At 39.4% G+C, this 57,347-nt stretch overlaps 3 protein-coding genes and 1 pseudogene across 3 annotated transcripts; all 4 read right to left on the reverse strand.

Annotated features, from left to right (window-relative positions):
* Window positions 1–6,327: 6,327 nt before the first annotated feature.
* Window positions 6,328–19,264, reverse strand: LOC104588093 (pectin acetylesterase 8-like; annotated as a pseudogene).
* Window positions 19,265–24,961: 5,697 nt separating this feature from the next.
* LOC148802926 (uncharacterized) lies at window positions 24,962–25,456 on the reverse strand. The gene has a single exon (XM_088902496.1). The coding sequence runs from the start codon at window positions 25,454–25,456 to the stop codon at window positions 24,962–24,964; it is 495 nt and encodes a 164-aa protein (XP_088758622.1).
* Window positions 25,457–28,615: 3,159 nt separating this feature from the next.
* On the reverse strand, window positions 28,616–34,977 carry LOC104588060 (pectin acetylesterase 8-like). Its single transcript, XM_010245867.3, has 13 exons — window positions 34,046–34,977; window positions 32,781–32,939; window positions 32,568–32,650; window positions 31,828–31,957; window positions 31,633–31,712; window positions 31,442–31,528; window positions 31,228–31,352; window positions 31,046–31,106; window positions 30,588–30,641; window positions 30,397–30,474; window positions 30,168–30,273; window positions 29,103–29,248; window positions 28,616–29,002 (listed from the first exon to the last, which is right to left on the reverse strand). Exons 2-13 carry the CDS (start codon window positions 32,908–32,910, stop codon window positions 28,877–28,879), a joined length of 1,206 nt encoding a protein of 401 aa, XP_010244169.1. The 5' UTR covers window positions 32,911–32,939; window positions 34,046–34,977; the 3' UTR covers window positions 28,616–28,876.
* Window positions 34,978–48,152: 13,175 nt separating this feature from the next.
* Window positions 48,153–55,488, reverse strand: LOC104588061 (pectin acetylesterase 8-like). Its single transcript, XM_010245868.3, has 13 exons — window positions 55,057–55,488; window positions 53,989–54,110; window positions 53,759–53,841; window positions 52,986–53,115; window positions 52,784–52,863; window positions 52,588–52,674; window positions 52,387–52,511; window positions 52,223–52,283; window positions 49,912–49,965; window positions 49,723–49,800; window positions 49,484–49,589; window positions 48,705–48,850; window positions 48,153–48,621 (listed from the first exon to the last, which is right to left on the reverse strand). The coding sequence occupies exons 2-13, from the start codon at window positions 54,107–54,109 to the stop codon at window positions 48,493–48,495; spliced, it is 1,200 nt and encodes a 399-aa protein (XP_010244170.1). The 5' UTR covers window position 54,110; window positions 55,057–55,488; the 3' UTR covers window positions 48,153–48,492.
* Between the last annotated feature and the right edge of the window lie 1,859 nt (window positions 55,489–57,347).

A 57,347-nucleotide genomic window follows, 5' to 3' on the forward strand; every position in this document is an offset into this window, starting at 1 on the left:
CAGTTTTCAAATGATTTAATACAAGATTTGCATTCTGTTTTTGAGATTTTGCGTAAATTTAATATGCAACTAAATCCAAACAAGTTCGTCTTCGGTGTCACCTCGGGTAAATTCCTAGGGTACATCGTCAACCGGCGTGGCATTGAGGCCAACCCGGAAAAAATTAAGGCCATCCTAGATATGAGACCGCCCCGGAAATTGAAGGAGGTTTAGAGGCTGAATGTCCGCATAGTCGCTCTGAGCCACTTCATGTCCAAATCAGCAGACTGCTGCCTGCCTTTCTTTAAGGCAATTAAAAGCAAAGGCTTTGAATGGATCGAAGAGTGACAGCTCGCGTTTGACACGCTCAAAGAGTACCTCGCCAGTATCCTGGTCTTAACCCAACCCGTGGAGGGTGATGTTTTGGAGTTGTACCTCTCTACAAGTGACGAGGTGGTCAGCTCGGCACTAATAAGAGAGGTAGATAGAGTCCAATGACCTATCTACTATGTTAGGAAGGTATTGCAGGGAGCAGAGACGAGATATCCAGAGATCAAAAAGTTGGCGTATGCTCTAGTTATTGCAGCTCGGAAACTTCGCCCGTATTTTCAAGCTCATACTGTTGTCGTCCTCACCAACAAGCCCCTGAGGCAAGTCCTAGTCAAGCCCGAGGTCTCTGGTAGGTTGACGAAGTGGGCCATCGAACTCAGCGAGTACGACCTCTAGTACAAGCCGCGAACTGCTATCAAGGCCCAAGCCTTAGTCGACTTTGTCGCGGAATGTACTTTCAGCACCAAAGTCCCTAGGCCGGTCGAGCCTGAGTTTCCCAGGCTGGTTGAGCTCGAGCACTGTGAGGTAGCAACCAGTGCGACTTCTCTCCAAGTTAGATCGAATCCGATCTGGGATGAGGAGCCCTGGATCCTTCACGTAGATGGCTCATCCAACCAATAGGGCAGCGGAGCTAGAATCGTTCTATATGGACCGAGCGGGGTGAAACTGGAGTATGCGCTACGCTTTGAGTTTGTGGCGTCCAACAATGAAGTAGAGTACGAGGCGTTACTAGCCGGGCTGGCTCTAGCAAGCGAAGTGAAAGCCAAACACATCGTCGTCTACAGTGATTCTTAGCTCGTGGTCAACCAAGTCACAGGTGAATATGAAGCCCGCGAGCCAACCATGATCGCCTACTTAGCCAAAGTAAGAGAGGCTCTACTCAACTTCCAGTAACACTTCATCAAGAAAATCTCGAGATCAGAGAATGCTGAGCCCCACGCCCTATCCCGGTTAGCCAGCACCAACGATAATACCATGAGGACCGTATATATAGAGAACTTGTCTTGGCCTAGTATTCTCGGGGGGGCAGAGCAGGCCGCTCCTGTCGTTCAAGCAGAGCCGAGCTGGATCGATCCGCTCGTGAGCTTCCTGCTACACGGGACCCTCCCTGCAAAACGCAATGCCGCCAGAAGGGTAGAGCGTCAGGTGGCCAAATACGTCATAATAGACGGATGGCTGTACCGAAGATCTTAAACCCTCCCCTATCTGCACTGCTTGCGACCTTCCGAAGCCGAGCTTGTGCTCCATGACACTCATGAGGGCCTGTGTGGTGGACACTTGGGGGGCAGGGCTCTCGCCCAAAAAGCGCTACGACAGGGACACTACCGGCCAATAATGAAGGCAGATGCGATTGAGCTCATTAGAAGATGTGACAAGTGCCAGAAGCACGCCAACATCCACCACCAATCTACCGCCGACCTGAAGTATCTCACCAGCCCGTGGCCTTTCGCACAGTGGGGGATCGATATACTCAGACTGTTTCCACCAGCGACAGGACAGAGGAGGTTCTTAGTGGTGGCAGTTGATTATTTCACCAAGTGGGTAGAAGCCGAACCTCTCACGACGATCACGGAGCAGAATGTGCAAAACTTCTTTTGGAAGAGTATAGTATGTCGTTTCGGACTACCCGAGTTCTAATCTCGGACAATGGTAAGCAAATCGAGGATATCAAATTCCAGAACTGGTGTAAAGATATGGGGATTCAACAAAGTTTCACCTCGGTAGCACACCATCAAGCAAACGGTCAGGCAGAGGTCACGAATAGAGCCATTCTCCGTGGACTGAAGGCACGCCTCGACCGAGCTAAGGGACTCTGGGTAGACGAGCTACCCAGTGTACTATGGGCTTATCGGACCATAGTAAAGACCGCAACAGGCGAGACTCCCTTCAACCTCACTTATGGCACTGAAGTAGTTATCCCAGCCGAGATCGAAGTCCCCACGCTACGTCTGGAAGTGTATGATGACAAGGCAAATGAAGACGAGCTATGCACCAACCTCGACCTACTCGACGAAGTACGGGACCTCGCATACATTAGGACCGCGGCCTACCAGCAGAGAGTAGCTCGGTACTATAACGCCAGGGTCAAGAAGCGGAACCTCCGCGTCGGTGATCTGGTCCTTCGTAAGGTTATGGTGCCTGAGACCGGTGTTGGTAAGCTCGGGCCAAATTGGGAAGGACCCTACCGAGTAAAACGGGTGCTCGAGGAAGGAACGTATGAGCTCAAAACCCTAGAAGGGAAACAAGTACCTCGGGCATGGAATATTGTCAACTTAAGGCAGTATTACCTGTAATCGCCGAGAAGAGGGGTGGACTGTAGTCGCTCCCAGAGCCTAAGGGCCAAAACACTGAGTTAACGTAGACCTCGGCACTACATGACCTAGTCGCCTCTATGGCATGGGCAAACTCTAGGAGAGTGAACCATAAGTCACTCCCCCAGCCTAAGGGCTAAAATGTTGAGCTAACGAAGACCTCGGCACCGTATAAGACCTAACCGCTTCGTCGACATAGGCTAAGTGTTAATACCAAAGGCGCAGGCAACTCGGGTGTGGATCCTATGATGCGTAGCCCGCCTTGATATACAAGTTGGACCCGCTAGGGACAACTGACTTCAACTTAAGTAACCCAGGTGCATACAGGTCGGGCATATGCTCACTATGTTGATCACCTCGGTGTACATTATAAAATCATCCCTACTAAGTACAGGGAAATAGCTTGCGATGATGATAGTCGGGAAACCCCACTTCAGGCGCTTATCCCTAGCAGTTCGGGTGAAATAGTCACTTCGACAAAAGAAAGATTCGCACAAATACTTAGCAGGAAAAAGAAACATTTCATTACTAGTTTTTAAAAAAAAAAGAAGAAGAAGAAGAAATCGGGCCTAACATCCCGGGAGAGTACATCAGCAAAGTAGAAAGAAAAGAAAGAGAACCGGGTTCAGCCGCCTGGGAGCAACCACTTCAAGAGAATCATTTTTCAGAAGAAAAAAAAAAGAAGAGCAACCAGCCTCAAGGCCCCACCTCCTTTACCTCCTCGTCACTCTCCTCTAGGGAGTCGGGCTCCTCCTCCTCCGCCGCGTCCGCCGTCTCTAGGGCCAGGTCTCTCATTGTTACGCCCTCAAGGTTGAGGCCAGAGAACTTCTTCCGGATCAGCCACCGGCAAAGCTTGAACCCTGAGCGGTAGGACTTAGAGCCATATTCGACCTGGAGGTCGTGGAACTGCTGGGACTCCTTGAAGTCCTCCACCGCCTTAGCACACTCTGCCTCCACTGCGGCGTCGAAGTTGTGGGTCCTCTCATGGAGCATGGACTCCCTCTCCGCCGCCACCCTCGAAGACTCTTCCCTGGAACGGGTGCTCTCCTTAGACAGACGGGAGATCCGTGCATCCTGGTCCCTAACGAGCAGCTCCTGGGCCTCGCTCCCCTTCTGAGCCTGGAGGAATTCCTCTCAGGCCTGGTCGAGCTCGCGTTGTAGGCTCTGCACGTTCGACCTCTGATTGGCGGCGTCTTGGGAGTGGATAGCAGTCTGACAGGCCATGGCGTGGATGGCAGAGTTCAGCTGCCAATAGAAAGCCGAAGTAAGGGGGGAGAAAGAAAAGAGAAGAGAAGGAGAAAAAGGGAAGAAGCAGGCACTTACCACCATGCAGTGAGTCGAGGCCAACTTGGCGAGCTCCCTATGGTGCATCCCGGCCCAGCTCGCAACCTCATCATGAGTGATCGCCCTCCGACTCCTCCGTGAGGCCACGAGGTAGTTAGTGATGCTTTCGTCCCTTCCCTCGGTAGGAAACCGCAGGAACACGGTGGGGCCGGACCGCACAGCTAAAGGGTATTGCTCCTAAGGTGGGATCTCTTCTTCTTCTTCTTCGCCGCCCCTCGCGGCTACTCCCTCAAAGGACACAGGCAGGACCTCCGGCGGCGGAACAAAAGCAGGATCCATAGCCTCAAATTCGGCAGCCCTAGAAGTGGACGCTTGGTCGGGGCGCGACCTCTTCGCCTTGCGCTTCTGGTTGCTTGATAGAAGGCGACGTGCATCCACACCAGACATGTCGGCTGCAAGAATCACAAGGCATTAGTCCAGTTCAAATAAAAAAATGAGCTAAGGGTGACCTACCTGGGCTCAAGCCAGCCTGCACGAGCTTGTCCTCAGCCAAGTAGTCCCAACAGAGGAAGCCTACCCCTGCCCAAGACTGCAGCATTTCATGAACTTTCGGGTTCAGCTCAACGCCCGGATCCTGAATGGCAGCCCTCCAGTGGGTAGGAAAGGGCCACCCTTCGGGGTTGCGAACTACAAAGTAACCCCACTTCCAGGCTGGGATCCTGTTCGGCATATCATGGAGGAGCTTGAAGCTAGGACGAGAGGAAAAGTAGTACGAGCGTCTCTCTGGAGGGGCTCCAAGGGAGGCATTCTTAATGGACAAGATGGTGGCAAAGATATCAAGGGAAAGAGGAAGACAATACTCAAAAAACAAAGAAATTGTCCCAACCACATTCCGGATTGAGTTCGGATGGAGTTGGTCTATAGTGACATTAAAATGGGTGAGGACCTCTACTATCAAAGGATGTAGAGGGAGTCGGAGACCAGCCACGAGCTGCTCCTCAAAGTCCACGATTTCGTCGTGGCCGTGTTCCCAGGGAAAGTTACCGGATGGGAGGTTGTAGATGAGATCCCTAGGGAGGTTATAGTAAGAGACTAGGGCTCGAAGCCTCTCCATTGACATGGAGGAAGGGCCGAAACTATCAGGCTCCCGACCCCGGGAAGTGGAAGCCGTGTTACCGGATGCCTCACGGGCTTCCGGAGCCTGCCCTTCAGGGAACCCCCAAGCTCCCCCCGAGCTCGAGGGGACCTCACCTTGGTTACCGTCTCGGGAAAAGCCTCCGTGGTACGAATATCTAGACATTGCTTGGACAGAATAGAGGACTCACCAGAAAAGTGGATTGAGAAAGCAACGGAAACGGGGAGAGCTCGAGCAAACAAGGTGAAGACGCGACCTCAAAACTGAATGCAAGGCAAGTTGGCGTAAAGAAAATGAGGCCTGGGGCCCTCCTATTTATAGCCGCTGTGCCAGAAAAACCAACGGTCTCGATCAAAGCAGATCTGACGGCCTACAATAACGCCAGCCGCACGTCCTCCGAAACTGAAGTAAAGACGGTTGCACGTCTTCCCAAATTGAATGCAGTTTGGCGCATTTTTTGGCAGTCAAAAATCCATAAGTCACTTGACATCCGCGCGTATACATCATGCAATGAGTCAACCTAGTTTTGAATATGGGTCAAATCCACCCATCACTTCATGAACTCCCCGCGCCAGAGTGAGACTCTTAGCCCGGGGAGTGGGGGGCAATTGATGGAGGGTGATTTGACCCGACCTCCTAACTAAGAGACATGTGGATATGACTCAACGTAAGTAACAGCTCAGCATCACAGCTTGGCCACAACTCGGCATAATGAGCTCGCTGAAACCCTAGCAGAACAACTCACCACAAGACAGCTCGCTACAGCCCGCTACAGAATGGCTTGCTGCAAGGCAGCTCGCTACGAAGGAGTTCGTTACAAGGGAGCTCGCTACAAAGGAGCTTGCTATTGAGGAACCCGGAGTCTTCGGGTAACGTCTTATCCGACAAGACCATGGTTTTTAGTCTGCTCCCACATCTCTTGTCCGGCGGCGCAACACCTACCACTCCAGAGGACTACGCCCACGTCTCACGTCAGGTGGCGTCGTGCACGCCGGCTCTACATAATGTCTCTCAGGTGACAGGACTGTACCCTGCGACGGATACCTACGCCTATCAAATTAGTCTGACGAATAACGACTGTAGCAGAGAACCAGAGGCGATTACACTCGATTTGCAGCGCATTAATATATAAGGGCTCCGACTCCCAAGAAAAAAGGTAATTGAATTTTTGGTAATCGAATAGTGCGCATCCCCACTCTTAACTCGTCATTACTCTCTAAGCTTCTCTATCAGAGTTCTAACTTAAGCATCGGAGTGTTCCCGCCGGGCGAGCTCCCCGGGAATCCTTCATCTTCTCCTTAGGTGTTGTCCATTGTCAATTAGGAGCGAGGCCCCTTCTAGATAGGAGTGACCAGATTGCGCTACATCAACACCCCTTTCAAAATACCAATCTCCCACGGCATTGGCAATTTTTTGCAAAACACAAAATGAGAGTTTTGGAAAAGAAAAAAGAAATTAAAAAAAAATTAAGTAAAAATCTACAAATCAGAAATTAATTCATGAAAGAGAGATGTTGACCAACCATGTTATCAAGAACAGGGGAGTCTTCCCTCAACCATGTCTCCTTCATTCCTGATTGGCAGTGGGCATAACAAGAATTTATGAACATGCTCTTTCCGGGAGAGCCCTGAACTCTTTTAAGTGCATTTATAAACTCCCTTCTAAACCTGTACTATCAAATCAAGCACTCGCTCAGTTCAGTTGCATTAATAATACAGCTTCCAACCCAAATCAAGCACTCTCTCAGTTCAGTTGCATCAAATCAAACCTCTCCTCCCTTAAATCCACCCCTCTTTAAACCCTTTCACATCTCACCTCCTCCCCCAAAAAACCATGAAACCAGCTCTCCTCCTATGTTCTTCTTCCTCTTCTTTTCCTTGTTTTTCTTCGAAACGAATCTTGTAGTCTCTGCAACTATCCCTCCCCAGTTCTCTCTCCTATCTCTCAAAAACTCCTTCAAGGACCCTCTCTCCTCTCTCCATGACTGGAATCCCACCACCATTTCTAGCTCTCCTTCTTTGACGCCGCCCTGGTGTTCCTGGACAGGGGTTACGTGCAGCCGAGATGCCTCCCAATTACTTCATTTGATCTCTCCTAAAGAATCTCCCTCTAGAAATGCGGTTCTTATCTCAATTGAACCACCTCAAACTCAGCGGAAATTCCCATAAAGGGCATTTTTCCAATGCCATTTTTGAAACTCAGGACTCTAGACATCGGGGGGGGGGGGGGGGGGGGGGGTTCGCAGTACAACAAGTTCTCTGGAGGGATACCGGTGGAGTTCGGGCAGTTATCTGAACTCCGATATCTTGACATTGCTGCTGCAAATTTAACTGGTCTTCTGCATAGCTTGGTAACTTAAAGATGCTCGAATCACTTTTTCTATTCAAGAACCGATTTTATGGCCCAATTCCCGTTGGTGGATAGTGGTCATTGAGGTTGGCAGGGCAAGGGCGGAAGTGGTTTTGTTCTTCTTTGATATATTTTTTTAAAACATTTACTTATTTTAAAAATTATATTAAAAAATTTATTTTTATTAATACGATGGCCCAAAAGTTGTCCTTATCAGTTATAATCCCTTTTAGTTTGTTTCTTTTAATTTTTTTCAGATTTATGTAGATATCACTTATCCAAGTAAGTAATATAATAGTAATACCCATCTCCCAAATCCCAAATGGGTAACTAACTTTCCCATTTTAATAATAGATTTTCATGATTAAAACAGTCTTTATTAGAAATAAAAGACCTATCTAGCTAGATAGGTCCGGACCTACTGCCTAAAGAACCATAACTATGATTCCAAAATTGGAGTACAATGAGGGTTTAAGTGACCTTGTATGGCTTCAAGTTGACTGGCTGAACACAAGCCTGCAGTCGTGCCAAGTGCCATGGGGATCAGCAACACCGGTGCCAAACTGTTCTTTACCTGGAATCGAAATGAGTAATAGAAATCATCAACCGCTATTTTTCCACCTCAGGTGCCACATATTGGGGGGAAAAACACTGTAATTTTGTTCAGATTGAAACACTAGTAAATAGAAATTTGGAAAATAAGACATACTAATTAATTAAAATGAACTAGTGCAGTAAGTAAGAATAAGCAAACTTACGGAACCCGGAATGCCCTTTGAAGTGCAGGATGCAGGCAAATTCTTTGCTGATTGCTATGAAAGATGATAGAAACAGACTCAGTGTATCGAAAACAAGGAAGAGGATTCAAATTATCTGGTATTTCATAAATTTTTCTCTTTTCTTTCTTGTTATCTTCTTGATCTCTTTACTAGTAAAATAAGGAAGAGGATTCAAAGAATAGGAAGGGGGAAATTAATGAATAGTTTCTAGGTAGTCAAGAAGCAACGACGTCCACAAGTTCAAGAAATTGCAGGAAAAAACAACCATCTCAACTGACAGAAAAGAAGCATATATATATATATATATATATATATACATGGGTTGTCACGACATCGTTAAAGAATTCTTTTATGCGTTCTGTCCCAGCAATAGTCTTCCTGTTATGAAGCATGACCTTTAGTATTATTAGACATGAATTTGATGATAATTTTCATTATACTTTTCAGAATGATAATAAGGTAAGAGGACCTTAGTTATGGGCTTACGTCTCAATAAAAAAACCAGCATCAGCCATGCATTTTACTTTGACACTCTTAGTTACAAGTTCACGGAACTTATCACAGAGAATGGCTGTTAAACCACCAGCCGAACAACCAGAAAGAAGAGCCTGTAACCAATTTCCTCATGTTAGTAAGTCAAATTTATCTGTAGTAAGCTAGTGCAAATGAAAAGAATGCAAATTCTGCTTTAATTTTGTTTTGGGTTTTACTACTTTATTCTCATTTGTACTGGAATTAATCAAACAAAACAAGGTAGAATTTGAAGCAGTATAAGTAAATTTACACCGCAACCAAACGCATCCATATAAAGGGAATTAAAAACAGTGGAGTACATTTTGTGCATTTTTCATCCCTTTCGCTAGAAGGTCGTCTACAACAGCAAGAAAAATTCTATATCCTCGGAAATGAAGGTCGGTCGCCTGGTAAGGTAGTAAGGTTGATTGACATCAAATCACAAAGAAAATACATGTTGCATGCCTTTAGTTTTATTTTTATGATCATGAAATCGAATTCACAAATGCAATCAAAATCAAAAGGACACACTGGATCAACTTTCTCCACGTCTCCAGTGAATGATGCTCCATCACAATATCGAACCTCGACCTTGTTCCAATTATAGAAATCTGGATTGTGAAATACAGAGACCAAATTAGTCAAATTACTCAGTTTGTAGGAAAATATATACGTATGTATATATAGATAGATAGATAGATAATAACAGCAGATTTTGAAAATTGAAGCAGAATGGTGGATTAAACCAATAAACTGGAAATCCTACCTGGGTTAAATTCTTTGTTCTTGCCCAGAATTCCAGAGAATGAATGTTGCTTAACCATTGCTCTAGAAGAGCCTAGACGAGTGTTCTTGCGGGCAAGACAAGTTGTTACATTGTTACACCACGCTCCTCCCTGAAAAGGAAAGAAAGCATTAAGAAAGAAGGTAAATATATAAATTATAATTAACAAAAAAATACATAAAGCAACAACGTACACTATTTCTAACTACTAGTTGTGTGACTAAAAGAAAGAAATAAACGGAATTCATATGCACAATATATCCTGCATGTGTGTATACAACAAATGATCAGATGTTTAACAAAGATAAGCGAGCATGAGGAAGTAGGAAGTAGCAATTTAGATATGTGACACTTAGACCTCGTTCGCATTTTGGTTAGTTATTTATATGCGTAAATGCACTTATTCAAGTAATTGTTTTTTAGGAAAGATTTATTTGGGTAAGTCCATTTACCCATGTTTTTTTATTTTCCATGTAAACAAGGCAATGATCATTTTATCCATAAAAAATCTATTATTACAAGGGGCATTTTTGTTCCTTTCAAGTGTTGGCAACTTTCCCCCAAGGTGGGAAAGTTATTTACCCACCTAAGAGATGGGTATCACTTACCCGGGTAAGTGATACCTAAGAACAACGTTTTTGAACCGTCGTTGACCCAAACGGTCCATTCGGTCGGGAACCGTCCAGGCAACCAGTTCTGTTTCACCCCAAACTCGGAATCTAGTAAAAAACCGTTGACCCAGGCAATCGAACCGTCAACCTGTCGACCCATTCAACGATTTTTTATCGTTTTTTTTTTTATTTTTTAGTTTTGCTGTTAGAATGGACCGTCCGTTCGAACTGGACGGTCATACCATCAACCCAGAAACCGGTAGCTAGAACGGTTCCGTTTCCGGGTCATTTTTTAAAATGTTGCCCATGAAAATAAACTTTCCTTATTCCCCACATAAATCTAAAAAAAAAACATGGGATTCTTGGTCAATGGGACAAAAATAAATTTCCCACCTAGGAAGAAAGTTGTTAACACTTGGATGGGACAAAAATGCACCATTTAATAATGGATTTTTATGACTAAAATAGTCATTGCCTTATTTACTTGAGAAATAAAAAAACATGGGTAAATGTACTTATCCGGGTAAGTGTTTCCCATGAAAAACTTACCCAGGTAATTGCATTTACCCGAGTAATTAACTTACTGAAAAGCGAATGAGGCCTTATGAAGGGATGAGAGATCCATCATATGGATGACCAAACCCTATAGGTAGGTTGGGCGAAATTTCAAAAATTTTGCTCTCTCCATCTAGGAATCACATTCCCTGTTTTAGAAAAACTGCATTTTTCAATGATCAATCTTGAACTAAGAACTGAACCAGATCTAAAACCAAAAGGTGGAGAGAGAGATACCTGATACGAAAAAACAATATCCTCCAACAAAGGTGTTCACGCCCAAAGAAATCTTCAAAGACTGCTCCCACTGAAGATGGCACAGTGTAAGGGGGAGCAGAATCAACAGTATTCTTCCCAAGAACTGAATCCTTCAACAAGAATTTGATAGAGGCTGTGAGCACGACTTCAGATCAGCCTTTCTCCAAAAGCTGATATCAAGACTCTTTTTGATCGCTCCTACAAGAATGGAGATCGAACTGGCAATTGGCGGCAATTGGAGGAGAACGTAGGGAGAAGATGGCACAGTCACACTGTTGATGTCTTCTCTCTGTGTGATCTAAGATCTGATGATTTGATGTGTCTGGAGGTTCGCCCTCCTCCTTTTATAGCCTTAAAGAGAGCTCCTAATCTCATTAGGAGTTTTCTATTTCAAATATGTATTTGGATTAGGAGTTCTCTTTAAGAGATAAGGATAAGCCCTTATCTTATCTATAGATTAGATCAGCTCTCATAATCTCATTAGGAGCTTTCTAGATCCAAATCTCTATTTGGATCTAGACTCTCTAAGTGGATAGGGATAACTCCCTATTCTATCTGTTGATCCAAATCCCAGATCCTCCCCTCTCTTTAACTAATCAAATTAGACTAGTTCGAAATGGGCTTTAGCCCAATAAGTCTATGTGCTCATTAACCTTCCGAACTGCTGCCCAGTTGGGCTTCTTTGTATGGTGTGGGACCCAAACATTGATCTACACATCAGCCACATGGGTTCAGCCTAGCCTCTGTTACAAGGCCTGGCCGAATTCACTGTTATGTGCAGTGAACCCCTGAGCCCATCACCATGGGCTCTTAATGGGCCCAACACTTACACTAAGTGGTCCCTGGGCCAAGCCACCTTATAAAAACCCAGGGACTGTGGGCAGATGCAAGATTAGCCCATCAGGTATTACCCCCAATGGTCTTACACTTAACCTCTCAGCCCATAATGATCAAACACTGCCCAACAAGAGAGGACCTCTCCCTCGGCTACAAGGAACAGTGTTGCACTCTCTACTCAGATGGATCCCAGGAATTAAAACCTTTTGCAAATATTTTGAAACCATAATATATATGTATATCTTTATATAAATATATTTTGCAAAAACAAATTTCAACGATTGAAATCGGTTGCCGGCAGTCTTTGTTTCTATCAGAGAGAGTGCATCATCAATCATTAGCTTTGTCTGACAAAGGGGCTGATCCTATCACTATGATCACCCACTCAGATGAATTCTCAGATTGTCCTAACATACTCAGGTTTTGACCCCCTCTAAGGATCTCACTAATTGGCATATCAAAGACAATCCAATCTGACACATAGTGTAGTATCATAATTGAATCTAGGGGTTAGGTGTAACTTTCTAGTTTTGCCCATCAATCTCCAAGGTCCAGGGCAATATTGGAAATCTGGTTTGGTTTAGGATTTCAAGTAAACCTACACTGCATGTACCTCGGGTCTCACCCTGGCAGTTGAGATAGGCTACCCCAACCAACTTGGCGGCACATCAATGTCAGCCTTGGCCGGATAAATCTCCCCAGACTTATCCAACGGCTGTGAACATTCTAAACTAACACAAGTCTCATAAATGTCCAGTTTAAGGGTATTACACAGAAACACACCACAATAACATGAATCAAATATGTACTTTATTCATTTACATTAAATGTCATATGGTACATCATTCTCATTGGAGCTAAGGGCATACACTGTCTAACACCTTAGGGCCTGTTAGTTTTTTGGATTTTAAGAGGGGGGAAGACCGTCGATGAGATTTTGGTTCTTATTGATCGAGATACTCATGTTCTTGTTTTATATTTATGTAAGGTTCATGGAAAATTCATTTTTCTCATCTCCTAGGTGGATAAGTAATTTTCCCATCTAGAAAAAAGTGTCAACCCTTGGATGAGATAAAATTACTCATTTTAATTATAATTTTTTATGGATAAAATGATCATATCTTATTTATCAAAAACACTTATTTGGATAAGTGAATTTACCCAAATAAATAACTTTAAAAAAAAAAACAAATAGACCCGTGATGGCAACTTTTGTTGTGACCTACTGTCTCAATTCTCAAATGGTTTGTAGTGATTTCACTCAAATATGACAAAACCTTGGTGTTAACCCAGAATTGGTACTGAGCCGAACTGATTGAAGGAATTGAACCAGGCTTTATGAGGTCAAATCCGGTTACACAAGATCTCAGGCAATAGTGTATTGCCTGAACCAGCTAGCTACACCAGAGCGTTATAGGTAAAATTCATTCAAACTACACCAAGGATTTAGACAATAAGCATGAACTTTGCCAATCAAAAACTTTAAGGGTCTGTTTGGTTTGCAGTTGGAATCAGAATCGAAATGATCTATTCTCATAATATATTTGGTTTAAGAATGGAAATGAAAATTAAAATCAACAAGAATAAGATTTCATTTTTAAGGAAAGGGCAAGAAATAACTATTCCCTTCAAATGGGAGAATGTCATTATAGCAGGAATAGAAATAGGATTCGGATTCCACCTAACCAAACAGTTAGAATTGAAATAACCCTTTCCAATTCCAATTCCAGACCCCTATTCCCGTGAACGAAACGGGGCCTAAATTATGGAATGAAGAGAACACTTCTACATGAGAGAAAATATTACGTGCATGCGTCTGTCTCCCAGAAAAGAACTAACCTCAAACATAATCAACCAATATTACGTGGTAAGCTGGTGGGCTCCCATCTAAGCAAACTGCATAGCATTTGGAATTTCAAAAAGCAAAATAGTCATTAAAACTATCTGGTAATGCCATCTTTTCTCCTGGAACCGGTCCAACTTTTATAATTTATAGTCTTTATCTTAAAAAACAAGTAACAAATTAAAAAAAAAAAAAAAAAAAAAAAGATCTTACCAGCTCCCTTTGCCACAGCATCTTGGAGATAAGTAATCTCTACAAAGTATCCATTTACTCCGACTGTGACCAGCGTCCAGATTAGAAGATATAGTGATAGACCTGAGCTTTTGTACAAACCATTCTGTTTTATATGGCATTCACTGCCAAGACGGGCCAAAATACTACAAATTTCAGCTGTAAAAACTATTTTATAGAAAAATCCAACTTATGAAAACAATTAAAAATTACCAGATATTCCAAGAAAACCATTTCTAATATGGAGGTTAAAGAGGATCATTTCCTCTAAAGAATCACTGAAACTCAGATGACCCATATTATAAAGAAATTCAATTCCATTTTTTCTCAGTTAAGAACTTATCTAACAAGCTTAAGCAATTTATCTCAACAAAAACATCAAAAATGAAAACTGAATAAATAAAAAAAAAAGTCATCATTTCTACCCGAAATCAGAGAATGGGGATGCTCCAGAAGCAACAATGAGAGAGAGAGATAGGTGAAAAAGAAACTGTTAAAATTTAAACTCTGTTTAGTGTATTATTGTAGCTCTGATCAGAGAAACTTCCTTCTGAGCCTTTCATAATTGGAAGAAATCCGCTTTTTGCGTGGTTAACAAAGCAATGCCTAGCTATATTATATTTTTTAAAATTTTGAAGGACTATGTGGTCATTGGCCTCCATGAGATCCCTGTACTTACGCTTCACACAGTAACTAATCAAAATTCACGGGGTGGGTCGTCTGATTGGTCAAACTCCCAAACTTGAGAGTAGAACGCCGGAAGAAGTTTGACTTTGACCAACCAAAATCAAGGCCCCTGTAACCCCTGTGTGTTTTGATGTATTTTGTGTACACCTTAGTATAAGGCGCAAATTTAGGGGATTTGGACCGGCTCATGAACCAGTAAGCCACGGTGAGTAAGTCCTAACGGCCATGGATTTGGCCTAGGGGTGATCAAGGCCTAAGTCGGGCTTAGCACCTCTGATAGCCCAAACCTAGGTCCAGCCTGAGTTTTTGAAATTATTTAATGCATACCTGATGTCATGTGACGTGTTGACTAACAGTTAATTAATGGTAATTTAGAGTACAATTAATCAATTAATGGTAGAGACTTTATAGACACAATTTGACAGTATAATGACACAACCCCCAAAGTTCAGGATATTGTTTATAAATTTTCCCCAACTTTTATGTATAAAATTTAAATATGTAGTATTTTATATTATTTTTTATATGCCATATAATATTGATGCTGACCAAACTGAGGTAGATGAGCAACAAATAAGGGCCTGTTAACTTAGACGAGGTGGTGCACCGAACAAGACCTGTAACCAAATACATTCAAAGGTCCCGAGGAAGAAGTCACTAGGCAAGGCACTCCAAAGCTCAAGTCAATAAGAGGTGAAGAGGTTAATTGGGCCAGGCTGGTCTGAGCCAAGCAAAGTTGAAGAGAATAGCAGAGCAGAAATTAAAGAAGCTAGAGATACGAAGGATTGAAGAGAGAAAGATATGAGAATGCCTTTAAATAGTTAAGTGTCGTGGTGCACTCGGTCACGTTCCTTGCAAGGACGCCCAATGCTAAAATGAGGAGATCGACTGCCAAGGTCTTCTAACGATCTCATGATCTTCGGCGTGGATGCTTATCAGTGGCATGGAGCCATTGCAGTGCTTGACAGGTTGTCCTATTAATGTGATTGAAGACATCAGTCGAACCCAACACACAACAACAGCCACATGGCAGCTTGACCAGCTAGGGTACAGACCATGCCTCTCCTTTTTCCAAGTCCCCTTTCTTGCTTATTCCTTAATTCTCTCTCTTTTTTTCCCTTTTCAGCCCTCCCATTAACTCAAATCACCAAGGATTTAACCTATCTTATTAGGCCATGTCATCTTTCCTCTCAACAATTCAAATCAAATATTAAAAATCTTCTTAAAATCTCTCTCTCTCTCTCTCACCTAAATCATCTCCTCTCCAAAAATTTCCCTAAACTATCTATTCACCTAAAACTTCCTCCTAAAATATCTCCCAATCAATTTCGCATGTCTGATAAACCATCTAATTCTAAAATCACTCCCAAATATCTTATCTCTCTTTCCATATCTATTTCTAGCTCTCTCCACTTTCCAAATACATATATTTTATTTTTTTTATCAATGTATTAAAATATTAATGTGTAAGTTAAAACATTTTTAAAACAATTTTTAAGTTTAAAATTAAATATTAAAAGTAAAGCAATAAAATTTAATAATTAATTAAAATCATATTATAATTATAAATAACATTTTAATATTTCCATTATGAAATCTATCTCTCTTTCCATGAGATGTTTTGGGCCCTACATATCACTATTTATATTAATGTTGAAATCTAGCGAACACTATAGCAATAAGACTCAAGAAAATATAAACTTTTAGTTACCAATTTGAAAAGATTTTGTATGGCAATGGGGCAGGTTCAGGGTAGGGCACCCTCTCCTTGTCCCTGTAGACAAAAATCCCTTACCCCATCTTCGATGGCAAGGCAAGTTTGGGGCAGGGCACCAATGGGGGAATCCCCAATCCACCCCAAGGCAACAACCTAAAATTACATCAAATTTAGGGCTATTTTAGTAATGAGATCATGGGAATTTCAAGGTATTTTAAAAATGAAACTAAGTGAATTTAGAAGCATTTTAGAAATGAAATTATGGGATCCTAACTTCCTAAGTTTTAGGAGTTTGTGGGATACTTAGGGACATTTTAAGAATTAACAATAAATTTATGGGTAATTTAATAATTTACCACGAGGTTCAGAGTGGGTTCAGTGAGTTATATATCAACCCATCCTTGGTTTAAAGCAAAAAGGTTTTTCCCACCCTAGTTTAAGATCGAGGAAACTTACAGATAGCAACTTTTCCCATAAAATTTTGGCAATGCATTGCCTGCCCCCACCCCAAATGGGGCAAGTTTTACCCAATCTTAAACAAGGGACGGGGAAAATATCTTTACCTCAAATCAAGAACGAGGCGAGGACGAAGCTTGCATATAATTCCGAAATTTGATTTTCAATTATTAAAATATCCCTAAGTTTTAATGTTAATTTCTAAGTTACCCTTGAATTCCCTAAATTTCTAAAATTCTAGGATTCAATAATCTCATTTCTAAAGTACCCCAAAATTCTTATAATCTCATTTCTAAAATACTCCCAAACTTTGATATATTTTAAGTGATTGCCTTGGGAAAAGGAAAATTTGGGGATTCCCTATTCCCAATGGGAAGGGGGTGCCTTGCCCCAAATTTGCCCCACCACTGGGGACAGGGTGGGCTAGTGGCAGGGATGGGGTAGCAGATTTTGGATACAAGGTAAGGGTAAGGATGGGGGGCCCACCTTGTTACCACTCCTAAGGAAAACCCACCCCATTTGAGGTGGGATGAGAATTGGCTCAAAGGGAAAAATTGCCATCCATATGGTTGGGTTTTGTCTCCTACAACTACTATATAAGTTTTTAGAAAATATGTCTTAAAAATTAATATTAAAAACACTATCAATTTCATTATTAATAAACATGTTTTTTTGAAATGTTAATTTCACCATTAACTAAATTTTGAATAAAAATGTTTCTATTATATTCTCAAATAAAACTGTTAAAAATTCACTAAAATTTGTTTTCTATAAATTATGTGAAAATTCAAAATTTAACTATTAATTTTCTAAAAAAAACTTTATGTGAACATGAATTATCTCTTTTGTCTTATAGCTTTGTTATAGCAAACTTAATTTTTAGAAGTATTCAATGATAGATTAAATGGATTAGGTTGTTTCTTCAACTTTGCTTGTGATTTCCCAAGAGAAAAAGAAAGTTGAAGAATAAATGAACCAAGGGCCCAAAAATCACTATGCATCAAGAAGACAAAATTCATGGATCAGGTTATTTGAATAACAAAAAACCATCCGACCTGCTAGCTTCATTTACCAATTCATACCAAGACCGATTTGGTTTGATCAATTCAACTAGTTATGAAATTTTGAAAATAGAAAGAGTAAATAAGAGAAATTTTCACTGAAAATAAATTTATTAATTAGAAAATATAAAAAAAAATCAGAAAAAAGTAAGGGGAGATAGCATAAAAAATCTTTAACAATTTTGTTAATTAATAGGAAACACTTATAAAATAAGGGAAGATTTATAAAAAAAAATAGAAAATAACAAAAAATAAGAAACTTAATTTTTAATTAACTAATAAAATAAAAAAAATCACTAAAAATAACAGAATTTTTTATTATATTAAAAGTAAACTTTATTGAGAAAATATTAAAAATGAAAAAGTGACAGAAAAAATAAATAAGGGAAAAATAAAAATCAACAACTTACTTTACATGATTAACTTATTAATTAAAGTAAATTAAATAACATAGTTTTATTAACTTACTCTAAAATTAGTAAAATTAATTTTATAAAAACTTAAAATTTAAATAATTAACAAAAAAATAACATAATTAAAAACAATAAAAATTGTTAAGATACTTAGTGAAAAGTATTTTATTAGTAAAAATTGATACAAATTAATAAAAATGTAATTTAATTAAAATCAATATATATATATATATATATATTAATTTAGCTTAATAAAAAAGCAACTCTCCCTCTCACTAATCCCTTATAGATTTTTGGCTTTTTAATTTATTAGACAATACATCACCCACCCAAAAATAATGCTAAGATGTATAAGATTAAGCTTGGTTCAATTAGAAATGTCCCAAGACTCTTGTCTAAATGTCATTTAACAAAGCCTATGTATTGATTTAAGAGTAATAAATATAATAAAAATAATAATATTTAAAATAAATGATAAAAATTAACAAACCACTTGACTTGACCCGGTTAATAATATTGTCACAAGGCTCCTGCCACATTTTCTTTTAACACTCATGCATGGCACAAGGCTTAACTAGTTATATAATATGTATTATAGGTGTCGTATTGTAAAATTTATACTACGGAATATAAAATATAACATGAAGTGGCATATATATATATATATAAGTGTTTGAGCTAAAACGGACCTAGGCCTGAGTACAAAACCTAGGCCCAAGACTGGGATTTCTAGACCAAGCTGACTCGGGCTGAAAATGATAATTCCTATGATTTGGCCATGCACAACTGGTTAAATCATTTCTAGAGCCACGACTTCAGTCAAAGTGTGATGGGTTCGAACATTATGAGAGGATGACACCCGTCCATAAGTATGTGTGCATTCTTCATTCGTGTGGGGATGATAAACGGGCATTTAACATGAACACCATTAGCCATCCCTCATTTAAAGTATTTTTGTGAAAAACCTTTCGCTTCTTTTCCGTGTCTCTCCATTCTCCACCCAAACCTTTTATTCTGCTATCCTCTCCAACCGGCGAAGGCAAACTTCTTCCGGCGACCGGTGACAGAGGTTTAGTGTTTCTCTCCCTGCGGTGATTCACTGCAACTGAAACCCCAAAAGGCAAAGACATCACCGGCAAAGGCAAGCTTCTTCCGGAAACCGGCGACAGAGGTTTAGTGTTTTTCTCCCTACAATGGTTCATCTGCAACTGAAACCCCAAAAGACAAAAGGCATCAACGGCTTCATCTGCAACTTTGTGCTTCTACGGTTTCATCTGCAACGGCTTTCATCTGCGGTGGTTTTAAGGCATCAACGATTTGTGAAATACATAGACTCCAAAAACTACCAAGTTCCACAAGGCAAAGCTGCAGTTGAGCTTGTTTCGGGAGCTTCAGCTGGGATACAAACAGCAACAGAGCTCAATAAGGGTACGACCTATAACTTGGAATTTGTACTTAGAGATGCAAATGACTCTTGTGTGGGAGATTTCGTTGTGAGGGCGCAAGCAGGATCTACGTCAATGAACTTCACGATGGAGACCAACAGAACCGGCTTGGCCCAAAGCTTCCTCATGACTTTCAACGCAGATTCAGCTCTAACAAACATCAGCTTCGTTAGCCTAACCACGAGTCAGACGGGATTTTGTGTTTTGTGGTCCTGTGATCGACAACGTGGTACTCCGTGCTTCATTTGGGTTCAAACCACAAATGCAGAGTTGGGTGCTGTTTTTATGCCTGGTTTTCCTCATAGATGCTGTATACATTATTGAGAAGTAGAGCCAAATCTGAATCTGTTTTACCACTTATTATTATATATTACTGTTATTTTTTTTACATGTTCCTTGTAAGTTGTAACTGAATAATTTGATTTTGAGAACTTGGGTAAAGCATAGCTGGCCTGAATCCTTCACCTGTAGAGACTGATTGGATCTCATAGCTCCAAAAACTTTTTATAAATTGCACTCCTTCAAAGGTTCTGATGGATTGATTGAAAGAGAGTGATTGGTTTAGCAGTTGGCTGATGGACATTATTCAATAGTTCTGGGTTTTGGACAAAACAAGTGTCTGGATAATGCATTAATATGGATCAACGAGATCTCCACTGAAGGAGTGCAATGGCAGGGTATTAGATATAAATGAGAAGTTCTATACATTGAGACCCTGTTTGGGTACCAGTAAGGAAAATAATAATGTTCTTCAGTTTCAAACAAATCTAAAATCTGAACTAATTTCATCGCACGGTTCTGTTACCAATCATCAGAGGATCCATCTTTGATGTTGAATCTATGGTATAGGAATAAAAATCATTTCGTTTCATGTAACGCCTTAAATCTAAACAACGTTTGCTTTGAATTACTGAAAATAAGGAGACACTCTAAACAACGTGTGCTGAAAGCCTGAAACAGGGTGATTATCTTCTGTATAAGAATTTTAGGGACCATGAAATTTAGTAGAGAAAAAATGAGGGGAAAAAAGAACGATGATTCAATTATCTGCTCCCTCATTAAGTCATGATTAGTTAGATAATTTAGACAAGTTCTAGAATTTCAATCCATCTAGTGCAAATTTTCCATTTTCTTGTCATATGAACCCATATCCTCTCAGCACTTACTCACCCCTTCCATCAACTTGCTTTTGCTTCGCTTTATCATGTAGCTCATTGATATCTGCACACACGACCAGATCAGACCATCTCAGAGACAGATTTTCAGTATGTTGCTACCTGGACATCCACCTCTTAGAATTTATGTGAAACTTTCAGACGAAGGACAAAGATAATGAACCCTTTTCTGATTCTGTATTACACCCAACGATTACAAGATACATATATATGAAGTTCCCTTGCGAGGAAGTCGGCTAACCATTAGGAAGAATTACAATTACAATTAGGAACCTAATCACTTACTCCTAAAAGAATATGGAAAACCAAGATGACAACTAAAACACATACAAGATACAGCTCATATACGATAAGGCTCATATGATAAGGCTCATATGATAAGGCTGGCTCATACGATATACCCCCCCTCGAGTTGGTGCATGTAAACGGGAAATGCCCAACTTTGTAAATATATCAGCCAGTTGCTCGGAAGTCCGAACATAGGAGGGCCATATATTCCCATTCTGGATTTCACCGCGGACAAAGTGACAATCTACTTCAATGTGTTTAGTTCGCTCATGGAAGACCGGATTCGCAACAATATGCAAAGTTGCTTGACTATCACAGTATAATCGCATAGGATCAGTATGATCAACTCTAATGAATGCAACAGTCCTTTTAACCATTTCAATTCACATGCAGTTGCTGCCATAGACCTGTATTCCACCTCAGTCGATGATCTAGACATTGTATGCTGCTTCTTCGTCTTCCACGAGATTGGTGTTTGTCCCAATAAAACAAAGTATCCGGTGAGAGAACGTCGCGTCAATGGACAACCGGCCCAGTCGGAATCACAGTAAGCATACAATCGAAGATCACTGTCAGCTGGAAGGAAAATTCCCTGTCCTGGGTTACCTTTCAAATATCGCACTACACGTAAAGCCGCCTCCCAATGTTCTTCACGGAGGGTCTACATAAATTGAGAGAGCACATGCACACAATAGGACAACTCAAGACGGGTAATGGTCAAGTAAATCAAATGACCCACTAGCCTCCTGTAATTCTCCGGCTTTATCATCAAAGGACCATCTGCCATAGCCAATTTATGATTTTGTTCTAGGGGAAGACCAGCTGGCTTAGCTCCTAACAATCCAGTTTCTGATATGATATCCAAAGAATACATCCGCTGACAAATAGAAATACCTTCCTGGTTTCTTGCGACCTCTACTCCTAAAAAATATTTTAAAACTCTCAATCCCTTCATGTGGAAGCATTGAATCAGATACTTCTTGAATTTCTGAATGGCATCCCCATTATTTCCAGAGATGACAAGATCATCCACGTAAACCAGAATATTTAACTGTACCTGCCCACGTCGAAGCGTAAACAAAGAGTAATCAGATTGCGACTGGGTAAAACCATACTGTTTCAAGACTGTTGTTAGTTTAGCAAACCAGTAACGAGGGGCCTGCTTCAATCCATAAAGCGACTTATGCAGCTTGCACACCTTTCCAGGCAATCTTGAAGCAAATCCAGGAGGCATCTCCATATAGACTTCTTCTTGTAGATCTCCATGAAGAAATGCGTTCTGCACATCCATCTGATGCAATTCCCAATTTTTAGCCGCAACAACTGCAAGGAATGCACGTACTGTAACCATCTTTGCCACAGGTGAAAATGTTTCATTGTAGTCTATCCCTTCAACATGTTTGTTTCCGAATATCACCAAACGCGCCTTGTACCGTTCTATTGTGCCATCTGAGTTGTATTTTATCTTGTAGACCCATTTACTTCCGAGAGCCTTTTTCCCTGGTGGCAAGTTCTCCACTGTCCAAGTTCTATTATTTTCTAAAGCTTCAATTTCCTTTCTCATTGCCTCTCTCTAATGAGATTCCTTGACAGCCTCTGAATAACCCTGTGGCTCATGACTAGCTGTGACAACTGCTAAGAAAGAGCGATGTCGCAAAGAAAATTTATCACAATTCACATAACGTGTTATAGGATAGGGAGTACCTGAGGAGTGAGATTGGCAAGATGAACTAGCAGAAGAGCTCAGACTTCGGTTCGAGCACCATGTTGTGTGTATGACATAATCCTTGAGACAAGTGGAAGGATGCTTCACTCTATGACCTCATCCAAGTTGCTCACTCCCTGCATTCGTTTCTACCATGGAACCCCCCCTTACATCATGCTCCACTTCATCATTTTCACAACTGTCCCCATTGCTATCCATGACCTCACTAGTACTATCACTTCTTCCTCTTTTACTTTCACAATCTTCCTCGTCATACACTTCAGTCTCCACCTGGGTATAATCAAGATGACTATCATTGTGTTCGACTTTTTCTCCATCAACAGCATATGGAAATTCAATTTCTGAAAACACCACATCCCTAGAAACAAAGTATTCATTTTTCTCCAAGTCATAAACTCTCCACCCCTTCTTGCCAAAGGGGTATCCCACAAAGACACAACGTCTGACTCTACTAGAAAACTTATCCCTGGTACGATTTAGGCTCCGTGCATAACACAAACACCCAAACGTTCATATATGCTTGTAGCTAGGTTTCTGCCCATATAATATCTCATACGGTGATTTTCCCAAAAGAAGAGTGGAAGGGGTCCTGTTGATCAGATAACCGGCCGCCATAACACACTCTCCCCAAAACTCAATAGGGAGATTAGCTTGAAATCTAAGAGCTCTGGCAACATTCAGTATATGCCTATGTTTTCTCTCGACACGTCCATTCTGTTGCGGTGTTTCAACACATGAGGTCTGATGTATTATACCTTGCTCAAAAAAATATTCTTTCAAGCATATTTACTCAGTACCATTGTCACTTCTAACTATCGTTACCAATTTATCATATTGGCGTTTAACAATAATGAAGAAATTTCGCAAAGTTTTGCCCACTTCACTTTTGTCATTAAGTAAGAAAATCCAAACGGCTCTTGAGAAGTCATCAACAATAGTCAAAAAATACGTGGCACCACAAGACGCCCGTACTGAGTACGGACCCCATAAATCACAATGAATCAAGTCGAAAATTTCTTTAGCATTATTTTCACTAGAATCGAACGTACCTCTTGTCTGTTTGGCTTTTGAACAAACACCACAAATCCTATTTCCACTACCACATCTAGTGTTCAAATCATGAAGAAATTTAATTACTTTTTCGAAGGGATGGCCCATTCTCTTGTGCCATAACTCATATGAAGCTTCAACCTTTGCCTTGTGAACCTTGCTTGAGCACGCACCCTTGAAGTAGTAGAGCCCTTCGCGTAGTTCACCCGCACCAATCACCATCCTCGAAAGGTGGTCCTGTACAACACAAAACTTATTAGTGAATTGGATATTACAATTTGACTCCTCTAGTAATTGCGACACAGATATCAGGTTACAATTCAAACGAGGAACATAAAGCACATTAGTAAGCTTCATGTGCTTATTTAAAATGACTGTCCCTTTCTTTATTGCCATGACATGCTTTCCATCGGGCAATCCAACCGGACAACCAGTCACGGTCTCGGTATCATGCAGGTGGTTCAAGTTCCCAATTATATGGTGTGAAGCTCTTGTGTCAATTATCCAATTCATACCTGTCAACTTCTCATTTGTGCTGGGTTTGCAAAAATTCAAGAGATTAAGAAAAGTGGACCATTGTTAATTAGTCAATCCACTGAATGTTGCACGATCTCCCTCTGTCGCGTGGATTGGTTCAGAAGTTTGCCCTACCGCTTGTGCAGCATTTGCCCTCTGTACGCCTCCACGTCCACGACCATTTTTGCCTTGTGTTCCTCGGCCTCGTGTTTTCCCACCTCCAGTAGATCTCGGCCGGTCTCCCCACCAGTCCAGGTAGCCAATGAGTTGAAAACAACTCTCAGTTTCATGTCCTGTTCGTCTGCAGTTCGTGCACACTCCAGATTTTTCTTTTGTGTCATGTCCCGTTCTTTTTGTTTCAACTTGCATTTGCACAGCAAAGCTCATCACCTCCCTTTTTTCTTCTTTGTCGTGGGTCATGGCTCTCAGACGCTCTTCTTGTATCACCGTGGCATAGGCTTTGTTTAAGTTTGGCAGCGGATCGGTGCCTAGAATATTGGAACGCACTGTTCCATATATTGCATCGTCCAAGCCCATCAGAAATTGATGGACTCTCTCTTCTTCTCGTCTCTTCTCCAACTTCGCAGCGATGTTGCAGTTGCAGCCTGCACAAATGCATGTCGGAATTTATTCATAATTAGCGAGTTCTTCCCATATCTGTTTTAGTTTGCCATAATAAGTCACGATTGGGAGGCTAGCCTGTTTGCTGTTCGCGAGATCTGCTTTGAGTTGCTGTATTCTTAGCCCATTGCCCACTGAAAACCGCTCTTTGATGTCATTCCACAGGTCTTTCATAACCTCCATATACGTGATTGTAGAACGCAGGCTTGGCTCTATCATGTTGAGGATCCATGAAACCAGCATGGAGTTTACAGTCCACCAGTCTTCCAATTCCGGTGAATCATCTGTGGGTTGAGATATAGACCCATCGATAAAGCCAATCTTCTTCTTGGCTCGGAGCGCCATCCACATTGCTCGAGCCCATTCTTCGTAATTGTCTCCTTTCAGTTGAACTTGGGTAATTATATTACCCGGGTTGTCGTTGACAGTCAAGCAGTATGGTGAAACTATCTTCCTGCTTCTGCCCTCACCTTCATTCTTCTTCTCTTTTCCATCCGCCATTATCAATCAACCAGAGCCTGAATCGAGCTCTGATACCATGTGAAACTTTCAGACGAAGGAGAAAGATAATGGAGAACCCTTTTCTGCTTCTGTATTACACCCAACAATATACATATATATGAAGTTCCCTTGCGAAGAAATCGGCTAACCATTAGGAAGAATTACAATTACAATTAAGAACCTAATCACTGACTCCTGACTCCTAAAAGAATATGAAAAACCAAGATGATAACTAAAATACATACAGCTCATATACGATAAGGCTCAATAATTTATGATCTTATTGCATCTGTCAGTTACTTTTATGATCAGGGGTATAAAAATTTGCATCAATATCGAAATGATCGAGTAACAATGAATATGATGGAATTGGAGCTCGTCCCCTGTCATTATACTATTATAGCACCCAGAATTCAGATCGCTGTTCACAATACTTGATTGGCTTTAACTTTCCCAAAGGAAGTTGGTAACATGCTTGGCATATGGCTGTCAACCACAGCCAAAGTTCCTATTTGGCACACCGTAACACATTGGCTGATAGATGGCAAATTAAGCAATAATAAAACCACAAACAAATTAAACAAATTAAGCAATTCAACAAGCCCACATAAGAGAAGAAAAAATTATTAACCCAGAAACAAATTAACCCAGAAATGATTTTAAATAAGAAAAGAAAAAAAAACGCAGAAATGATTTTACATAAGAGAAAAAAATTAACCCATAAATGATTTTATTATTGTTCTGTTCTAAAATATGCCGAAGTAAAATGTAACCGTTGCAAATGAAGTCGTTGATGCCTTAAAACCACTGCTGATGAAAATCGTTGTAGATGAGTCCGTAGAAGCACAAAATTGCAGATGAAACCGTTGATGTCTTTTGCCTTTTGGGGTTTCAGTTGCAGATGAACCACCGCAGGGAGAAAAGCACTAAACCTCTGTCGTCGGTCGCCGGAAGAAGCTTGCCTTCGCCGGTGATGCCTTTGCCTTTTGGGGTTTCAGTTGCAAATGAACCACCGCAAGGAGAGAAACACTAAATCTCTGTCACCGGTCACCGGAAGAAACTTGCCTTCACTGGTGATGCCTTTTGCCTTCACCGGTTGGAGAGGATAACAGAACGAAGAAAATGAAAGGTTTACCATCCCCGCACGAATGAAGAATGCATACGTGCTTATAGACGCGTGTCATCCTCTCATAATGTTCGAACAATATTCAAACCCATCACGCTTTGACTAAAGCCAAATCAGCTCTAGGTAGAACCAGTCTCAAACAATTATTAATTATATTGAGACAAAAATAAAATCACAGACCCAGAACCAGCCAAATTAATAATTGGGTCTATCGGGTCTGCACGACCCAATCACACTGAAAGGTATATTTGTTTATTTAAATAATAACTTAAATTTGAATTTTGATAGTATAAGATTAATAAAAATAATAAAAAATTACCAAACTATTTATATGTTTATAAATTAAACATTTTTAATTAATACTAATTTATATATTAATTATCAAATTTACCATTTCAAATATAAAATATGCTAAAATTATAAGAAAATTAAGAAAAGATTATATATATTTAATGAAATAATCAGGTGGTTGTCAATGAATTTTATAAAAAAAAGTTATATATCTGAATCTCCAGGCCAAATTTCTTTCAGGTAAGGCGTCAAAAAAATTCATTTCAGGTGGGTACCAATGAATTTTATAAAAATAAAAAATAAAAAAAGTTCTATATCTGAACCTCCGGGCCAAATTCTGTATTATAGAAATTTTGATATGTCAAACAAATAGGGTTTCTTGTGTTTATGGATTCCATGAAGCTCTATGAGACATTAACTTAGGTTGTGTTTGGGTAAGCAACAAAGTTTGTGCTTTGGGGTAAAATGCTTTGACTTTAAATTGTGATGCTTTTAAAATCAACTCTTACCAAATGATCAAAACACTTGTAGGCTCATGGCTCATGTTTGTTTCTCACAGTCCAAAGCTCAAAAGCTAAATCTTATCCAAAAGGAGCCTTAATTTTTTAAGATAAGGTAAGAATTGACTTTCTTCTTAGGCCCTATTCGATTTTGGGATTTTGAGGAGTGGTTGAATGTGGAATACACAACAATTTTGATTTCCCCAGGCATCACTTACCTAGGAAAGTCGTACCCTTCTCAAATTTGGGTAAGTTGAATTTCCCAAGTAGAGGGTAAATAAAATGATCAAAAATGCTCCCACAAAATATATTTACTCAGATAAGTTAAACAAAAAGAACATAGATAAATGCATTTACCTCAGAAAATAAGTTCTTTAGGCTGCATTTGGAAATGAAGCAAATATGTAGTGTAAAACGATTCATATAAATTGTAAAATTGGATTAGTTTTGCACTAACAAATTTACCTTCTTACCAAACAGACTTTTAACTATAATGAATGCAAACATGAATTCCAATAAAATATATGCTTTTTTTATCAAAACCAAAAACCCACTTGAATGCAAATTTACTTCTACTTTTACATCTTATTATCAATATAAATATGCATTGGCCTGTCATTTATCAATGCATAAATGTAATGTTGCCATACAAAGGCAAAAATTAACCAGAGTGCAAATTTACCCAGAATCGGGATTTACACTCCATTTGCATCATTTCCAAACACAACCTTAAGTTTGGAAGGAGTACAATGCTCTCATTGTCAACCACCTCCCCATTGGTCCACATTCAAATCACTCACCCCAAGACCCCCCCCCCCCCTGCTGCAGCAACGTTATTTATTTGCCCAGGCATACCAAATTCCCCGATGATCGACATTACTCAACACCTGGCCTAAATTCCAATTTTAGTGGAGCCAAGTTCTCCATGTAGCAAGAGAAGCAAACCTGTAAACCGTGAGTTAGCTCAAATTGAACTCTTAACTTGTCAATCCATGAGTCCATGGAAATTGACTGATGAACCACCCCTACCCCTTAGACATGGAAAAATTTTACTTGCCAGCAATACCAACCCATCAAGCTACTAGTGAATCAGGCCAGAAGGAAGTTACAAGAACATGAGAAACCAATAGAGTGCCGATTTCAAGACCGTTCAAATGGTAATGGCGTGATTTTAGGACCAAGTATCTAGTGGTCGGAACTGAAAGTGCAGCTAGACAAGTTGGACCCACAACACAGTAATCGTTGTTCTCCATTGTTCATGCTCATTCACTTTGTATATAAATATGTAATACAATAAACACTAAACAAACTCATTAGCATATATTAAAATCATTTGATTTTATTGCAGTACTACATAATAAAATGATCCAGACCACCAACCCCTTGAGTATAGATTTGTAGTCTCAGATTATTCTGCCAATAACCATTTGACTAGTTTTTTAATTGAGCCTGATTCATCTGTAGCAATGATAAGTTACCCAACCAGTACATGGCAACTCTCAGCTATTCAGAGAGCTCATCTGAGTCGAAAACACGGTTGTGGCAAGATTTGTCGCAAGGATATGGACAATCAATCTTCTGGAAACCACTCCTGTCAAAATACCAGTCTCCCACTGCCTTGGAAATTGACTGCAAAACATAAATTATGGCACAATTCAAAATGAGAGTTCTGTAAGGGAAAAGTTCTGCAAAACAGCAATGAATTTATGAAAGAGAGATCTAGACCAACCGTTTTATCAAGAACAGGGGAGTCATCCCTCAACCATGTCTCCTGTGTTCCTGTTTGGCAATGGGAATAGCAAGAATTTATGAACAGGGCCTTTGTGGGAGAGCCCATCAATCTTGTCAATGTACTTAGAAACTCCATCCTAAAACCTGTCAAGTCATGTACTCATTGAGTTGCTTCAAAAATGGAGAAACATATTTATCAACAACCAGCCCAAATGAGATAGATTATCAAACAGGTGGTTCCACTAAAATAAGAAATCATTAAATCAAAATACTTGTTATCCATCTTTTGAGTAAATAGCACCAAATATCATTGTTTTAAAAGGCTCAAGGCATAGTTGAGATGTAGTGGCTCAAAAAGGTTGGAAATAGGCAGCCTCAAAAATTAAATAAAAAAGATTAATTAAAGTTTATAAATAATAAAAAGAACATATGATAAATTAAGATAGAATGATAGTATTTACAAGCATCCATAAAATATAAGAAGCAAATTAGCATTTATCAAAATAAGCCTTTTATTAGTTATATTTCAAGTTTCAAAATCCAAAATTCTCAAATTGGTCAAACGACCAATCATGTATTTTAGATTATCAAAAATCCCCCATCATCAAAGTTTGTTTCACTAATGAGACCTTCTAATGGATCATCCATATAATTGATACCATATTTCTGGTTACCCAATATCTTAGAATAAAGGAAACAACTTGGTTTAATCTATGCAAACAAAACCAATAAAAAGGAAACAACTTGAGGCAAAATCTGAGTGCCTTGCCTAAAGGTGTAAGCCTCACACCTCAACACTTAAGCCTTTCAAAACCATGCCAAATACAACCCCCTTCTTCTAGACAGTTATGTTCCCTCCATGATTTTCTAGTTACAAAACCACCAGCTTAACATATATTTGCTATAATAATAATAAAAGCTATCAAGATATTCATGTCTGAACCTACTACCAAATTATTAAAGAAACAACCATAACAACAATTCTGAGAATAGCTTTTCTGATTCAGGGGCCCTTATTCCATGATTGTAATCAAAATTGGAATACAATGAGGGTTAAAGTGACCTTGCATGATTTGAAGTTGACTGGATGAACACTTAGTTATATCAAGCTTGCAGTCGTGCCAAGTGCCATGGGGATCAGCAACACCAGGTGCCAAAATGTTCTTTACCTGGAATTAAAATAAGCAGTAATAACTCAAAACTAAGTTGGGAAGAATATCAAACAATGATGTCAGATATTGTATGTACTATGGCTGGATGTAGTACATGTAACACAACTGGGAGAACCTTACCTGCCATGAATCATAAGCTGCGTTCAATATAAAAAGTGGTGTGCTGATCTGTGGTGCCACATATTGGGGGAAAAAACACTGTGATTGTGTTCAGATGCATCAGTAGGATTGAAACTGCAGTATAAACTTAGAAAAAAAAAAGACATACTAATTATTAATTAATGAAATGCCGTCAGAATAAACATACTTACCAAACCCGGATTAAATCTTGAAGTGCAGGATGCAGGCAAATTCTTTGCTGATTGCTATGAAAGATAATAGAAAAAAGTCAGTATTGACAGTTATAGTATCCTTATAAAGTGGCCCCTCCCTTCTTCTCAAATGACTAAACTATTACACAGTGTATAGGTCCAAGAAGAAGATGGAGATATAAGAGAAAACATATTTGCTGGACAAGATCCTTCCTGGCATTCTGTAATTTTTTTTTCATTTGATAAATGATGGCATTCTGTAAAATTTTCTTTCTTTTTCTTTTTTATCTTCTCTAGACTTGTAAAGTAAGGAAGGGGATTCAAAGAATGGAAGGAGAATGGTAAGTAGTCCACAAGACACAACATCCACAAGTGCAAGATGAATCCCATAAAAAAAAAAAAAAAAAAAAAAAACAACCATTTTAATTGACACGAAAGATAAAAGAGAAGAAACATACATGGGTTGCCACCACATCATTATAGAAGGCTTGTATGTGGCTTGTTCCAGCAACAGACTTCCTGTTATGAAGCATGACCATTGGTGTTAGGCAAGAGTTTGATGGTACCTTTTCATTATACTTTCTGAAAGTAACAACATAATATAAGTAATAGAGTAAGAAGGTCCTAGTTATGAGCTTACGCATTGATAAAAAACCCAGCATCAGCCATGCATTTTACTTTGGTACTCGCAGGTAGAAGTGTACGGAACCTATCGCAATGGAGAATGGCAGTTAAACCACCAGCCGAACAACCCGTAAGAAGAGCCTGTAAGCAATTTCTTAAGTTATTAAGACCAATGGTAGTAATGTACTATAAGGAAATTAAAGATGATGGAGAGTTCAAATTTGTCATACATTTTTGGCATTTTTCATCCCTTTCGCTAGAAGGTCCTCTATAACAGCAAGAAAAATTCTTTGCCCTCTGAAGTGCAGGTTGGTCGCCTGGTCAGGTTGATTGACATCAAATCAAAGTAAATATATGTTGCTTTTACTTTTTTTCCTCATGAAATTGAAGTCACAAATGCAATCAATATCAAAGGACCCACCGGATTTACTGCTTCCACATCTCCAGTGAATGATGATCCATCACAGTATCGAACCTTGATCTTGTTCCAGTTATAGAAATCTGGATAGTGAAATACAGACCAAAGTCAGCTCGTAGGAAAAGATAGATAGCAAATATTAGCAGATATTGAAAATTGAAGCAGAACAGGGTTAAACCAATAAACTGGAAATCCTACCTGGGTTAAATTTTTCCTTGTTGCTCAGAATTCCAGAGAACGAAACTTCCTTGGTCATTTGTTTAGAAGATCCTAAACGAGTGTTCTTGCGGGCAAGGCAACTCGTGACATTGTTACACCATGATCCTCCCTAAGAAGGTAAGAAAGCATTAAAAAGGAAAGAAAAGAAAATAAAAAGACCCATAAAGCAACAACTTGCACCATTTCTTACCAACAGTGTGGAGAATAGAAATAAAAGGATTTCATATATATATATATATAAACAAATGATTAGATGGCTTATAAAGATAAGTCGGCAACAGTGACCAACCTGCAGGAAGTATTATTTTAGATACAGTTAAATGGCAACACTTGTGATTTAATGTCTCTAATGGCTTGCAGTGATTTCACTCAAATATGATAAAACCTTAGTGTCAACCAAGGGTTAGTATCCTTGATGGTACTAAGTCAAACTCTCAGAAGGAACCAGGCTTTATGATGCCGAATCCAGTTACACAAGGTATATACAATCTCAGACTATTGCCTGGACCAACCAAATCAGAGTATTCTAGAATTCATTTGAACTTAACCATCATTTAACATTCTTAAATCATTTCTAATGTGTATCAGCTACTGGTGGTTGACCCTTAGAATAGAAGCATTCTCTTTTCCAATCAAAATTTTTATACTATGGAATAAAGAGAACATTTCAAAAAAGGAGGAAATATATTAAGTGCATACATCTCCCAGAAAGGACTAACCTCAAAGAAAACCAGCCAATTGTTAACTCCAGCACCAAATCCTGGAGACATGTGGTATGCTGGTGGGCTCCCATCCAAGCAAACTGCATGACATTTGGAATTTCAAAATGTATAAAATCATTAAGAATTTAAGACTATATGATGCGACTGTCTTTGATCCTATAACAAGTCCAACTTTTATATCTAGTCATTATCTTCAGACAAAATCCTTACCAGCTCCCTTTGCTACAGCACTTTGAAGATAAGTAATCCCCACATTGAATCCATTTGCTCCCAGTGTGACCAGCGTCCAGATTAGAAAATATAGTGATACACCTGATCCTTTGTTACCCATTCTGTGCATGACAATCACTGCCAAGACAGGGCAAAATACTACAAAACAAAGAGTTTACAAATTTCAGTTATGAAGCTGTATGTTTAAACTGATCGTATATACTCTAGATATTATCAATGAAGACAGTAAAGTGTCAAACTTTTTCATACCAACAAACAACTAATAATGAAACAGCATTAAAAATAGAAGATTGAGATAAAACCATATGTTCCAAGAAAAACATTTCTAATATGGAGATTAAACAGATCTATTCCCCCCTATCATTGTCCCCCATTATGAGTTGCATAAAATTAATACCCAACTGCATTCAACCCAATCCCTCTGTAATTTAGCAGTCAACATGGAATCCAAATCTCTCCCCTTAAAGCATCAAGAAAATTACAAAAAAAAATTGGGGGGACAAGACGACAACTCAATACCCAGAATACAAGATTTCTTATGATGCTTCCTGCTAAAGTATAGGTAAGAACCAGAGTAAACATCTTTCAACAAATACATAGTTCTCCAACAATTGTCCATAAATATATCCAGAAAGAGGACATCTACAATTACAATATGCATCCTATAGCAAATCAAAATACACTCGAATTCCATAATGTAACATAAAATGCATTTTCCCTAGCAACCCAGAAAAATCCACTTTGCTTTTCGCATTTAAAAATCTATAACCGACATGCTTGACAAGCTTATTGAATTTATCTTGATAAAATGCACTACAATAGCCCAAAGGAAATCAAACCATTAGTCCTTAATTGACACAAAATAGCAGAAAAAAATATCAAAACACTACTACCTATAACAGAACCAAAGATACACTGGAACTCCTTATAAACAAACAGTGCATACATTCTAACAAACCATGAAAAATCAGATTACTCATCCTACAGAAAACTGGAGATCCTTCTGTTTTCTAACCCAGCAACCGATGAAATGCTATACAAGTTTATCCAATATACCTCCATGATCAACATTCTTCCATTTCCCCCAAAGAACTACCAAAACTCAGATGACCCATCTTATAAACAAATTCAAATTCCATTTTTTTCTCAGTCGGAAACTGATCTAACAACAAGTTTGCTCAATTTATCTCAATAAAGCACCAAAAATGCAAACAAAGAAATAAAGTTAAAATCATTATCTCTACCTGAAACCAGAGAATAGAGATGTGCTCCAGAAGCAACAATCACAGAGCAGGTCCCCTCCTGAAGAGCTAAATCTGAGTATCTTACACTATACCCACTTCACTAATTCATTTTTTTCACTTCAAATCATCTGATGACCCACTAAACCGACTTGCTCTGTACCGTGAGAGGGAGGGCACCGTTTCTTATAGCTTAGCTCCCAGCAGAGAACACAAGAACAGACACTTGACTTATTCACTTCTATTTCTTGGATAAGCTCACGTACTAATTAGTAATTACCAAGCAAATTAACACGCCCCAACAAATCTTATCATCCTACGCGTCTGCATTGAATGGCATACAACACAGAGGGAGACAGAGAGATCAATATTTGGCAATGGCAGAAATCCTCGTTTTCTAAGTACTAGATTTTACAGCTTTGGTGATATCCACCGTGAAAAGTAGCATCTCCTCAACTGTTGAGTAGAACAAAGACCACATGCCGCTCCGTTATTAGTATTGTCTCCTTCCCCAGTTGGTTTATCCATCTTCTCATCTTCACGTGCAGACAGACTGGACTGCAACAAAGTCACTAGATCTTTTACAGGCTCATTCACTTCTTTCTCCACTCACTGTGGGTTGAGGGCCTCTTGATTTCTCTATTCACAGTATCCACTGCCCTCTGATTTCCTTCCCTGAAATGACACATGTATCCTTCTTTCAATTTCAATCTAGTTTGAAATTTTGAATTTGTGACAGTCTGTCATACTTTTGAAGAAGAACAATACAAATAACAGAGCAATAAAAAACTTTTTTCTTTCCTGTACAGTGAAAAAGATTTTCAAAAGAAGTGAATAGCATCAATTGAGCTTAGCTGCCCAGGAGACCCCACTTCATAGTTCATCGTTCAGACTCCTTTTGTAGCAAGTTCTCCACCAATGTGCTGTCAAGCAGCACAAACAGCAGGCGCCTTTATTGACCCAAGTACTCTTTCAATGGATGCATTCGACAAAAGTACCTTGAATGGCAGCCCATCCGAGGTAAATACGATTATTTCGGATTTGGATGATGTTTGTTTAATCTGATCGGTTTTTGAATTTTAAAATGATTAATAATTAGATCGGATTGGGTTTGATTCAATTAATAATATCATATTGCATTTGGTTTGATTCGATCTTATTAAAATTTGAATTTGATTATATTATAATATTTATTAATTTTAATATATAAATTTTATATAATCATATTTAAAATTATAAAATAATATATTCTTATATATTATATTATATAGGATAAATTGTTGAAACTTCTAAAGTTTTTGAAACCTCCATGAGAAGTTGGTAAATGTAATTATCTTTTTTTAACTTTCTAATATAGTTGCAAGTAGAACCCCTTTGTTAGAATCCTTTAAGAAGATGCATGAAAATATTTAAAATACTTGTACAATTATCATTGAGGTTAGTTTCTACAAGGAGAAAAAAGCAATACTCCATGAACAACAATAACAAAAAAAAAGAAAAGAATTTAAAGTTTTTTCTTCATGAGGCTACACAACTAGGGGTAATCCATCCCCATCCTGCTAAACCTCTCAACATTAGTGGCAACGGGATTTGATCCTAGGGTCTCTACTAAAATGAATCAGAGATTCTACCAATTAAGCCACCATTAATTGGTAAAAAGAACTTAAAGTTACAGCTTTATCTTTGAGTGATTGATATGAAGGGAAAATTTGTTTATAAATCAATTTCAGAAAAAAAAAATTAGAAGAATTTGGAATAGCAATTCATATGAAAAGAAAATTTGAAAAATAATTATTTTGATCAAAATTAACTGTATGAGTGTTTTGGATATTTTATCTTTTATATTTTAAAATGGAGTTGGATTAAATGTGAATACCATCAAAATTTGTTAGGATTCGAATTTGAACCCAAGGTTTTCAAATCCAATCAGATTTGAGATTGGACTTAGCATACAAGTTTTCTATAAGATCGGATTTGGATTTTGGTGAATCTAATCCAAATCAGATCCGATTACAGCCCCAGTGGCAGCCACCGGAATGTCCTCGGTAATTTCCATGGCTCAAAATTCAAATATAGCTGCCCCAAAACTCTTTGATGAAATTCAATAGATGGAGTAAGGTTGCTTTTTTGAGTTGAATTGTCCTTGTCTTTCAAGTCTCAACCATGGTAGAACCAAAAAATAAAAATAAAAATAAAAATTAATTGAATCCATCTTCAGCAGTTTCAAATCCCAAAACAAACTATGTTCCAAAATTTGGATTTCACCCAAGCAAGCTTTTCTGAAGAATCATCTAGCAGGAATATGCAGATGAGATTGATACAGTTCTAGATGAAAGATTAGGTGCTATCCCCCAAAAAAAAAAAAAAATCTCCACATTTGGTACCCTTACACTAGTCCTTGTGTTAAGGTTTGATAAAGAGAAGCATCCAATGTTGAGTAACAGGTGTGATGTGAAGAGGACCTTGAGCTCCTCACAAATGCAAAGGAGTCACCCATCTGATTGTTGGGTCTTAAATTGGACAAAGCATCTCTCCAAGTTCATCCCTTGCACATGGATACAGTGTAGGAAGGCATGGAGAGAATGGAATAAGAAAGAAAGAAACCAAAAAAAAAAAAAGTGAACTTTGAAAAGGACTAGCACTAAATGAGTGAACTGACATATCTGAGGGAGAGCTGCCTGTCTGATATGGATGATGATATGGGTTTTTCATCCCTTCACATTAACTGACATAGACTATCCACCTTCCACCTAAATAAGACTTTGTTGTGTAGTCCTTAAAATGATTTCCTCTATAGGAAACATAATTTTTTGCTACATTTCGGCTTTTCTGTTTCTTCTTCAGTTCTCTCTCTTGTGGTAAAAAATGAAGTCCCAAGGAAGGACATGAAGGTTATTATAAACAAATCAATGCTAATGATGAAGGTTAACGTACTGCTTAGAGGTTAAGAGGTATATAGGAATAAAAACTTTTCTTCTATTAAAAAAAAAACTTTATCTTCCATAACCTTTTAGGCTGTATTTGCCCTTTGCCTTGAAAGAAAAATAGAGAATCAGAAAGTTGAGAGAAAGTTCATAAAAATAAAACAATGGCCCCCCGTTGTGTGTAGTACACTTTTGTTACATTCACAAAAAAAGAGAGTTCATAAGGCTGGTTTGAAAGGAATGAATACAAATACTTGGAGTGCAAAACCTTATATTTTGTATTATTTTGTATGTATTTATACTGTATATATTTGTATTTGTATTTGTACTATATCCAAAATGAGACTAAAGTGTTTTATGCAGTATAACAGTCGAGTTCGGCTTCTATCAGAGCAAGTCAGTGCTCACATCCTTTGAGCAGCCCCTTGCAATCTTGCATTGGGAATATCTCCCATGAAATAAATCACCTAATTACGGAGATATTCCCAACGCAAGGATGTAAAGGCTGTTGGAACGGGCTTTTCATAACAGTCATGGTTCCTGACCGTCATAAAGACATAAACCAACCAACCAACCATATGGAAAACTGGGGACAATAAAGACCCGGTTCTCACAAAGTACAAGGTCTAATAGTAGATTTTATATGTGGGGCTGCATTTGGTTGGGGACAATAAATGATTTTCTTGAAATCTGACATTTCATTATAAAATGAATGGTCATTTACTAAAACACCCCCTATAGTTTCATGAATTTACAAAAACCTATCCTATAATTTATACTTTCTTAAAACATCCCTTATAATTTGTAATCAATTTACTTAATGAACCTTCCAATAGATGAAAGTGGAAAATGACAGTTTTAACACTAATATCCATTTAAATAAATTTAATCAAAATAAACTAAAAATAAAAATATCATTTTTGCCCCTAATAAAACACAAACAACCACTCTATTTTTTCTCTCTAATTGTCAATTTTGTTTTCTATACAAAGAAACATTAGGGATATTTTTGGAATAAACAATCTTGGATCCATACCCTTGAACATTTTCCACTCAGTTTAGAGTTACTTTGGGAATAAACAACCATGGGTCCATGCGCTTAAACATTTTTCAGTCAGTTTAGGTGATCATGTTACTATTTTCATATGGCAAAACAAATAGTTCTTGAAAGGTTGGTTAAGTAAATATATAGGTTGCAAACTATAAGGGATGTTTTAAAAAAATGCAAACTATAGGATAGGTTTAAGTAAATATGTGAAACTATAAGGGGTGTTCTGGTAAATGGCTCAAAAATGAATCATAAATTCATATTCCTATTTGTTTCTAGGTATTTTGTTTAATTTGAAAAACAAATTATCTTAAATAGTTATTATGAGTGTTGTAAGATATTAGTGAATATACCTACATGTTCATGGGTCGGGTAGCCCGGCCAGCTTGGACTCAAGCATATTTTACAGGCTCAGGCTTTTTAAATAAGCATGGTTCTAGCCCAAGTCCCACTTGATGATATTATAAATAATAAAAAATATATATTAGTAATAGATATTAGATAATAGCTTATATTCTGTATGTATATATGTATGTATGTGTGTGTGTGTGTGTGTGTGTGTGTTTTCTATTGTTTGAACTTAAGTATTGATGCTCTGGCTACTCCTAACTGGAGATGATTTGGCTTCCATTAGACAGCGGACACAGTGAATCTGCACAGAAAGAATCAGAGAACCCGGGGGTGCTTACCCAGCGAGGTCGCTCCGATGCTTAAGTCACTAACTTGCGAGCTAGAGGTAATTTAGAAAGCTAGAGAGCTAGTGAGCAGTGATTACGCGTACCTTTGTCCCCAAAGAGTTGGGGTCTTTATATACTGGAGTCCGCGTGGTTTTTTTGGGGTGGTTCCGGGATCCTTGCCGTGATGAGGCCCGTTACCGAACTAATAGGAGATAACGTCGCCAGCCGATAAGGCATATCGCTACTGTCCGAATCGGTCGGAGGAGATAAGGCCAGCTGTTACGAGGCGTGATCCCATGAAATGTGGAATCCGGTGACGAGATCTTCAGGGTTATCCTGTGGAAGCCGGTCAATATTATCCGAACTGATGCCCCCCGGGTCTGACCTGTTACGAATGCCGAGGTGCCTGGTAACCGAGGTGATCTTAATGCCATCGTGCCCCGAAGTGAACTTATCCCAAGGTGGATTCACTTCTGAGGTGGGCCTACCCCGAGGTGGTTTGGTTATCCGAGCTCGTGTCCACGTGCCCCTCTATTATTAGGTCAGACCAAATCACCCTACATCAATTGCCCCCACTCCCCGGGCCAGGGGTTCTGACCTGGTGCGGGGAGTTCATGACGAGCCAAGTGGATTTGGTCCGTGGACCGGGCAGCTAGTCAGATACCTTTTAAGCTCATCGAAGGCGAGCTGACACTCTTTGGTCCATTCAAAGTCTTTGCTCTTTTTAATCGCCTTGAAGAAAGGCAGGCAGCGATCTGCCGACTTAGACATGAAGCGGCTTAGAGCAGCTATACGGCCGTTCAACCTCTAAACCTCCTTCAATTTACGGGGCGGTCTCATATCTAGGATGGCCTTAATTTTGTCGGGATTGGCTTTGATACCACGCCGGTTAACGATGTAACCCAGGAATTTACCCGAGGTGACACCGAAGACACATTTATTAGGGTTTAATTTCATATTAAACTTGCGCAAAATTTCGAAAACACAATGTAAGTCTTTTATTAAATCATTTGAAAACTGAGTTTTGATGACCATGTCGTCTACATAACACTCTACTTTTTTGCCGATTAGAGGCTCAAACAATCGGTTTACAAGTCTTTGGAATGTTGCCCTAGCGTTTTTCAGTCTAAAGGGCATGACCTTGTAACAGTACTGGCCTAGCTCGATTATGAAGGCCATTTTTTCCTCATCGGCAGGGTCCATCCTGATCTGGTTGTAGCCCGAATAAGCATCCAGAAAGCTCAGCAACTCATGCCCTGAGGTCACGTCCACCAGACGGTCGATCTTGGGAAGTGGACTGCTCTCCAACGCTTCGGGGCTAGGTTGCGTTTCTTCTCTCTAACGGGCCTAACTATAGGATCAGTGTTCAACTTGTGAGTGATTATTCTAGGCTCCATGCCGGTCATCTCTGCCGCAGACCATGCAAACACATTTAAATTTTGAAGTAGGAAGCTTACCAGCTGAGAACGCAGAGGCTCCTCAATCGACGTGCCAATTTGGAGAGTCTTGGCTGGATCTTCTACCGAAACGGGTATAGGGACCATTTCCTCTATTGATGAAGCTCGCTCCTCATGGTACTCCCTAGGTCGCTCTAACTCAAGGTCGTCTGCTGCCTTGGCTTTCCCTTTGAGGGCGGTGACATAGCATTTGCGAGACTCGAGCTGGTTGCCTCACGCTACCCCTACTCCGAAGTTCATAGGGAACTTCATGGCCAGGTAATAGGTGGACACCACTGCGCGTAGAGCGTGGGTGATAGGCCGACCTATTATGGCATTGTACGGGGAGGGAGTTGCGACCACTAAGAAAGTGTGGTCGAACCTCATAATGTTGGGCCACGTATCGACCTTTATAGGTACTGTAACTCTTCCCAGGGGCTTGACTTCCTCTCCGCTGAAGCCTACCAAGGGAGTGTTCGCGGGCTTGATGTCTCTTTCCTGGATCTACAGCTTGTCGAGTGCATCCTTGAATAGTATGTCCACCGAGCTGCCTGAGTCGACCAGGATACGCTTCACCTCGAAGTCATTGATCCTTATCTTTATGACAAGCGCATCATCATGGGGGTACTGGACTCCACGCGCATCACCTTCGGTGAAGAAAATAGGCTCTTCTAACCTCAGCCACTTCAGAGGATTCTACTCTTCTCTTTCCATCTCACGAGCTGATGTCTTCGCTGCGGCTGAGGTGCAGCCCGCGACAATCGATCCGCCAGTGATCATGTGAATTACTCCTCGAACCGACCTCTCTTCGGGTAGTTGTCTTTGCAGCTGTTCTTTCTACCTGTTGTTGGATTCAGGAGCATCTCTACCTTGCTCCGCCTGCTGACCTGTTTGACTTTTATTTTCATTTGATACAAAGTTTTTCAGATATCTGCGACGAATGAGTTCTTTTATCTCGTCGTAGAGGTTCTTACAATTTTCGGTGCTATGACTGTGATCTCTATGGAAGTGGCAGTACACATTCCTGTTTCTGATATTCGGATCCCCTCTCATCCGAGGTGGCCACTTCACGTAAGAAGCATCATTGATCACCATGAGGATCTCTGCTTGCTTTGCGTTCAAGGGCGTGTAGTTTGTTCTTTCAGCAGGAGGAGCTCGGAAAGGCTGATCCGGTTTACTTCCTCCTCGAGCTGGTTCCTCCTTCTTCCGCATGTTGTCCCCGTTAGTTGAGGTCTCACCTTCTCTTTTCCTCTTCTCTGGTACACTCTCGCTTTTCTCGTTCATCTCTTCTTCTGTTCCGATGAACTGGTCGGCGAGCTTGAGGAACTCAGTAACATCTTTGGGTTTGTTAGCAACCACATGCCACTTGAATTCTTTATGTGTGATGCCTCTTTTGGCCACTATGAGTCTCACGGTGGGGTCTAGATCGGGGATCTACAAGCATGCATCGTTGAACCTCTTGATGTAGTTGCAGATTGATTCTCCCTCCCTCTGGACTATGCCGAGAAGGCTTTCCTGGGACCTCAGGCACCTCTTGCTTGTAATGAAGTGCGAGGTAAAAATCTGCATGAACTACACCCAACTCTTGATTGTCCCGGGCGCGAGGTTCTTATACCATGTGCGAGCTACTCCTTTAAAGGTTGTGGAGAAAGCCACACACATACAGGGTTCATCAGCCCCGGCTAGATGCATTTGTGATTGAAATGAGTCTACATGGTCGTTCGGATCGAACGACCCGTCGTACTTGTCCAGGAGAGGTACTTTGAAGTCCTTGGGCATTGGAACTGCCAAGAGCTCGAGGGATAGAGGAGATGGTACAGAGAGGAGGGGGGTAGTCTTCACCATTCCCGAGCTCGCCTCTTCCTTTCCTTTGGGCTGGTCGGGCTGACTTTGGACTACAACTCGGCGAGCCTTGCGATGCCGCTTTTGTTGCTTCTTCACCGGCTCCGCGTTAGTGCTACTGGCCTCTGTATTGTTAGGCAAGATTCTTGCAGGGAGCTACTCGGAATGCTGGCGGCGGCTGTTGTGAACTGAGGGGCCTTGTCTGGAATCCACGGCCAGAACCCCAAATCGGTTCTCCGCGAGTGGAACTTCGAACTGGAAGGGTCGAGGTGATACGGCCCTGGCAGGCTGAGTATCTCCCGACCTGTTCATTTGCTACGAGCCAGGAGGAGTAACTTGTCTCTCCCTCCTACCACGGGACGATACCTGGCTCCCGAGAGGGTTCTGAACTTGGGAGGTCTCTCCCTGGCAAGGAGGGCGCTCGCTCTGGCGACGAGGCTTGGTTTGCTGTGTAGCCGGATGCCAAGGTGGAACCGGCTGCTGAGTCTGCTAGTTCTGCGGTAGTGGGGGAAACTGCTACTGGTACTGCTGCTGATAAACGTGGTGTAGGACTTGCTGCTGGTATAGTTGAAACTGCTGGACCTGCTGCATTTGGGCTTGCATGGGGGGATGACAGAAGGTTTGGCGAAAGATGCACCCACCGTCAAAGGGAGTGGGGCATTCACCAGTGCAAGAACTTGAGGCACATTCAGAGTGGGGATTCCGTCCGCAGAGAGAGGCACGGTGAACCGTCCGATACAGACAATCGGGACCTGAAGTTTCCCCCCGGAGGTGTTCATGTCGGCGTTTTGTCCGGCGTTGCTGGAAGATGCCATTGAAGATGAATTAAAGATGCTTGGTGGAAAAAGGCTTTTCGAAGCGTTTCCCACAGACGGCGCCAAATGATGCTGCGCAATCTGGCTGCTCCTAGCTGGAGATGACTGGCTTCCAGTAGACGACGTACACGGTGAATCTGCACAGAAAGAATCAGAGAACCCGTGGGTGATTACTCGGCGAGGTCGCTCCGATGCTTAAGTTAGTAACTTGCGAGCTGGAGGTAATTTAGAAAGCTAGAGAGCTAGTGAGAAGTGATTACGCATACCTTTGCCCCCAAAGGGTTGGGGTCTTTATATACTGGAGTCCTCGTGGGTTTTTCGGGGTGGTTCCGGGATCCTTGTCGTGATGAGGCCCGTTACCGAATTAATAGGAGATAACGTCTTAAGCCGATAAGGCATATCGCTGCCGTCCGAATCGGTCGGAGGAGATAAGGCCAGTTGTTACGAGGCGTGATCCCATGAAACATGGAATCCGGTGACGAGATCTTTGGGATTATCCTGTGGAGGCTGGTCAATATTATCTGAACTGATGCCCCCCGGGTCTGACCTGTTACGAACGTCGAGGTGCCTGGTAACCGAGGTGAACTTATCCCGAGGTGGATTCGCTTCCGAGGTGGACCTGCCCCGAGGTGGTTCGGTTATCCGAGCTTGATCCGTCACAGACTTGGATACATTGGGATGAGCTGTCATTTTGTCAGCTAGGTCGTGTCCACGTGCCCCTCTATTATTAGGTCGGGCCAAATCACCCTACATCAAGTATATAATTACATCTTCGACACGTTATTTTTCATAAACCAAATGTGTGATTGGATAAGAACAAATTAAGAAAAATATGGAACTCCGGGCTTTATATTAAGGCCAGGCTTGGGCTCAAGAATAGAACTAATAGTCGGGCTTTATATATTAGTATTTTTTTTTTTGAAAAGTATTTCCATTTTACCTATAATGAATTTTTCTAGAAAATCATTTGTTTCCCAACATTTTATCTGTAAAATGTCATCAAAACATAAGAAAAGAATATTTAGAATTGCTTGTAGCTCTAATAACCAAAAATGTTTCACATTCATGGCTCGGGTTCGGGCTTCCATTTTGCCAAAATTCTAATGAACCCGTCCTGATATGTGAGCCCGAGACAGTGTAAAGCTGAACCCTAAACCTGGCCCATGAACAGGTCTCCATCATTGGAACAACCGTGTCTGACCCATTAAGATCCGATTATATAATTGACAGCTCTACTTTTAAGTTTTAAGATGTTATTTGATAATAAATCTGTAATTTATTAACACGTCTGGACATGATGATATGTTGATATTACAAGTATACGATGAGAAAGAAAGGTATCGGAAAGGAAGTATCTTTGTGGAATGATTTATAAATAGCCGATTCGGCTCTTAATCAGTTTGCAACAACCAAAGTTGATCTCAAACCGCCAATTATGATGGAGACCCATAATGCATAGCTAATCCAAACCTATAAAATGGGTTTTCTTGGTTCTATTCTTTCGGGTCAACCCGGCCATTTACAATTCTGGGCCATACCTTGGCCCAGACAAGTTATGTTTGGTTTTATGCCATTCAAGTTGAAGTGGACAAGCCATACAAATTTGATGACATGCACATATACAAAGAGTCAAAGGCCCCGAGGTGGGATCCCTAGGAAAGAGCAGTTTCATGCTCAAATCAGTAGAAGAGGTGAAGTGGTCAGTTAGGTCGAACTGAATAAGACGAATTAAACTTAGCCATATGAACTAAAAAGCTTAGAGAGCAACTGAACTTAGGAGAGTTTGGACAATGTGCCCTTGTATAGGTGTTGGATTGTTGGGGTATGCCATTGTGCTCCTCATTTATGGAATACATGCCAGCTTCCCAAAACATTAGAGACGTACGTGATATGATTTGCCAAGAACGGGAAGGAGTTTCCATCTACGCCCCACAAGTGTCTCACAGCACATCCCAACCATATATTGAGAGCATCTCCTAATGATAAGTACTAAAGATATTTTCAATACACGGTTGGATGTACTGTAGGGCACTTATGGGGTGCAGATGTGAATTCAACGGAGAGAGAAGTTTGGGGATATTGTCACGACCTTGGTGGTTGATTGGACTCACAAATGTTCGCCATGTGTCCTCATCTCATTCGAGATTTTCTGATATAAAAAAAAAGATATAATATCCAGAAAAACGTCTGACCAATGAAATAGAATCAGTAGCCAATGAGGTGCTATTTATCAAAATTCTTGGGTGGATTTAAATATATCATATTTTTTCCATATCATATATTTTTCAATTAATGTTAATTCACCGGTCATATGGAAGTGTGCAATTAGTTGGATGTAATCATCCTTTGGATAGAGACATGAAATAATGGGAAAGATACGTCTGATGCCATCCATAAAATAATAATCACCAGATATTTGAAATCTGGAATTGATTCCTTGGTCCCACAGCCTTATTATTGAAGGATTATAGGGCTGCAATTGGTTGGATAAAAGTGGGATATAGGTTGAAGGTGGCCGCCCCTCTAAGTGGAGTAAATTTTGTGGTTAAAAGAAATTAAGTGGGATATAACTAGATCCAAATTTGTTTTGTTGATATTTGAATTCAAATTATATTTGAATACTGAATTTTATTAATAAATTAAACTAAAGTTAATTAAAATATTTTATATTTGATCAAATTATAAGTGGGTTCAGTTTGGATTTCTTTAATCAGATTTGATTTGATTTTAATTAGATGCCATGTGTAGACCTAAGATTATACTTGGTCTACTGTACCCAGTTTCCTGAGGCTGGGGTCAGTAGTCTCTGATGGAATGTAAATGTTTTGGTGAATGGACCTTGCCTTTGGGTTTCAAAAAACATATTATTTCTGCAGTTGCTGACTTGTTGCCTGTCATAATAATAAATTTAGTTCAGGCTATGTTTAGTTTCAAAAAGTTGAGAATTTCTGATAGACTTGAAAACTTTCCCTCATATCTCTGTTTCTCTCTTAATTTCTGTCAAACAAACACAACCTCAAGGTTTGGTTTTTCAAATCCAAGTTGCTTGACAAGCTGCCAACAAAAAGTGGAATAGTGCAGTAGAATAACATTACGACATAAATGATAAATCCATCGAATCGCTGACCCAAATGAAAGTAACATACATTTTCCAAAGCATGATGATTACCTTTAGAGTTTGGACATGGCTATCCTTCCAAATACCCATTGATGATTTCAATGTAGAATTAATTCTTCATTGAAACCAGTGAAGATATAGATTATAGAGCTCTTAGTCTTATTTTTGCATCCTGAACCACAACGAGCTATACAAGGCAGGGATTACTTGGGACACTGATATCACCAAAAATAAAATAGGCTTTGACCAGTGCTCATTTGTTCTCAAGGATTAGTAATTTAGTATCTTGAATAAGTTAATAAACTAACCACTTATGGTATGTTTGGTAAGAAGAATTTGATTAGCTAATTCTACTCTTTCATCTTGTCCCATCAGCTGTTGATTTGCAAATCACTATGAGAAATCCTATTTGGTAAGGCACCTCAAAATGGTAGTTGAAGCCATCCATTGGGGCAAAGGTCAAATAGATGGCTGAAAAAAAAAACACTATTTCTTCCAGAATCCAGATGTGTCTTTTGAAAAAATTAGGGGTTTCTCCAGATGTCTCAAAATTTGGTGATTCCTGAGAAGGCAATTTTGAGAAATCATTTCATCTTACCAGACACCCACTGTCAGCCCTTGAGATATACAAGAGAATCTCTGAATATTTTTCTCTATGGGCCTTCCTCTTTTACTTTTCTCATTTGGTGGAACTTTCTATATCCACCTAATGCACCAAGGAATCTAACTTTTTCCACATTATCTGTCCACAGTTGATACAAATTCTCCATCCAGCCAGGCAGTATTTATACCAATATCAAAGGTAACAAGGATCGCATATCTTTGTTCTAATGCTCTTTTCTCTATAAATGCTTTCTGAGTTCTCATTCAGTCCTGGGCAAAAGACCTTTTTCTGCTGCTCACATTTCAACTGAAGCCTCAAAAGTAATCTATATTTGGAGACTGCAGAGAAGTTGCCCACTTTACAATGATTTCATCTTTGTGAGAAGCTGCATTTGTGGTAAGATGGTTTACAAGAAATCAATAATCTCTTTCCACCATATAAAGAAATTCAGAATGTTCCACTTCTAAACATGTAAGATTTCTATTTGATCACATCTCCTGCAGAAAATTGAAGTTTCCTTCTACTTTTGATATTTTTCTATACTCCTCTCGAAAGAGTTTGTGAGCCTCTAGAACCATTCAAGAAATCAACCATTACTATACAGGACCAGAAAAGTTGAATCAACCAAAAGCCACACTTGCTTGATAAGCTCCAAAAACATACTACATGATGCACTATTGGCCTTTTTCTCTACTAAATTAGTTGATTCAACTCTTTTGTGAACAGTAAGCAACAAAATATATTTACTGCTTAGGACAATTTTCTTTTCTAAGAGAAAGGCAGGAATTTCCACATTCAATCTACTTAAATAGATGTCTTCATTTCCTTAAGCGCCAGTAGTACAGAGTCCACAGGCTGCAAAGAATATCTGTCCTACCACAGATAAAGAATATGCTTGGCTTGGAGTCCCCCCGAATTCTTTTATACTCAGGTTAGGCTTATTACCGATTGGACTCCTCAAAAAAAAATATAAAAAGAATAAATGAACTTATTGCCATAGAGGTACGCTCATAGGCCATAGCTGTCCAATTTTGCTGTATTGACATCTAGAGTCATTGGTTAAGTCCTGCACAATGAATCCTATTGTAGATCTTCCATCCTTTTTCACCCATGTATTGATGTTAAATTTAGGATGAATTGGGGTGCTTCCATTGCAAACTGGGTGTCCAGGGTTCAAATCTTGAAAACAGCATCTCCATGTATCTGCATGGGGGTAAGGCTGCGTATATCTGTCTCTGGCTAGACCCCGCATTGGTGGGAGCCTCGTGCACTGGGCTGCCCTTTTTTATTGTTGGGGTGCTTCCATAATACCATTCTCACTGATCTCTGGATTTACACTTGCTGCACTTGTAGGGAGGTTCAATAGACTGTTGCCATTTCAGTTACATCATAAAGGCATCCAACTTGCAGCAGTGAAAATTGATGTATTCCAAAAACCAAACTTTCCATAGTGAATACTATATGCTCCATTTTAGGGTAAAGAATGAGCCAAGACATTTTGGAAAACACTGACACACTTGACACCCACCATTTCCCAAAATCAAATTCTCATTGTATGAGACTGAGTGTATTATATCAACAATTAAATAAACTAAGCAAGATGTAATCAACCATGTAATAATAACAAGATACTAAAAAACGAGCAATAACCAAAATAATTTGATTTTTTATTGCTCGAATAATCATCAAATACATAATAATACAGTCATGATCTTTATGTGATATACCGGCATGGTAATGAATCTTATCAGTCATTCCATGGAACAGGAATTTAGATTTTATTTCCTGATTTCTAGACCTTATTTTTTCCATTTACGGAAACATACAATAATATAATGCAAAGCACCTGACACTTGAGTTTAGTGCTGTGGTGACCTTTGGTTACTCAGACAATATGGTTGATCATTAATTTGCTGTAATTTGATCATGATTTATCTATGGGTATGGCTTGTTAATAGAGATTGGTGTCTATATGAGAATTGTAAGCTATAGTCCTGGATGTTCATTTGGGTCAAAAATGCGGTTGTGGCAAGTTGCATCACAGGGATAAGGACAATCGATCTTCTGGAAGGGGCTTCGGTCATAATACCAGTCTCCAACTGCCTTTGCAATTGGCTGCAAAACATAATTATGCATAATACATATTAGGTTTCTGTATGCCAGTAAACTAATAAACATAAAAGGCAACTTAAACTTACTGTTTTATCAAGAACTGGAGAGTCATCTCTTAACCATGTTTCTTGCATTTCAGATTGGCAGTGGGCATAGCAAGAGTTAATAAACATTCCTCTCGGAGAAGAGTTCCCAAGTCCTGACAATGCATTTAAAAACTCCACCCTGAAACCTGTTACGTCATGAACTTTCTTTATTAACACACATAATTGTTTCCTATAGGCAACTCCAAAATAATGTGGAAAATACACTCAACAAATAAATCAATTAATTTCATAAACATATCATTTGAAAATACTTCTCTATCTGCATTTATGAATATAACCCCTTCCTTTGGGGAATTTGCATTCCCTTAAGAATTTAGCCCACAATTCATGGGATTTTTTACATAGGCTCAGTTTACAAATATGTACACAGTGAAAATAGAAGGTTTAGAAATACAATATACAAGGCTTTGCACTGTACATATTTGCATTTGTACTCATCCCAAACTAAGCCAAACTGACAAAGTAACATACAGTTTGCTACTAAAATAAAAGTTGGCAATGTATTCAATAGAGTAAATACACCCCTACTCTTAATTTTTTAGAGAAAAATTATGGAAAAGGGCAGCCCAGTGCATGAGGCTCCCACCAATGCATGGTCTGGGGAGGGACAGATATATGCAGCCTTACCCCTGCAGATACACAGAGAGGCTGTTCCATAGAAAGAGAACCACAAATTTGTGTTTGAGGACATGCATTGAGATTATTCATCCTTGGATATTCAGATTTTAAGAGTGTGAAGGAGAGCTAAGTGCAGTAACCTTGCATGGTTTGGATTTGACTGGGTGAACAGTTCTTGATATCAAGCTTGCAATTGTGCCAGTAGCCATGGGGATCAGCAACACCTGGTGCCAAAATATTCTTTATCTGGAAAAAATAAGAACTAGAAATCAACAATCCATTTTTGTCTTGTGTGAGTGAAATGGAGGATCCATAGCCAAGTTGATAAGAACATGAAGGTACTTGAACTGTATAGAGATACAACTAGGGAAGTGCTAACCTGCCAAGAATCATATGCTGCATTTAATAGAAAAAGTGGTGTACGGATTCCTTGTTCCATGTATTGTGGGAAAAAGCACTATCATTTGGACAAGATGCATCAGCAAAACTGAGGACACTTTTGAAGTATGAATATTGAAAATAAAACGAATTAATGAAAGGCAAACACAATTAGAACAAGAATTCTTACCATACTAGGTTTCATTGTTGAAGTGCAAGACGCAGGTAAATTCTTTGATGATCCCTAAGATGTTGATACAAAATTATCATTAAAGTAACAGAATCCCAACTTATTTCAAGGAAACATGTACAATATTCCACCTCAATGTATCAGAAAAACAAATGGGTCCGAGTTGACCTTCAAGAAATAGAGACTACCCTCAGTAACATAACAGACACCCAGTAGAATTTTCTACTTTTTCTCTGTTTATCCTTTTTTCAGGACCTTAGAAAGAAGGTGGCCTTTAAATAAGCTGAATTGTATTGATTATAAACAAAGGGCATGCCTTACATACAAAAATCTACATTGTCATGATGTCTATCAAAAAAATCTATCTGATCATGAAGCAAGACACATTCAAAAATTAGACAAGATAAGGTTGAAAGACATCCTCCAAATTAGGGGTGTCAATTGGATTGGGTTTGGTCCAATCTGGGTCCAATGTGAGTCCATTACAAATGGACCTGGTCCAATCCAGTCCAATGAATATTTTGGACCGGTCCAAAGACTGTCTAATCTGTTCAAATTCCTGTTAATTTAGATTGGTATCAACTCAAACCTGGTCCATTGATACCTATGTTCTTATTTTCTATCAATGGACCAAATATTGACTCAATCCAATATAAATTCTTTATGGACAGACTAGGTCCAATCCAATATGTCATATTGGTCCGTCCAGTCTGTCCAAATTCAATATGTCTTATTGGTCCATCCAATATGTCCAAATGGATTTTGATTTGGGCGGAATCCAACCCAAAACCGATCCATTGACACCCTACTCCAAATGTTTCCTAAAGATACTATACTTAGATCACTTAAATTCTATAACTATTGAAACCCACCAAAGCAGCTGTCTTTCTAATAAATCCAATAACCCAAGTATACAGACAACTCCTATTGTCAAAAACGAATGGTTGTTGATTTCTTCCACAAACTCAAACAGAACGCAGTTAGAAAGCAGATTCCATAAGATATGACTTCTAGACCTAAAACCTCTCAGAGGCCAAGCCTGAGAAAGCTGCTTCATGTTACCTAAGACCACTGACTACTTCCTGCAGAAATTGATAGAGTATACTCATGGATTTTCTGAATGTTCAAGGTTCTATATAAAGTGTCTTCTTTTCTAGGATATTAGATGATCAAGAGTCAAGACGTTGTAAGACAAGCTTCCACTCAGGCAAATCTTTGATGTTTTTGGTTGCAGGCTAGAGCCATCATGGGAAAGTTGTCTTACTACCAAAGCATTACCCAGTGATGGTCACTGATATCTGGGGTCTTTGGAGGGTAGACTAGATATGGAGTATGGACCTAGACTTTTGACTATTTTTCCTTTTTTTTTTTGCACAAGGGTCCACTCTCAGATTTAAACTCACATTCCCATGCTTGTTAGCCCAAACTTTAATGTTGCACCAAGAAATGATACGTAGTTATCTTCTTTTCTGATTTTTTTTTTCATTTCACCAGAAAGTCACATCACTGTTACCAAACCAAAAGCTAAGTATCTTCTTTTCATCTGGTTATGCTTGGTCACCTAAGTCCAACAAGGAGATCAACAACTTCAAAATGACATCCATGGGGGATACCAGCAACTTTGTTTTTATTCTATAGCAATCTCTCGCAGTCATCTCTTGTCAAAGAGACATCAAATAATGAGAAGGAAATTCAGCAAATAAAAATCTACTTTCATGTCCTATATCATTCCAGAAATGAATCTGATCATCATTACACATGTTGAAAGGCATAAAATTAATCAATCCTTAAATTTTTATGGAGAGTTTTAAATGGTGCCAAATGTTGGTCCCAACTATCCACAGTCTTGGGAAGGGTTGGTTGGATACTGACCTAGCCTCCAGTATTTTTGGCACGAAGTGGCCACTCTCATACTAACCCATGTCTTCATGCTTTTCAGCCTGATATTTTACCATAGCTTCCCGAAATTGGCACTTCTTCTTAAGGAGGGTTTTAATAATACTAGAACCAAGTTGGTAGCTTGCATTGTTCTCAACTTCTATCTATGGTGTAAACACTTCATTAGTTAGCAATGACTCTCCACTGAATCTAGTCATGACTGGATTCCAAATTGCTTTGTTCAACAATGCCCAATTTATTGTTCTAAGAGGTTGTATCCCAATACCTCCTTAGAAGCTCCATAAGCCACAACATCGAACGGGTTAACTGCTATGTACCTTTTACATTCTGATGAATTATGAAACATATGAAATATATGAACCTCATTAAGTGAAACCCTATTACTTAATCTAAAGAAGAGAAGAAAACATACATGGGTTGTCACCACATCATCATAGAAGGCCTGTATGTGTTCTGTTCCAGATACATCTTTCCTGTCATGCAGCAATATCAGTTTTAAGTGCAAGCTTGTTTTTATCTTTTTTCTTTGCAGTTTGTGAAGCAAGATAGGTGAGAGGTCCTTGGATATGAGCTTACGCATTGATAAAATAACCAGCATCTGCAAGACATTTTACTTTGACACCCATAGGCAGCAGTGCACGGAAGCTATCACAGTGCAGAATGGATGTCAAACCACCAGCTGAACAGCCAGAAAGAAGGGCCTGTAACCAATTTCTGAGTTATTAAGGCCAATGACATTATAATCAAAAAATAAAGAGAAGTAAATTTTCAACATACATATTCAGCATTTTTCATCCCTTTCTCTAGCAGGTCCTCTATAACAGCAAGCCAAACCCTTGCTCCTCTGTAGTGAAGATTGGTGGTCTGATCAGAATGATAGAAGCCACAAAGAACAACATTGTAAAATGTACATTGATCTTGGGTATTTTTCATGAAACTAAAGCTATGCATGTGATCAAAGTCAAAGACTCACTGGATCTACTGCCTCAACATCTCCAGTAAATGATGCTCCATCACAATACCGGACCTTGACTCTGTTCCAATTATAGAAATCTGGATATAGAAATACAACTCAGAGTCAATTCAGAGGAAAGGGGCGACATAGTAAAGGTCAACAGACAGAAATTTAATAAATAGGGAGTAAATCCAAATATCCAATGAATTGAAAATTTAACCTGGGTTAAATTGTTGCTTGTTGCTTAGAATCCCGGAGAATGCAATTTCTGTCAACATTTGCTTAGAGGAACCTAAACGCGTATTCTTGCGAGCAAGACAAGTTGTAACATTGTTACACCACCCTCCTCCCTGGGAAATATAAGGAAAGGATGGGAAATAAGAAAAATTATCAACAAAGTAACCACTTGCACCACTGCCTATCGAGTAAGTAATGATAGAAATCATTGGAAACATGTCACAGGTGTTCAGCATCTGTAAGTTCAGATGGATTGCAGAGGTATGTAAAATAATGGCAATTGTACAGAGAAACCACTAATTAAGAGTTCCAATTCTAAGGGTAACTTATTATAGGAGATATTATGTCTCAACATTTTATATGATACAGAAGTTGAGCAAAAGTTGGGACTTAACCAAATTGCAAAATCCTTTATGGTAAACTGTAAGAATCAGAATCACCAGTAATTTATTTGGCCAGAAGACAGACTGGGAATGAATTCACCAATGCACAAAGTATAATCTAGAACACATTTAATTGGCTGAATTACATCTATGTCAAAAGAATTGTCAATTCAATTTTATTCATCCAAATGGCATTTCATTTGTTGAGGCACATAATTCATACAAGTATCGGTTCCTATGGAGTGACACCAAATGTTTTTTAGAAATCAAATTTATATACTTGTAGAAAAGGAAGAACATCTATTTATAGGACCAAACACTCAGCATGAAAAACAAAATCAGAGAATTTTATTATTTCCAAGTAAGGACTAACCTCAATGTGAACCAACCAGTTGTTAATCCCTGAGCCAAAACCTTTATCAAGGTGGTATGCCGGTGGGCTCCCATCCAAGCATACTGCAAGACAATTTAGATTTGAGAATATGATTGTTAGAATTAAACTAACAGGCTGAGGAAAATTCTCAAGGAAGTCAATCCTTTCTTGTCCTTCTTGAAAGAAGAAAAAAATATAGAAGAGAAGAAAAAGATTAACAAAGGTATCACCTGCTCCCTTTGCTACAGCAGTTTCAACATAAGTAATTCCAACATTGACGCCATTCACCTTCAAAGCAACCAGTGCACAGAGTAGAATATTTATCCATGCAACTGCTCTAACATTGATCATTCTGGGCATAACAAATCATTGCCAAAACAGGGGATACGTCATGAAAAGCAAAACATATAAATTTCAAAGTAGCAAATGCATATCTAAAAAGGGGTCTAGAAAATCTAGTTTTGATGGCAAAATAATCCAATTCTATAACCATAACGTACCCACCAAGAGATGAGTTTTGTTCCTCCTAACTATTCTCCATTGGGAGAAGGGAAGAGGCAATTTCACCACTCTATCACAATAAATTTCATTACTTTTCCCACCCTAAAGCAGCTAGGCAGCCACATTTGAAAACTTTACACCAAAAATATACTTTTGATCTGAGAAATCTAGAAGGATGGACAAAAATTTTAGGCAATAAGTAAAAACCAGATATCCCAAGAATCCATTTCTAATACGTTAAGTAATATATTGATTTTCTATTTCTTCTATATAGAGCAATATATACTTTATCAGTTGTATAAAACTAAAACCAACTCCATTCTACCCAATATCCTCTGTTATTTCGTTTCAATCCACGAAGTGATTCAAACAAAAAAAATATATATAAATAAATAAATAAGTAAAAATAAAAACAATGAAAAAAAAAACAAAAAAGAAGAACCGCTCAGCATTTACGATTCAAGAACACCAATGCGCTTTCTCCCCAACATATAGCTAAGAAGGAAGAGTGCTGAGCTTTAGTTAACTAGTTTTTCTCCAATTCTAGTCGAGAAAAAAAATCCAGAAAAGGGATATTTTCCACTACAAATGCCTCTATTCAACAATCAAAGAACATAACCATCAAGTGCGCATTTCTTCTAATAAAACCGACAAAAGCAGAATACCCATCTAAAAAAGGTCAATCTTTTTTTTAATCATTCCAGAACTCAAAAACAGAAATGCAAAACATGTTTGTTCAATTAATCTCAAATGCAACAAAAATACAACCAAAAAGAAGCTAGAACCATTAGCTCTACCTGAAAACCCAAGAAGGCAGATCTTGCTAAAGGTTGATAATCACAGAACACCCAGCCTCCCCTGGCTTCAATCCGACACTAAGCCCAGCTCAGCATTTCATTTCTCAAGCTCGAACAATCCGACCCATAAATACAACCAACCTTAGAATTAAAAATTTATTGAAAGTGACCTGAAAAATCCCGAAAAGCCCCAAAATTTTTGATAAAGAAAAGGAGTCAGAAGCCTGAGAGAGTTGTTTATGACTGTTTACACCGACAGCTCTTGAGCAGAGAACCCAAGAGCAGACACTAATTCGCTTCGATTCCTTAAACGCCATTAATTGATATTTATACATATTTAAACAAACGAACACACCCAATTTTTGTTTTTAGAGCCGAAACGCACAACAAATCCTATCGTCCTACGCGTCTGAGCTGAAGGGAGGTAACAGTAACCACAGAGAGTAGAGAGAGAGACGTAGTAATGAGTTGCATGGGAAAGAGTCGCTGATGATTGAGGTGGGGGCCAGCTTTTAATACGTATTCGAAGGTGATTGGTCTAGAGGGACCCAGAAAAAGATGTCGTGGAATCCGGATCCGCAGCTTCAACCGTTGTTTTTAGCTGTCACCAGCAAAGAAAGAAAGAGACAGAAAGAGAAAAGCGATGGAGAGCAATTTTGCTATTCACGTGACCTCGAGTAAAGTCACTCTGTCACTGATTGGAGCATGGGTTCTGGTTTCATGTGCTTACGTGAAAGTCGTAAATCTACTTACACTTTTATTGAAATGACACTTACATCCCTTCCCTCGTGACCTTTATTTTTAGGGTAAATTACAAAGACCCCTGTATTATGGGGTATGTGACAAAGACCCCCTGTACTTTATTTTGCCACAAAGACTATTTATATTATGATCGTGAGGCAAAGACTCCTTTTCGTTAGCCTTCCCTCCAAAAAGACCGTTATAATATCTTTTAATTCCCATATTACCCTTATAATAATTAAACGAGAAAAACATTGTTCATCTTCCCAGACCTTTCGATATTACTCATCCATTCCTTCACGTTTCTCTCTCTCTCCCTCTCTCTCCTCTCTCTCCCCCGAATCCAATCTAGTGGTCGGTCAAATGGCCGAAGACGACTCCAAAACCAGTAGCCTCAACGAAGTCGGCTCCAACTCCAAGGATTTCCAACAAGATCAGAAAGACGAAGGTTGGCTTCAACTAGGAATCGATGATTACGTGATGGGAAGAACCAAGTTTGGTGGAGCCAACCATTCCAACAGTAAGATTGGTGGAGCTCGATCTATTACTACCTAGCGGCAGCGGCGACAACAATAATATTAGCAGCAACACACAACAAGTTAAACCATTATTAAATCCTTTCTTCCATATGAACGAGTTTAGAGGTCATCTTCCATATGAACGAGTTTAGATTCGATTGTTGATGAAATATAGAGCTGTTCATAAGAAGACCCAAACTGACCAACCCAGTCCAACCTAACTTGAGTCGGTCAAGTTTTCTTTAGCATTGGTCGATTTCGGGTTGCTAAAAAGTATAAACCAATGGATTGGTTCGGTTTCGATTTTCACACATGAAAACCGAAATTGAACTGACCCGAACTGACTTAATTCCTGGTTAGTACTTAGTAGTTAGTACCTAACTTAGTTTCTACTTTGTAGTCTTCTCTTTAGAAATGCCATTAATGGCAAGCATTGCAAGACAAGGAATGGCGTTCATAGCTTCTTGCATTTTTTTGAAAGGTTTAAAGAAATGATCCTATTCTCTAAGGTCATTTACACCAAATAGGTAATTACAATTAGGTGTCTTTTTTACTTATATTAGAAGTATTCTTAAAAATTCCAGATTTCAGTCTTATTTTTCTAATACAAATTGACTTTCTCTTTTCTTGGTAACTTCTAACTTGGTCCAACCTTACTCCCTTAGCCCCTTAACTCAAGCGTGATATCAAAATTATTAGTTTGCTGGTTTTCAGCCATGCCATTGAGTAATTCGCCCGTACGAGAAACAGATTTAGAAGCCATTTCTGGAGCCTGGGCATTTGGAAACTGATTATCATAAGGTTCCCTGGAACGATCATCCTTGACAATACCAGTGGAACTTGAAACAAAGGCCTTAGTCTCAGCTCCAACATCTTGATCATGCAAAGTCTCAATTTTTACAATAGGACCCTCCTCATCAATCACTTCTATCTTCAGGTTTTGCTCATCCATACCTTCACTCAAATAAATAGCAGAAGATGACTCCCATAGTGGAGGAAGAACATTTGCCTCAGCTTGTTCCACTTCATCCA

Source organism: Nelumbo nucifera, chromosome 1 (genome assembly GCF_055504915.1).
Source record: "Nelumbo nucifera cultivar China Antique chromosome 1, China Antique-T2T, whole genome shotgun sequence".
Taxonomy (NCBI): domain Eukaryota; kingdom Viridiplantae; phylum Streptophyta; class Magnoliopsida; order Proteales; family Nelumbonaceae; genus Nelumbo; species Nelumbo nucifera.

Excerpts from the sequence above, each read along its gene's own strand:
- LOC104588061 (XM_010245868.3), bottom strand. The coding sequence starts at position 54,109 with ATGATCAATGTTAGAGCAGTTGCATGGATAAATATTCTACTCTGTGCA. Across the intron at positions 53,842-53,988 it reads TGCTGTAGCAAAGGGAGCAG|TATGCTTGGATGGGAGCCCA; the intron begins GTGATACCTTTG and ends ATTGTCTTGCAG. Across the intron at positions 48,851-49,483 it reads TCAAATCCAAACCATGCAAG|GTTTCAGGGTGGAGTTTTTA; the intron begins GTTACTGCACTT and ends ATGACGTAACAG.
- LOC148802926 (XM_088902496.1), bottom strand. The coding sequence starts at position 25,456 with ATGGCGGATGGAAAAGAGAAGAAGAATGAAGGTGAGGGCAGAAGCAGG.
- LOC104588060 (XM_010245867.3), bottom strand. The coding sequence starts at position 32,910 with ATGCACAGAATGGGTAACAAAGGATCAGGTGTATCACTATATTTTCTA. Across the intron at positions 31,529-31,632 it reads ATGTGGAAGCAGTAAATCCG|GCGACCAACCTGCACTTCAG; the intron begins GTGGGTCCTTTG and ends CAACCTGACCAG. Across the intron at positions 30,475-30,587 it reads CAAGATTTAATCCGGGTTTG|TGTTTTTTCCCCCAATATGT; the intron begins GTAAGTATGTTT and ends ACACAATCACAG.